Below are 55189 nucleotides of genomic sequence, written 5' to 3' on the forward strand. Positions count from 1 at the left end.
GCTTCATTCTGGCTCAGCGTACGGATCTCTGTACTGGTTATCGCCGCGAGCCTCGTAGACCTGCGAAGGGCCCCTCCTCGCTGTGCGGCTGTCTAACCTCGGTTCAACTGCAAAATCACACGTCAATAGACGTCAACAATGCTTGGCCTTCGAACGCTCCAGAATAACAGGCCAAAGAGTCATCCATAGTGTCTTGGCCTGATTGCCATCTCAAGAGCTCGTTCCGAGGAAACGGTTTGTTTCACCAAGTCAGCCACCCGAAGCCAACCAATCCGAATGTGGGCTATCAGTCTACCTCTTTGTGGAAGCTGGACCCAATGATCAGGGCGACATAACGGCTTATTGCAACCTCAGCGACAACGTAACGCCAGCGGTGGTTTCGCTCTCGATTTACAGCCACAGCTTCTAGGCTGCTCGGCGGCTCCTCTCAAGTGTGTGGATCGCCAAACTGCAACCTTTTCTCGGTTTAGATTTCGTTTTAGATTTAAGCATCCTTTTCTCTCTTCGGTGGGTGGCCGAACCGCTGCAAGATGGCCGGACCCGTATCGGGCCTAACTAAGAGGCCATGCAGTCTGCAATCCTTCGAGAAGCGCTGGCCAGACCGCGCGGCACTATGTGATGGCTGCGGGATGCCAGGCGCCTTACCGAGACACACTGCTTTTCACCACAACCTGTCGCGTCTTTCGCAAGCAAACCTCTACCTGGGACAACTCGTCAACGGCTAAAGACGACGTCGCCAACTGTTGAGAGGCAGGCGGCTATGCCCAGATGCAATTACAAGCCCAGTTGTTTGGTCTACAGTGCAGTCCATCCAGATGCTTCTCCCGGCAGCGATGCTTCGGGTCATATTTCCCATCATTGACAAAAACGTCGACACATACGACTCTAGGTTGCTCTGGCGCCCAATCCATCATCTATTCGCAACCGACTTTACAGAAGAGTAACTGATTCTGCCAGCATGACGTCGGCCTTTTGCCCTATCGAATGCTCACCAGGCCAGAAAGAGCCGAGTCAGCCGGGGGGCTTTGCCTAAATAGGCACGCTCACCTGAATCTGAGAACACGAGCCATGCCAAAAGTCGCCGGCAATACAACCGTCTTTCCTCCGTTTTAGGTCCTCAAGATATCCTCCAATTTCCACTCGCGTATGGCTGAAACAACACTCTTTCTTGCTTTAGAGCTGTCAAATTTTCCAGCCATATCCGTATTCACAATCCGGATGACTGTTTATTTCTGACGGGTAGGCCCAAGACAAAATAGTGAGGCTCGAGCAGCCTGTCTTGAGCCGATACCGCCCGAGGACCGTGAGCCTGGGCCTGACGGTCTGACCTAACCTGACCGGGGGGGGGATTGGATGACATAACTGACCGCAGTGGTCCCCTAAACTCCGACCGCCCTCACAGACAACGGCGCTATGGGCATCAAGGACCCATCCTTTCCGTGGAAAGTGACTCCCGACAGGCGTTCCTGGATATTGCGACCAACTGTCTATCGTTGGAACGAGCGCTGGCTTTGCTTGGAGATCGGCCAGCACTGCCGTCATGAATCGTCCGAGACCTCCAAAACTCAATACCAAATCTCTAGTATTGAGTTTTCATCTTCCTCCCCAGGCCGGTATCCGAGAAGAGGATGAACACCGTGCCGTTCATCTCGTTGCCAACGCTGTCGTCGCTATCGAGATGAAATATTGAAAGTCCAATCAATTATCGACAACTGTATCCGTGGACCGGAGCTTTCGCGGCCTTCCCCAGAACACACACCATCTGCCCCGTCTTCGCCGTCGATCATTGATCCCGCAGATTGGTTCAATACCTGCCTGGACGAAAGAGGAAATCAGACCATCCAAAACGGGGGTTTGTGAGAGAGAACGCAATCACGGCTCGGTCCCGATCATGAGATCGCCTGGTTCCGTTGGCGTGACCTGGAGTCTTGTCTCTAGCCATATGGTTCACTGGGTTTCTTACCTCTTCTCATTTCCCAAGGCCCGCCTGAGCTTCTATTCTCAGCGACCTCTCTTGTCAAGGTTGCATTTTGTTTCCTCGGCACTTTGAGGATCTTCCAAACAAGACAATTGAACGCAAGGGCCAGCCGTCTTCGCTTTCGAGTATCGTTGCTCTTCCGATGCACCTCCGTTGCCGGGCTTGCCTTTGTTCGCACAAGGACCGGCGCCCCTTTCGCGGCGGACAGTCCACCCCAAAAATCCAGCAACAACCGCGACTCCGCGATGGATGGCCGGCTGTTCGCTTCCCTTGTTGCCCTGGCACCTACCGGAAGACAGGCCAGGTCCGTAACAGGGACCACCCCTTCCGGTTTGCTATGCTCCAGCGGGTGTCTTCCACGGTGCAACCCTGACGGTGATGGCCGGGGTCGTCGCTGAAATCCCAAAGAGGTACTCGATGGCCCGACCCCTGCAGCAGGGTTGTCAAATCCCCGAGAACCTCCTGTTCGTGCCAGCGCGGCTCACACTCAGTCACTGGTTCTCAGTTAGCAGCAGCAAGTTTTGGGCCTTTGTTCGTGCGAACCCCAAGTTTTGAAAGAATCGAGTGTTAAAATACCGATTGGATTCCTCCCATTAGACACTTGATCGGTTCTTCGGTGCCAAGCCATTCGATATTTCAACATCACCCTACGATGTAAACGGGAGGCAAGGTCAGCGTAACTCCCGCGAAGTATATCGTCTTGATCTTTCGCGAGTCAAGATCCTGCTCAATAGCCGCGTTTAACACCGTCCTCTTTGCCAGTGGCAGTCGTGGCAGTCGGGGGTATCCCATTCATCCCATTCAGCTGATGTTAAGCTCTTGACCACTTCATCCGAACTCTTGCAAAGGGGCAAAGAAAAAAATCTCCTAGGCCTCCGATCCCTAATTGTTTCGATGTCATACCCCGCCAAACATGCATAATGTACAATCCGAACTCAGCATCGCGTTCTTTATGCGAGCCTTGCCGTGACGTATAGGGTGGCTGTGAAGCTGGTTCGTCGAGAGAGAGAGAAATTCCCCGGCAGTTCCGCACAAACGCGATGCGGACGGTGAAATGTTGGTTGAATGACGGGTCTTTTCGTTGACTCCCCCTCTATCTGCCTGGTTGTCCCCTCCCTCCCGTTGTGGGGAGATATACGGATATCGAGATGGATATCATGGGTTTGGCAGAGAGACTGAGCGAATTGTGGTAGCGATGGAAGAGCCGGCCAGTGGGGGCGGGGATGGTTCGGTTTCATGACACGAGGCTCGATGGCGTTGGTCGCGGTATCCCTCCTCCTGCTGGCCAGCTCTCTCTCTCTGGCTCGCTCGCGGCTTCGCTTCGGCAGACAGGGGCATCAATCTAGTTTTTTTTCCTTCCTTTCTAGCCTCTAGGTTCTGTCTATAGTACTCTACGAATATGGACACACTACCCTCGCGGGGCTCGAGGAGGTGGCTGTGAAACGGAACGCTGTTTATTTTGCTCTTGCTAGTTTGGCCAAGTGTGATCGCCAACTCGACTATGGCGATCTGCCGTGATGAAGGCGGGTACGGATACCCCGTGCTGCCGGCTTTTCGAGATGCCCATCGCTGTCCCGTGTAGCAGACTCGACTCCTGGAGAAGGGGGAAAGGGCTGTGTTTGTGGTGGGTTGGATGGGAGTTGATGGCAAGATGGCATTCGGTATCATTCATGCTTGTAGGGCGAGTCTGTGATACGTCGGCGAGTTATCGGTCGAGGGGAGCTTGTTTCTCGGCTTTACTTTGACGTGCGGGAACCGTTGCATGAGCCTGAATGTCAGAATGTCAAGCTACGGAGGCCGCGGGGGAGAAGGACGGTTGTAGATTCGGTGAGTCGGGTCTCGCTGCGTTGCCGTTGCATTCATCACATGCCTCTACAACGTTCCCATCCAAATTTGAAGTCACCTTTTGTCTCATTTAGGATCTAATGCAGGTACCCGACCGTTTTCAGGGTACCTTTTGGGAACACCTTTTGGGGGGAGGCTGAAGTACGATTTCACGGCAAGATCGGGATCGTTGATGTGGGTGGACAGTGAAGCAGTGGTGGCCCTTGGTAGAAAATGTTTCAGAGGAATAAGCAACGAGAGGTTTTACGACCTCGTACGTTGAGAGAAAAAAAAAAAGTAAAACTTCTGCGGTCGGTTGTAGCCTGTGGGTATGCCTGTCTTTGATGCATTGACGTTGACATTTTGTGGAGAGGCGTTGTGGTTCGGTGTGTAAGACAATGGTCGTATAAGCGGTCGAGAGACTCGAAGAGGTGGGTTTGGAGAGGATACGAGGTGAGAGTTGCGTGGTGTTTTTTTCAGGTGTTTTTTTTTTTCGTCCCGGGTGATCAGTCTCTCGCGATGAAGTCTGCTTGTGGGATAAGATGTGTTTCGGGTGGTGAGAGACATTGCTTGAAGGGTTTGCCCTACCTAGTTGACGGAGAATAGGACGAATTGGTATGCACCTTTGGACGATTTGGGATCGTGTCGGCCGAGAATTAGGTGTTGGGTGTCGTGAAACCCCGTTTGAGAGAGAGGATTGGATCTGTTTGGTACGGACATGGCGTGTTGGGGAATACGGGCGAGTTATCGTATAGTTCCGGATGGTGGCTTTGCCAATCGAAAACTTGTCTCGCGTTGTTTGGCGTCAAGTGAAACATGGGTTTTCACGGTAGAGGCTTCAAGATACGAGGTAGTATGGCATGGATACTCACAGAATACTCGTGGACGAAAACGATGCAGGCTACTCTTAAGAGTGTTTCTTGATTGCATCTGACTCTTCGTGTGGGATATTGAGGTTCAAGGCCTATGGTGTGCCGTCGCCGTCATTCATGCCCGTAGATTGGAGTAAGAGCAAGGCCCTTCTGTGGAAACATTTACAGCTTAGAAGAAAATGCACACTTGTTTCCCTAAACGGCGAACCTGTCTAGGTTTGTTTCTGGATGTCGATGATGGCGGCGGTGGAAACGCCTCGGCTCGGTCGAGATCTTGATATCACTTGCCTCACATTGATTGATTGATGATTGTTTACCCTTAGGATATTTATAAATTCGTTTGGCTCTGGCTACGATTCTCAATGGCCGACGATGGCCGTGTTGCTTGGCTTACGGTCATGCTTGATACAATATGTTGACGGATGTTTCCGGGGCTAGTGGTGGTGATGTTGGTCGTCAAGAGTTGGGTTCCAAGCCGTGTTGTATCTGACTGACACGACAACATATCTTCTCAAAAAGAAATCGTGATTTATAGTAAGTTAAACAGTTGTAAGCTTGCGTATGATCACAAACGATAGATGTGTTCCATTTGGCAACGTAGTATGTTTAAAGATATTGAAGCTTACATTAATAATAAAAAACCCAAGGTTATAAAGAGAATGTAAATTCCATCTAGTCTTGCAGAGCTCCTGTCATAAACCAACGATGTTTGATCGTGCACCTCCAGAAGGTCTCATTCTCGGGCCCCGCCACGTATAGACAAAGACGCTGGATTGAAACCTGCCTGACGATCATTGACTTGCCCAACAGAGGACCAGGACACTCCTTTAAAGGACTGTAAAACCAAAGTCGCAGCAGACAGAGTGACCAAGCTCGAGATGAGAGAACTCCTAGACACCGTGAGCCCATCATCGGTTCAGGTGTCCCTAGATATCAATGTCTTGGCTGGCCATATTTTCATCTTCCAATATCATCATTCTGCTTCATGATCAACGAGACATGACGTGGAAACCTCTACACCGAAAGACTGAATAACACCCAGCTATATGCCGCCGCTTTCGAATCTCGGGCTGCCGTGAGACATACTAGCAAGATCATGATGTTCATTTCTCGGGGCAAAGTCAGGGTTTCTCTCTTCACAGGTACCGGCGCAAAATATGGAGATACACCATGAGAATGGACGTTGAAAGAATTACACCAACTCGAAGAGTTTGGTTCTCTCGAAACAAGATTACTGGTTTCCACAAATCGCCAGTCTTGATGTCAGTCTACTATCGAGAACACTGCAACCGAGAAACGTGTGGAATCACTACACTCCAATGGCCAGACGGAAACTTTCAATCGTATTTGTTCTACAACCATCATGTAATGTCAGAGAGAAACAATTGGATCAGATATGTCATTATTTTGTCAATTCAGGAGCCATCCCGACATGTACAAATCGCTCAGACTCTTCTATATGAGCTACAGATCGTTGAGAGCGCACTCAACGACCATCACGACTATGAATTATTCTGCATGCGCTTGAGGCGCTCTTCGGCTGCCCTAGCTCTCCGCTCTCGGTCGAGTTTCATTCGCATCTCCGGCGTGAGGCCCCTAGCTTCCTCCACCCTCTTCTCTTGTGCCGTCTTAGTAGCAGCTATAGCCGCCAGACCGCCAGACTTTGGCTTCCTGCCATCAACTTTGGGTCCTTCGACCCGTAACCTCTCTTCCTCGGCACGCCGTCTTGCCGTCTCCTGTTCATCCTTCTCCTTTCTATCTCTCTCGTCACGCTTCTCGGCATCCGTCTTGCTAAGAGGTGCTGGTATGCGTGCGGTCTCCCAATCCCACTTGTCCTCGCCAAGCTCTGATCTCGCGACCCGGAAAGCGTCTCTTGTTGACCTGTCTCCTGCGAGTTCAAACGCAGTCTTGCCGTCTTTGTTGGTGACCAGAGGAGATGCACCGCCGCGCGTAATGAGGCCGAGAACTAGAGGCGCAGCATTCTGATGAGCAGCCAAGTGGAGGGGTGTTGGTGAGTGGTGGTTCTGATCTGCCGGCTGAAATTGGAAGTCGGGAGACACATCATTTGTCTTGAGGTAGGATAGTAGAGCTGGAAGTTTCGAGCGCCGGATGAACGCCTGAATCTGCGATGTGTGTAATAATGCAGTCTCCTCTTCTTCTGTAAGCTTCGGCTTCGTGAGCTTCGGGGCGGCAGTCTTTGCAGGAGTAGGGGCGTCTGATTTCGGTTTAATCTCGTCCTCCGGGTTGATTTCCCTGACCTTGAGTCTTGTGAGCTCAATAAAAGATCTCATCAACTCGTTCTGTGTCGCCCTTCGTGTACTGAACGGGAACCCTCGTATCCTCGCATCGTTATGTTTCAAAATTTGTCCATCGTACGGTCCGAATAGTGTTCTTCGATTCGTTGCCCCCGTTGCTCGAATAAAGAGAAGCTCAGATGTATCAAGCAGTCCCTTCCACTCCTGGAGAAGATTGCGTACATCATCCACCAAAGCTTGTTCGTTGTACCGACGGATACTGGCACCGGCCGAGTGGGCATTTCCCTTGGAGTTGTCGTTGGCTGATTGCGAACCACCCTGCTTTCGTCTAGTCGTGTATCGATGGAATGTTTTGTGGGAAAGTACAGTAGCTTCGCGATTCATTGCGCCTGCGGAAGACTTGTTCTGTCGTGGCGGCAATGCTACGACCATGGCGGCGAAATGGCCACCGCCAATCATGCACAAGAAGAAGTGAGGACCTTTGTATGCCGCTGGTGGTGGTGCTGCACCATCTTTCGAGACTTTGGGTGCGGCTATTGGGTCCAACTGCTTCTTTCTAACGATTTCCACCAGCTTTGTCTCGTCGCGCAGCTCTTCAGGGCTGAGGATAGCCCTGTAGAGGCCAAAGTATGTGTTCGATGGGAGAACTGGTGAGCTGAACCAAATCAGAGGCGGATTGCCCTTGCCTCTGCGTCGTATGGTGTCTTCTTCTCCGTCATTATAATCTGCGGTTGGCGATGCGTACTTGTCGGTGAGCGTCGCCTGCTTCTTTAACAATGCCGTGAGTGTGGATTCCTTGCGACCCAGGTCGACCTCCTCATCCTCGGACTCTTCCGAGTCTGATCCCGATAGACTCTCGTCAAGGTCCCCGATCAACTTTTCAAACTCATTCTCGGATACCGGCTTTGCGCTGCGCAGCTTCTGCTTCAAGTTGTAGTGGTGCCAATCGGATTTCTGATGGCTCCGTTGATCGATGACGGTGGGGAAAGTGACTCCGCATAGTGAGCAAGCCTGTGACCCGACAAGATCGGAGGAGGCTGTGTCTTTCGAGGGAGGCGACGGAGGGGCTTGTTCGGGTATGGAGGCTTCGGGCTTTAGGGAGAGTGTTGTCAGGACTTCTTGGGGAAGATCATAGACTACGACTGGGTTAGTTGACGATGGCGGGGTAGCAGTCGCAGGGAATACGAACCGTAGAGAGGTCGCTTGAGAAGATCTGGTGCATTTCTTGCAGCCATTTTGAACTCAGAGAGAAGCCCTCGTGGCGATTTCAGATGTGAATTGTCGAATGACGGATTGATGGGATACTGTTGGTCCTCGTTTTGCGCCGTCGCAATGACTTAAAGCTCGGGATGGTGGGGCATCAATCAGCATTCAATTGATGACGAAGAGCTCGCTTTCGGAGATGACTCAGCCGGTGAACATGGTCAGACACAAGCCACAGAGGTTCAAGACGGGTGGCCGCCACAAAACCCCGCGATATGTGGCTTGACAGGTCCGGTGGGGTTTGAATAGAGGTTGGCAGCCACGTGATACAGCAGAGAAAGTAACGAATACCGCAGTAAGGTACATCTGGACAAGCTTGGCGGGGTTGAACAGGGGGGCATGGACGAAGCCAGCTGAAGTGACAGTATCCGTACCTAGGTTGGCGACCATCACGTCACCAAGCGTGGATTAGCTCCATGAGCCACCAGTGTGCCAACACTCCTTGGCTGAAGTGCTTGTTTGGATTTCTTGGCAAACCGCAGAAGCGCCATGGTGCTGCATTGTTAAGGACTGTCTTACCTGGGCTTACAGGCTTATCTTGTTTCTCCTCTGTGACCTTGTTGCACAATGAGGTCGAGTGTCGCTACTTGTACCCTCGTCATCGTCTGTCTGAGGCCTCTCTATATGGCGCAACGTGCAAGACGTGCTGGCAGAAACTTGGCCCGCGTCAGTGCACCCCTGGCCAGCTGATGATGTAACTCCACCGACCTGTGGGAAACTGCGAGCTGTATCGCGACTCCCAATCTTATGCCTCCTTGCCGCACCTCGACTAGCCTTTGCCAAGACCAGGTAGGACAGGCAAAATGATGGTGCCCGCCTGCTGGATGCAGCTAAGATAGGTGGTAAGGTACCACTCTGTTACCTTTGGTCTAAGCCACTATCGTCTCCCGATGGTCTCCCCTCTCCTCTCCTCCCCGCCCTGGTGACGGTTCCCTGCCTCTCTTCCTCGTGCGACCTTAGTTGAACTACAAGTAGCCAAGCTATCCCATTCACAATCCCAACCTGACCTGTCTTTATTTCTCCAACTTGAACCAAGCCTCCAAGATCGATCATCCTGATACACACTTCTGACCACTACTACATCTATCCCAACAAGTCAACACAACACATCTTTCATCATGGATTTCGTCAAGAACCTTGCTGGAGGCAACAACAATAACAACAACGCAGCCTCTTCCGCTGACCAACCCGAGAAGAAGGAGTCTGGCGGCTTCATGGACAAGCTCAACGGAATGGCTGGCGGTGGCCGGGAGAGCGAGAAGCAGGAAGACGGCCTTGACAAGGGTGCGTAACTATCCTCTGTAACACATGATCGCAAGACTAACACCACCCATAGCTGTCGACTTCGTCCAAGAAAAATTCCTCGGCCAAGGTCCTCAAGACAACGAGAGCGCCGCTGAGCAGGCCAAAGACGAGCAGATCAGCGATTTCATCCGCGGCCAGTACAAGAACACCACTGGCAAGGATATCCCCATCGAGGACAAGGACAAGAAGTACGGTCTGTAAATTATTGTATCCGTCAGTCAGGCATCTCATGGAAGATGAGAGCTGCGCTGCGCTTGAGTTCACGAATAAGGCGACCTGAAAACGGCGGTTAGACAGCCTGGACTTGAGGAGTGGCGGCACTCAGCACAACACACTTGGAAGAAGACCCTGGAATGGGACTTTGAGAGTTGTACCTACCTAGTAATACTACGAAATCACGACGTTAACGATTACAACATATGGGCTCTGTATTTCTACACAATTCCGTTTCTTTCGACCTTGATGCTTGAGATGCTACTTGAAGACAAAGCGAGACTTTCGACCAGCTTGCTGTCGGCCGGCCTCAAGTGACGTTGGAATGTATCAGTATACGAGGCGCAAGAGGTGCCTGCCTGCTGTGAAGCTTGTAAATTCGGAAAAGGATAATCACGGATACCTCGCCTACTCGGAACAAAGCTATCAAACAAGCACTTGAAGACATTGTCTAACTAAGGCGGGGGCTACAATGCTAGGTACCTATGGTCTTCGATATTACCCTTTGTAGTGGCTCTGCTGTTTCTCGTAGAACAATGGCACTGTCTAAGTGTCACAAAGCCGGCCTTCCACCATCAATGCTCTGAGATGGGGCACCGACGCTGCCTGACTACGAACATATGATGATTCTCATCTTGCAAGAGATGCCTTGGCAGCATTGCCGATACTGTATTTCTACGCGGCCTCTGACCCGCCACGTCCGATCTGACAGTGCCTTCAACGAAAACTAAGACGACGAAGTTCGCTACAAACCAACTTCAAGGCAGGTCCCTTCCGAAATTATCAGCATTTCAACAACATGTGCTTCACACAGAAGACTATCCATACAGTATGTGCCCATTCCGCAGTAGAGCTGATCGAGTGCAGAAAGTTTATCGGGAACAAGGACAAGACTTACCGCAATGCTTGCACCGTACCTCTCTGCCAGCACACCCAGGCCCTGGCCACCGTCATCGGCTCCTGCCAAAACTGTGAGGCGTTCTATAGAGACAGTGACGTTTCCTCCGTCAACGCTTCAGAACTCCTCGAAAACTACTGGAAGTTCAAGGCCGTAAAGAAATGGCATTGCCCCGTCGATCCCCTCATGATCCCTGCCTCGGCGCTTACAGAAACGAGCATGGAGCTACCATCATCATGGTACACCTTTGCGCGAAATGAAAGGGAACTCGGCAAAGACATGGTGATGGCTGCTTCCGTGCAGTCACTCGTCCATGCTCTTGGCGAGCCCATCACACACCCCTCTTGCGATCTGTGTCGAAGAAAACATCGTACAGATACCTGTCGGATGGCGGTCGGTGGACAGAGGGCGACTGTTAGTTGGGCCTCACGTCTCGCTAATTCCGGAGACATCTTCAAGACGTATGAATTCTCTCATCAGTTGAGCCATACCAGCAATGCGGAAGACGTGAACCGAGGTGATTATGGAAACGAGTCGGCCTTGTCTTCCGGAACGGCTCAGACACCACGGCCAGTCGCTTTTATCTCACCAGCGCTCCCTGCTCAGAGCTCCCCATCGCGTCGCCTGAACATCCACGAGCGCCGCGAGATTGAATTCCAGGAACGGCAAAAACTGTTTGCTGAGCTCGCAGCGAACCACGAGAAGGATATCCAAAGGCTCAGGGAACAAGCAGAGCTTGAGATAAGAGCAGAAGAGGAGTTCAGAAAAGAAATCGCAGCCTCTAGTGATACTACTGGTGTCACCGCTTCTTCTAGCTCGGTTATCTCGGATCATCTACCTCGTTCACCGTCTTCTTCGGCAGACATCGCGAGTGCCTTTCCCAGCTTTAGTGGTGTTCATTGCCCGTTGATTGACACTGATGAACACGGCGAGGATGACGCTTCGCTACACCCTCTTGACTATGACGAATCTGCTTATGAAGCTCTGACAGGCGGTACCAATGAAATTCGAGATGTACTGGAATTACGCCAGGCCACGATAGTGAAGCCGGAGTATGGCACCAACCTGCACTCATACCACGGCGAGATAGACGACATTGAAGAAGAGGACTCGAACGATCCGGCAAACTGTTTTTCAGCCAGCGACGTGAGATTGCCAGACATTCCCCCACTTTCTCCCTTTACAATTGCCGGCCTCAATGCACCAATCGAGGTAATAAAACGTTCTAAACCTCGCCCCAGCCCTATCATGCTGATGAAAGTAACTAAACTCTCACAGGAAAATCGGTCCTCTGAGAATGAGGCCCCGGGAACGGAGAATGGCAAGGGTAAGAACATCGCCGGCCCCAGTCATCCGGAATCGTTGAACTCAGCCCCACTCTCGGGGCCGGAGATCCGCCAGAGAGCGCCGCCGCGCCGGCCACGTGGACCCATGTATTGCGCAGAGCATGCTGGTGAAAGGGACCCCGAGTGTCACGGATGCCAGGCCGGTTGTTGGGTTGAGATTGGCTTGCCGCCGGGTGAGCATGTCGAGGAGACAGAGCCAGGGCTTATTTAGGGCAAAGGATGCCCGACTGGCTACTAGTAGGTAAGTACGCAGGTGAGTTGTCTAATGTAAGTGCCTACGCATGTAGCCGAGAATCTTTGAATGAAGCACTTGAGATGTTTCAATCCTCCTGTGAAATGACTTGATGTAAGACGAATCCTGCCATGTGCTTTTGATTGTGCTTCGGCTCATGCGGTATGAGGGACTGCGTGTGATGCTGGCGGATCGTATATGTATCCAAGCACACCAGAGGGGCAGCCCGATCTCGCTCAGCGACTCAAAATGCTTGTTGGGTAGGAAGCAACTCCATTCGTCTCGTAAATTGCAGAGCCAATGGCGTCGCCAACGTTTTATCACCAGTTGCTGCTGAGTCACAAGTTAGGGTTTACGACGTCAGAGCAGGAGCGGGGACTAAATCTAAAGCCCGAGGGAACTTACAAACTCATTTTCTTCCATCCAGACAACTTTACGAATCCCAGGGTCTTGCGAAAATATTGGGATCGTTAAGCTACATGCCACCGGGATAGATTACACCCGAAGGTTTGATGAAAATGGACGAACCTGGACAGGATCACCGAGATGAACTTCGGGATCGTTCATACAAGGGGACGTGTGCAACTCAACGGAGGAACAGGAATGCACCAGTTCCAGAAAGCACTAGCCAGCATCGCACTGCTTGTTTTACTTGCCGCGCAGCTAGACAGAAGTGCGATCGACAGACTCCTTGGTGAGCCCTCTCTACATGCCCAAACCCAAGCCCCTGAGCGAAGTAATCCATCACTAACGTCGCCTGCAGCTCACGATGCACTATTCAGGGGCACACTTGTCGCTACCCGCTGAAATCCAACCGAGGCAGGAAGGAAGGAAGCACAAAGTAAAAAAGACCTTTAGGTATCCATCCAAAGGTCTCTTGAAGAGGCTGACGGAAAGTCAGCAAGCCAGACACCGTTCAAAAGCTGTTGGACCGCATTAACGAAAGTCCTGTCCGGGACCAAGTCATCGCAGCCATCATTAACTCATCTCAAGCTCAGTCACGTCCTAACTTTTCAGCTCTAGAATCTTTCTCAAATTTAAGAGACAGTGTGCCAGCTCATTCGGATGCGTCAGAGGCAGAGGACACTGCTGTTGCTGCTCTTTTCGAGCAAAGTGAAGAGTCAGAATATGATGGGCCGCCGGACTCGACTCATTCCCCGTGTCCGTGTTCAAAGCTGAAAAAGGAGAGCTCCGTTGTGTCTCCCCTGCACATAATGGCAGCTGCTTTTACGACAAAAGATACGAATTTCGCAAACCAGAATGCCGAGACGGCCTTGCCACATCTGTCAATCGATGCAGTCGGGCGACGCGGCAACGCGAGCTCGATGAACAAACGACTGATAGAGTACTTCAGTAAGCCGACACCAGCTCGAACGTTTTGTTCTTATGATATGTTAGATATTGACTCATTGTGATCTAGCACCTCGTCTAATGAATGATACGGACTGGCAAGTCCTGGCGTCTCAGTCGATCAACAGCACACTGAAGTTGGAGACCACCGCTTGTGACCCTGTGACTGCTCGCCTGGCGGATCAAGATGATGTGTCATTGTACTTTCAGCTGTTCGTATTTAAGGACCCGTATTGATGATCTACTTACCGAAAAACCTTGCATCTAGGTTCTTCCAGACGCGCAACCCGCATCTAGGGCTCCTGGACCCAGATCTACATACCCCCAAATACGTCCGTCATGCATCCTTCACCCTGTTTTCCGTCGTTTGCGCTCTGGGATGCGCCATTTCGACACGTCCGCGGGATCGGATCTTGTACCCAACTCTACTCTCCCTGGCTGAAGCGAATCTGGCTTGGTCTATCGCGGTGCCAGTGAGGTCACTAGAGACGATCCAAGCAATCCTCGCAATGAAGTACTGGGCACCAATGTACCAGAGACAGGGAGACGATCCCCATTGGCTTCACATTAGTCATGTAAGATTACAAGAGAAAGAATTCAAGGAGATTATTATGCGCTAACTCTATAATTCTTTTTCCACAGGCTGTACAACTTGCAAAAGAACTCGGAATCAACAAGTCGACCACAATCGCTGAGCTTGTCAAAGCTTTGGCTCCCGACAATACTATCGAGATGAAAGAGCGGATCTCACGCAATCTTGAAAGGACCTGGCTATATGTGTTCATAGCCGACAAGAGCTTCGGTATCGTCATGGGCCGCTCCCCGATTGTGGCTTGGAAAGAGCTCCCGCCTTGTCCATGTCAGTGGTGGAGGAATTCGATGACAACACCTCTTGATCGTATGGTTAGCGGTATAATTGAGATTAGGGTTCAGCTGGTGAGTGAAGACCTCTTTTTATTGCCATCTCTCCTGTTTCTCTCGCTTTAAACCAGTGTCTGTGTCAACACATCAGATTACAACGCTGATAATTGAGATGAACAGCTCGAGTCCATAAAGCAGTTGGAGCGGGTGAAGAAGACTGCTGTGTCCATTTCGACTTGGCACGCTGCAAGCTACGATGTTCTCGATCGAACGTACAAGATCAGGTGCTATGAAAATGACGGGTCGTCTACACCGACGTTGCCTATCCTCGCTTTCTACATAAAACACAGTCTCATGATTCTCAACGCACAGGCTGCAAGGGAGTTAAAGAGACTCGGGAGAGCAACAGCCTCAATTATTGCCGCAGTTGATAGCAAGGCGTTTGAAACCGCACGTCAACTTCTAGATCTGGTTTTGCATGATCAGACGGTCATTGACATTGGGTTGGGATGGCACAACAACCAGTTTGTAATGGTTGCCCACGCCATGACGGAAATTGTCCAAGTAAGTGGCCTTCTAACATTAGACACATTTTTCGAGCACTGACTTGTACTTTTAGGCTTTGAGGCGAGGAAACTTATCTTCTGTTGATCACGGAGCGGCGGCGTCCCAGATGCGGGCCATCTCGATATGGCTTGAAGAGAAAGCGCAGGCGCTCCCAGCTACATCTATCGCCAGCCTCTACTCTGTTTTCTCTCGAATGCTGATCTCCGGACTAGATGGACAGACAGGCAACGATACACAAAGAAAGCAAGATCACACTTCTTACGAGATTCCAGACAGTTTCATGACCGACTGGTCACGGGCCGTTGACGGCGCCTCTCTGAACCCAGAGATTGGCTCGATATGGGGTTTCTAGTCAACGAAGACTCGTTTGTTGACCTCGAGAATGTAGACATCACCGACCACAACGATAATGCTGCTTTCCAGTTCCCATGAGTCTCTCATCTGGAAGAAGTTTGGAGAAGGTCAGCTCCGCCATCAACACCGAAGGCCTGGGCCGGTTGTGGATCCTGGCACCCACAAATTTCAGATCTCTAGAAACCGTAACAAATTCTCGACAATCTCGACGAGGGTGGCAGGGAGGATCAGCCATAATCACCAATATTATTGATGGCATTCAGGCAGTTGGTGGAATATTTTCAAATTCACATCTACTAACTGTCACATACGACCATACCCATTGGAAAACTCGGGATCCCGTCCGCTCTCCCATAGATAAGCCAATGAGGGCCGGATTAGTAGTTGGGTCGGTGACGACCAGCGAATACCTGGTGTTGTATGTTTTTGCGCTTTTTGTTTTGGTGAAGCTATCGCGGCTTTGTTATTATAATAGTCGCACCATGGTATAGGATTTAGGGATTTAATAACCTTTATTTATATTTCAAACTTAAGTTGTTAAATAAACTAAAATAAATCTTCTAAGCCGTAAGTTTTATAATTCAATATGACTATAACTATTTTTAAAGAGTATAAAAAGGTCTCAGAAGGTTTTATTAATAGGAGGTTAACTATTATTATTATTATTCCTGCTACTACTATTATTACTTTCTTTATTATTACCACTAAGGTACTTCCGCTTCTATCCTTATCGTACTTAGTTCGATATCCTTATTGTATTCATGGCCGAATAATCCAGGCACAGACACAAACACTGGTTGAAAATGATTGGTAATATAATCACCTATTATATCCAGCCATCTTGTCGGCGACATCACGGTCAACCTCGAGCTTTTCGCCGACGCTATGGATGGTAGGGAGAAGAGTATCCGCAAGGTGCGCGAACTCAAGAACATCATGACGAGAGACCCTGATGAAAAGGTTTGGTCATGAATGAATCTGGGATCTAACATGAACGCGAGCCAGGCTGATACAGCGGCAGCCTCAGACACGGGCTACCCTGAGTGTGACGAAGAAGATCAACATTAATGGTCTCGACATGAGAAAACTCAAACAGGATTGACAGCTCAATGGCTCACCTTACATGGCCACTCGCACGCAGCGTGTCCAGATCGGAAGTCTCTTATTCAACCCACACAAGCACTATCAAAAAAATCTGGCCTTGTTCCTGATATTCCACATGTCTGGTCATGACTGGATCACCTTCCATTTCCGAATAATCGTATGCGCCCACACCTCAAGATTCATCTTCCTACCTCCATCTCTTCATCGCCAAAATAACCAAAATCTCGGTCCATCACACCATGTCTTCAGCACTTCTCGACGACGAAAAGCAATGGGATTCAAAATGGGATAACCTGCCCAGAGAAATAAGACTTCTTATCTTACAAGAAGAGATGGAAGATGGTTGCCCACTAGCCCCCTTGGCCACGGTGTCTCGAGAATGGCAAACAGATATGGAGCGACACCACTTTGCTCGAATCAGACTCACTCCGTCACACCTCACCACCCATTTTCGTACCATAAGTCAAAGAAACCGAATTCTCGTCGGCTACATCTGGTTTCTGCTTGGGACTAGACGAGTACGACTGCACCACGTGCGCGCTCCTTCGCCCGGAAGAATGGTTTCAGATGAGTTTGAAGAGGCATCTACGATCAGCGGCAGAGACAAGTGTCCCATCACCGCGTCATTCCAGGACCTTTTCTCGATTCTCCGCAACTGGGAACCTCACGGCGATTTGAAACACGACATTAGTCTCTACTCGCCCAGCGACTCGAAACATTGGTTTCTATATCTGACCTTTTTGCCCGATACTCCTTCGGACATACCAGATAATCATATTGTCGACAAGGCAATGGCACATCGAGACTATCACGACCCTGAACATGGCTGATTACACGGCTCTCGACATCTCACCTCCATGGGGCCTCAGGAAACTGTTCCATCTGATTATGGAGCAGGGGCCGTTGACAGTGATCAAGAAGAGCTCGAATGGCGGGACAAACTCCCACCAGTCCCAGCCGTGACCAGTCTACTTCTCCGACAACAGAGCCGCCGGAGATGGGAACCAGAGTCGCTGACACACATGTTTGCCCAGCTTCCCACACTTCAGGAAGTCCAATACGAACCGTGGAGGGAATGGGATAATCCGACGCAGAAGTCAACAGGCAGAGGTAAGCTATTACTGCGCGACTCCCCCTGGTGGACCTTCAAAGCTGTTCCTCGCTTTGATATGCGAACTTCAGTGAGAATGTGTTGATAAAGAAGAAATGAGAGAAGGTACAGGCTTGATTCCTTCTATGGGTGAGTGGGCAGAAGTGCCCTACCAAATAGGTCTCTAAGAACAAAGGTAAGGATACTGAACAAGGCAGATACATCTGGCCTAAGGCAGATGTGTCCAGCCCCTTCCAGGCTGATCCCAACAAAGCAACAGAAGGTCTGGGAATCCAACTGATAATTATTGATTTCCCCGTCCTTTAGGTTACCAAATTCTTTTGGACTCTATCCGACGTTCCAACAATAGCCTCAAACGACTTGTCGTCTTGGAGAACTTCAACCAACAATACCCAGCTAATATGCAAAGACGCGAAGTCCCCTCGGGGGAGCAGATGTCGGTACACACGCCCTTCGCAAGCCTATGCGAGATATTGGCCAGATGATTGCGCTCACCAGCCTCAGCCTCGAACAACTCTCAGAGTCCTACATCACAGACGCCAGCCACTTCTTCGAGATCCGTCTCGACTGGGCGTGGTCCAACCTTAGATCGCTTGCTCTCCCTGCAAAAATACTCACGCCTCATGAAGACTCAACCGAGATTGGAGCCATACTTCTGGCAGCAGCGGCAGCAGCTAAGAAGATGCCCCAACTAGAAACCATGGAGGTTTGAAACCGACGAAAGGGCCTGGCAGCGCTGTTCAGGTACCAAGCTCACCGTACCAAGCGGGAAGCTGACCTTTCTTGGAGAGGCACGTGGAAGTTGGCCATGGACTCATCCTTACTGCAGGCCTGGGAAGCTGTGATGCATCAGTATGATATTTTGAGACTTGAGGTTACCGAGGATCGGCTGGATGAAGCTGGTATCGAGTCTCATGGGGATGCGATCCAGCACTTGAAATTTTCAAGCTGGGTCATTCGGCCAGTCTCGATGCAGCAGACTCAGATAGAACAGAAAGCCTTGGAAAGCCTAGCCATAGTTGAGCAGGCAAAAGAAACTCTGAACCGTTGAATAACAGTGAATAATGGGAGGCAGCGAAAGTTAATATTGAACCTAGCCTTCATCTCCCCAATTTGAATAAAATGGCTTACGCCGTGCAACATGTAGACTGCGTCCTTTAGCTTTTGGAAGAGAATGAAGAATGATACTATGGCATTGATGTCCTTCCAGCCCATACTGCCCTATACATCCCCCCCGTTAATACTGCCAATGCCAGGGACAACCGCCATCCTCGCCGTCATCCTGTCCTCACCAAGTCATCTTACCAAAGTCATCAGATGTAGTCTCTCCATCGAGCGCGCCTATGGCAAGTGGCCATCCAACCACAGGAGATCGGATTGGTAATGATAGATCGCTTGGAAGAAGTACGTGTTCGACTTATCCCATCTCCTCAGATGACATTGAGAGCAGCGACCCCTGCGTAAACACTCATCTGCATTACTTTCCATTCGTCCATAGATCGTTCTATGGGACCAGGAGCTTCTCTGGGCATGTCCAATACTTCGATACTAGCGAGATTGCCCGAGAACTGATTGAGCCGCATTGCTCGCAAGGATCACAGGAACTTCCCAACTTGTCTCTGCTCAACCTCATCCAATCATCAAGCCGACTAACTACTCACGTTTGTCACAACTCGACTCTGTCTCTGCGAACTAGAAGATATGAGAGAAGACATGATATTTCATTCCAAATTGCTATCTAAATTGACGACAATATCCGGCTTCATGCTTCACAGACTCACTCCAACGAATTTGCACAACCTCGATAGATACTCGACTTTCGCAGCCGCCAAGGCTGGGGATCTACCCCAGATCAGCGATAATCATGTGATACAGGTATCCGTACCACAATGCTCAATTTCGATCTACAGTTGTGCTGTAAAGATTCGGATTAGGGTTTGGGTAACCACACATGTGATGCGACTTCAGCTTTTGGCGAAAACGCATCATGATCTACATGAGATCCCGATTCACGTTCACGGCCCATGGACTCCGACTTGTCACCGCCTCGAAACCTTGCGGGATCGACTTCTGAACAATTCGATCAAAGCTGGAGGGGGAGTCTCCGCCTCCAGAAGTGGACCGCCCCCAGACTGTTGAACTTCTTGACGTCATGCCCCGTTGCTGATTCTTGACATATCGTGGATTCTTGGGATGTTTCGCAAGTAATGCTAGGCAAGGTTTACGTGGCAACATTCACCAGAACCGAAACTCATCAATTGATGAAAGGGTCACATTCTGAAAATCAACATGCGAGCCGCGCGGTGTGAGAGCTGCCAAAAGGGCTCGAGCCAAGCCCGACAAGTCAGATCTGTGGGCGGGAACGAGCCTTGTAGGCGAGTAGATCGTCGTTGCCATGCTCCTGTTCCACTTGTGCGAGGAGACACTAAACCCGACCACCGACTAGAACTAGGCAGATACCCTCTGGGTAAAAGAGGTGCAGAATCACTTGTTGATCTGTTTTGATGCTTGCTTTTTGCCACCGGGCAATCCGCATCTACAGTTTTCGTGGTCTGCGATTGATCGAGTGAGGGAATGCCCGAGCCTGGAAAGAGATCAGCAAAGCACGGGCGATCGTTACCCCTGAGGCTCCATAACATTGATTCGTTGTCGTTCTGTTCCTCTTTTGAGGAGAAGAGAGGGGGGATCATCTTGGAGTCTCCGGACTGCCCAAAACACATGACTCCCTCTGGCCCACAACACGAGCAGCATTAACTTGGGCCCCTTTCCAGGCTGCAGTATCTGTAAATCGTGACCCCATTCAGAGGATGTGAATTTCAGCGAGTGAAAGAGAACAAGATAACAACACCGTATACGACAGATTCTTGACGCCGCGCGTATGTCCGCTTAGATGGGCTTAGAGCCTAGATCACGTCGTGTCGATGAAAGGTCGAATGTTACGCGGCAAATCGGCACATTGCAACCCTTCAAGGCTGTAAATAGAGTTGTTGAGGGTACTGAACGGCCGATAGTCTTTCGGAGGAAAGCGCGATTCCTCGCATACGATCTCAGCTGGTCCCTTGGCCTTGGCGGAATTGTTCCTCGGGAGCTGAATGACAGTTTCCTAGTGTTTCATCGACCTGCTTTGGGAAGAAGGCGTCTTTCTCGGAAATGAAGCTCTCATGCCCGTGTGTCTGTCAACCAGCAAGGTTGCGTCAATGCGGCCCAAGAAACAAGACGGGCGGCCTCTGCCCTGGCGGGAACCTCAACGCGATGGCAGAGGCCGTCGAAACCTAGAGACGTCGCGGAAGCTGTGCGGAACCCGTAGCGCGGCGCTGTAGGCATGAGCGTTCGAGATGCGCCCTTGAGAAGAGTCTGCGGGGAATGGCCCTTGCCGCAGATCTCGGAGACCAAGGCGATCAAGTGGGCTGTGTGTCGCGATGGAGTCGTCGAGATTGACCTCGCCACGTTGTCAGGTCGCGATGGCGTCGACTGGTCCCGACGCGTTGATGAAACCTCTGCAGACAACGGGCCCTAAACCTGCGCGTTCCTGAAATAGGGCATCTGTTCGCGTCTTAGCTTGAGGGAAACTCGGTTTCTGGGACCATGATGGGATGGCAGAGGCCATAGACCGTGGACCGTGAGTCTAGAGCATAGACAGTCCGTCTGAGCTCCATTGCGCTCGGTGACCGGGACTCAATGAATAGCTCAGCCTCGGAAAAGGAAACCCGCACCATCTAGACGAAAAACAGAAATTCCTCCGCTGCGAGCCGAAGACGAGAACTTGGATGTACGGATTGATAGGAGCGCGTAGCAGGAGGCGTCTTCCGTCAAGCCATTGCCCAAGCCATTATCTTTTCTTTGCCACAGTCGAAATGGGGTAAACCATTGCTTAGACAGTTATCAAATGACCGGCGGCCGATATGGCGTCCTTCAACGAGCAAAAGGCGTTGTGTCTGTCACGCCTGTGTGCTGTGGGTGCGGGTGGTCGTCGTTGTCGTTGGATACAAGTATAATTAGCGTGTGCCCAACAGATGTTCTCGAGGAGCCCATCAGAGGCGTCAAGTGATCTTTCAAGCCTAAAGGACAGGCAAAGGCCACAGTTGGTCAATGTGCGGGAAGAGGTCAGGTTTGAAAGGCGCTGGCGGGTTGTGTGACTCGTAGAGTTCATGAGGCGTTGCGAGGTGTCCGAATCGAGCGAAGCCGAGCCGGGTTCGGGCGTGTTGCTTGCATGCCGGTGTGCCCATCCCCGTTCGGAGTTGGCGGCCACGCCCTCGGGATTAGCTGCAGGGCCAATTTCCTCAAACGGGCATACACGGGCCGCACAGTGAGCAGAGTGGCGTCGGTCTTGCTCGTAGCCTCGTGTTTGAGCAGCCCGTCCCGTTGTTGAAACATACGCACTAACATTGACTCTAGACTAAGCCATTTCAAGGCCTGCGTTTTCCCAAAGAAGTTGCCAAAGGAGCCAAGCCTGTGGGTTGGAGAATTGACTTTAATGGAGTTGCCGCTGCGGGAGCTGGTACTGCGTATGCTAGATGCAAACCAAAGACGAAACGTGCTGGTTGGTGCTAATGTGGCATTCCACCGATCTTTTTCTCTGGGAATGAGAAGATATTCGGCCGACTTGATGACAGAAGACGAGTGTGTTAGTTTGAGAGAAACAGACGTTTTGTGGTGGGGAGAGAACCGCGTCGTGGTAGTACGCAGGTAGTTCAATCGTATGTGGGTGAGTGCGTCCGAGACCGCTAGGAAGTGACGGGAGTCATCGACAGTGACGGAGCAGAAAAACGCACGAGGATAGCACGGAGGATGGGGCAACTTGAGAGACGCTCGATCAGCTTCTCGTCGGGCTCGGAACGGCATAGTAAATGAAAACGAATGGATACTGTCACGGCGATGTGTTGTATGTTGCTGGGCGCTATAACAGTCAATTAGATGCACTGGAAAGAGGAACGAACCACGGAAGCCGGGGTCATACAGAGGTATTTCGGGCATCTGGCGCCATTACGTAGTAAGCAAGCAAGCAAGCAGACTGCTAGATGCGTCGGTTGTGGGTTCCATCAGATCCATCGACTGGCGCAGACAATCAAGGTCAGGCGTTGCAGAAGCCGGCTCCGACGCAGCAGTCAAGGTCTCGGCAAGGGACGATCGTCAAAAGATCATTTGATGTGCTGACGGCGGTTGGACGGCTCTCAGAGGGACGAGCTTGTCGAGGCACCAAGAGCTGCGGCTAAACCGTTTGTGAGCGCCGCCAGCCCACAGGCTCATCAAACATGGGATCTCTGATTGAGTGCTCTCGGACCCTCAATGTCTGCGCGTCGGCCCCCTCCCCTTTTTTTTATCAATTTGTGCACCGCCGAGCCCGCCGTGGTCAGAACTTGGCCCCTCGCTATTCGGATCCCCTAGGCTCGTCTTGGATTGTTGGTGGCCTCGAGCCTTGGGCCGTGCCCTCGTTTGTTAGGTATTTGCATGCGTATTTTCTCGGTTTAACTTTCAAGGGGGAAGGGGGGTGTTTGTCTTTGGCGCCAATCGGCATGGTGAGATGTAGCGATTTGGAGACTTTTGTGCGCAGACAAAAGCTGTCCCCAAGGTGGTTGGGTTCCTCGAGGCAGCGTGCTATACAAGACGCGCCGGGCCTTGCGGGAACTGAGCCAGTCTCGCCGAAGGGCCATTGCTGGCGGCTCCAGTATGTCGAAGGAGGCGGCCCGTCGGATAGAGCCCGAATAGGGGTTGGTGGAGTGTCCCTACTCCCACGTTCACAGCGAGTAATCAGTCAACGACCCGGTGATAGGGTTCACATCCAGCAAGGCGCGAGAAAAAGGGTGGACGACGATGGCGTCTGTGGGGGATTTTCATAGCGACCCGCAATATCAGCAGTATGAAGCGACCACGGACGATGATGGCAAGCTGTCTTCGTACTCGAAAGGTAGTGCACAGAGTGTCCGTACTTTGCAGGGTATCCATCCATCCGTACTGTGTAAAGTTGTAAACAAGCTTGTGTGGCTTATTCGGACCCCTAACTTGCTGAGAGCCCGAGACGCCTTGCTTTCGTAATGGGCCGATTTGGAGAGTTTGATATTTCTTCCTCGAGCGCTGGAACTGGCGCGTTTGTCCCGTCGGAGAAGAGCAGACATTTCAATATTGCCCACTCGGCAGCGGGACCCTGATGCTCGACCCCGTTCGTAAGGACCCCCCCCCCATGCTCTTTCGCAAGGGAGTGCTGGGATGACAATGAATCGGCCTGGTTGGTTCGTCAGGCGAATGGCTTCATAGAGGTATCCGTACCGTGGACGGAGCTTTGCCGGCCATTGGAAGTTGGCACCGTTTTGCGTTGTGCACCTCTGCGGGTTTGACACGAGGTAGTATGATGTATCCGTATGCTAGGGCAAAATTCGGATGAAATCAGCCCAGTCATCTGGTTTTCATGCATCGTCCGATGAATAGCATGTCCATGGCGAGTTTGGCAAGAAGAAAACGAACAAACGTCCCAAAGGGGAAATGCATTTGAAACATGCCGGGATCAATGGTGAGGAGTGAAGACGAGAAGCTGAAAGGACGAGGGGGTTCGAGATGTGCTGCAGGAGGTTGAGCGGTTCGTCTGAAGAGGCGAGGTCAACCGGGGTCTTGTACGCAGTAGTGCTCCCATGTGGATGGAAATATTATCAGGGGAAGCAGCGGAGAGACGTGGAGGCGAATCGCACCTGCATCCAGACGCGTAAGGTACGAAGTGAGGTACATATTCCACAGGTTTCATACGGAGTCCAGATAGGTACGGTACCTCGCGAAGTATCCCTACTCCGTACCTGCCCTGGACGTCTGTGGCTGGACATGGATTGGATGGCAACGGCACAGGCGCAGCAGTGAAGGGCAGAGGCAGGCATAACGGGGCGGCGCTTCGGATCCGACTAGCTGGGCGAGCGCCCGCCCACAACTTACAAGACCCGGTACGGATACAGTAAAGTAAGAACAAGCAAGGGACCTTCCATTCACCTTCCGCCGACAGCCCACACCTTGCCGTCTTTGCTCTTGCTTCTCCCATCCATGACCTACCACGCCTACCTCACCTGAAGGTAGGCAAGGTGAGAATAAGGTCCATCGACATATACCCGTTGCCGAGCCTCGCGATGTCGACAGCTAACCGCAGTCTGCCCGGACCACATCTTACCTGAACATACTTTGTACTATGTGTTCATAGTCATCCTCGCCTTGCGAGTCACTAAGGTACATATCCTACCTGACCTTACTCAATGGGTACGAACACCTTGGGCGAGTAATGAGGAGCCCCTCGGCCTGCCCGTGGTACTGCTGGTTCACGATATGTACTATCCGAATTCCCTTGCCAATCTTAAACGCTGTCAGCAGCGAACCAAAAAGCGACATCAGATAGCGCAAACGTTGTTGGTCGAGCCTCGTCCTTGGTCAAGCCCCCAATATGACCCATCAGGGCCATACGGGGCCGCGGGCGTGAAATGTCCCAATGTTTGCACCATGGTGTTGCCACTGGCTGTCTGTGCATCGCGTCACTCGATATCTTCCCAAGGCCCAAGGGGGTACGGAGTTGCGAACTATGGAGCGCGGACTGCGGACCCTGATCATTCATGTGAGACTCGAGTCATCTGCCACTATGGCGACAGGACTCAATACGTGCGTACGCAGGACACACGATGTGCCTGCATATCCTATCCACTTTGCATGGCATCGTCCCAACATAGCACTCTGGAAGAATACAATTTGGCAACTGCAGTACGTGAAAAGGGGAGAGCCCAATACAGTTGAGACATAACAGCGACGGTGGAGAGAAAGACTATCAGAGGCAGCCTCGACCCTCAGAGTAGCAAGCAGGCTGCAGCACTCATAGTCTGGTGTCCAGAAAATAGTGGAAGAGAGGAACCGACAAAAAGGGCACAGAGATCCATGGATCCATACAGAGGGGTCCGCAACGGGGCCTCCTGCCCTTAGGCGGCTTTCCGAGGACCAACTGCAAGGTACAAGCGCGGGCGGATCGCGCAACGAACACAGCGAACACCCACAGCAGACTTGAGCGATTCCATTGCAAGTTTGGTTGCCGTGAGATGGCAGGACATGACACAAGAGGGCGGCGCTGTGTGGGGCACCAGCGCTTGCGATAGAGAACCAGAGTCTGAAAGTCTGAAAGTCTCAATGTGTCCATCTGTGTGGACGTGCACGACCTAAAGAGGAAAAGGCTTTCTCGGAGCCCGGCTGATAGCATTGATAGCTCGATGTCAAAGTCGACGCTCGTTGCCGTCATCACGAGCTTGCTGTACGTATAAAGTGATTGTATGCGTAGCCCGAGACGTGTGGTTGGTGTCAGATATGTTGATGCTAATTCGAGAGCTGTTGGCTTCGTGGGCGTGTTGGGGGGAGATTGCGCGCGCCATCCAACTAAGAGTTGAGCAGGGCTTGCTTGGTCGACTGGGTGGCTGTTTCCTCGCATTCGGCCCTCGTCTTCTTCGTGTCTTCTATTCTCGATTGTGTATTCCACATCACGTAGGCCGTGCCCAGCCCAGGTTTCCGGATCTAGTTGGATGCTCCAAGTAGAGTAGTGCGTTGAGGGTATACGTAAGGTATGGCTGACGGGAGTTGAAGGTCCAAAAAAAAGACGAGACGAGCCGATGAGAAGAGCCGGTTCCTGGCAACGAATCGAATGGTACCGTCCCGTCCGCGTCCACTTCCCATCCAACGTCGACAATCACATTCACATTTCACACCCAGTGCCCACTACTCCGTGCCTTAGTCTCTTTTAGACCAAGACCAAGGTCCTCCCCGCGCCCGCGTCTCTGCCAACTTTCAAGCGCGACGTGATAATGTGAGACGCGCCGCTAGCTCCGATCGGGAGCTGATGTGCCGCTGGGAGATTCAAGTAAGAAGCAAGATGAGGCAGACTTTGGCGAAGCTGCTGTGAGCTAGCAACGGCGACGCAGGTACCTCATCAGAAAGGGACGTTGAGATGGTAATGTAGCAGAAGAGGGTTGGCGCAACTTGCAAGGCGTGGTGCGACGAGAGACATTACCCTCTGTTGAGGCAAAAGATAGTCGGCCAATGCGTATCGTATTGGTTCTTGTGTCCCGTATCAGCAAGAGTCGGTGGCCACTGGCCAAAAGAAAAGAAAAAAAAAAACATGTATCCTTCGCGAGGTACGGATACATTGGCGACTCTGTGCTCTGTACTCCGTATGCGCAATCCGTACCTTAGCTTGAACAGGTCTCAAATGGACGATGGGCTGACGTATTCGTGGTTGCACACAGTAGTGTTGAAACGTCCCTGAGGGAAGCTGTCGCCGTGGATGGCCCCACAGCAGAGGTTTTTGCAACTCGCATGTGAGGGCGTGAATTTCTGATGTACGGAGTACTATGTATTCGCATGTATTCGAAGTTTTGTGTCATGTCTTGCTCTTTGGAGTTTGGAGGCTTTTGGCTCTTTGGGTCGATAGTCATGGTGAACAGCACTCCGTCCAATCAAACTTGCCATCCAATCAGACCCAAGTTTGTGGCTAATTGTTTCCCCTCATCCTTCCCATCCTTATCCCGTCATGTTATTAAAGCTGGCTCAAATCGGCAATGGGTCCCTGCCACTGATCCCTGTCGCTTCCTGTGACTCCCCTTGCACATCATCTCATGGTCTCCGAAGCTCACTGGGTGATCCCTGCCATGCATTTGGGCGGGACTGCGGGTGCCTGAGCAATGGGCGATGGCAGAGAGAAGGGTCACAGGCGTCTTCTGCTGCACTGCACACAGTAAGTGCCAGGCCGTGGTGAGGCGACGCTGAGCGAAAAGAAGCTCTTTCGAGCATGGCTGCTTGGCTGCTTGGCCCCAAGACCCCGAACAAATACACCCCTTCTTCGATGGGGGAGGAAGTACAGAGTAGAGGCCCCTATTCATCGAGAACGGACGTAGGAATCTGGGACCAGGAACAACCTCTAGGCACGCAGCCCGCCATCCTATACATTCCCATGCCTTCGAGCACACTGACTACATAGGCAGGCAGGCAGACACCTGGCACTTCAGTACAGGTATTGATACAGCACTATGAAGTGTGCTGCAGTAGCTGCTGCTGCCAGCACCTCCGCGGCCCATGAGGTTACCTGCTTCTCTCTCTGCTCTTGTTTCGAAACGCTGGGCCGCCCCGTGGCGTATCGGTGAGCAGTCCTGAATTTGTTTCAGGTGATAATTTGGCCAATCATAGCGAGGCAACCGTCAACGTCCGAGTAGGCTCTCATGAAGTCTCTTGATTTGGCCAGTTTATTCGCGGCTGTCTGTGAGGCATCCCATCCACCAGACCAGACACTCGCAGTCTCGCATATTCGTACACACACACAGTCGTTCCTCTGGCCCCCGCGCTGCTGGGCCTGATGCTGCGCCATTATCGTTCAGCTGTGCAGCATCGGCACTGGTGCAGCGGTGCTGAGTAGTGTCGATGAAGAAGCCAGGGTCGACACGGCGGGTGGAGGAGAAGTATTGGAAGAAAGTGGACTAAAAGAGAAGGGTCAGAAAAGGTACCTCAGACAACAGACAACATCCGTATCCGTCGGCCAGAAAGAAGAAAGAAAAAGGAGTAGGGGAGGGGCTGGTAATTTGCCGTTGGGAAGAAGCCCGTTACCCAACGATGCAGCGTGCATTGCGCCACCATGGACAACCTAAATTCACTGCGGATGAGATGGAAGAAAGTCATCGGCCGACGTAAACGTGGGAAAGCAAAGGAAAATGGCAGTAGAATTGTGACCCTAGACTCTATTGGCCTCTGGCGCGGAGTGCACGATGCCTCTATCATGTCCCTTTGGCATTAGCCTCGATGGAAAAGCGGGGAGAAGGGGGGTGTCGAGACATCGAGACGTGTATCCGTATGGAGTATGAGGTAAGTAGGTAAGGTAGGTAGTGTAGAATGTAGAGTACCTATCTCGCCTAAGCTACGCAGTCTGGCTTCTTTCTTGCCTTATGTAAGTCAACTTCCTGAACTAACCAAGTCGATGAGGGAAGTGCATTCGATACTGCTGAGGTACCGACACCGCAAATTCAAAACGCGGTTCCGAGGGAGTTGCAACTTTTGCTGCTTGCCATTATTCCCCCTTGCTCTTCCAACCCTTGCCTTCCATACGGTTGCTCGTTGCTTCTTCTTCCATTGCATCTCTCGCTTGTCTCTCGCTTGCTTCCTAGCGCGTGCCTCTAGCTAGGTCGGAGGCTGGAGCAGTTTGACGGGATATTTGCGCGTACGGAGTAAGGCAACGTGAAAGGTACGGACGTCGGAAGGCCATACGTGCCTTGCCCGTTTATTGCTAGCGGGCAGCGGAATTAGACCTGGATCCGTTGCTTGCCTTCATTGATTGCTTCCCTTTGAGGTCCAGCAACAAGAGTGCCCCTGGGCAGTCACAATCTGTTGCAAGTTCTTGTCAAATCGAGAAGCTGAAAAGCGTTAACCCCACGCAGTCACGACTCACGTTTGTGACTTGAATTGTCATCATGTGATGAGTTCAAACTTGAAAGCGATTGACGGGAATCTTGGGACCGAACCTTCCTCAAGTTGATTGACATGCTAAACTAAGGTAAGGTACCTACCTACTGTACTTTTACTCAGGTACGGAGTACGTAGGTAAGGTAGTGTAAGGTACGTCAAGAGACCTTACCTAAGCACGTGCTAAGGTGACTTGGACCCAAGGTTCCAAGGTGAGATTGGCTCGAGCTTTGACGTGCCGACTTGATTAATTTTTTATGATCATCTTATTCCCCCATTTCTCCATACCCCCGTTCCTTTCTCTCACCTTGTCAGTCATGATCCCAGTCGCGTCTCTTGGGCCCAGGTAGATCCCTCGGCTCACTCTCCCATTGTCCATTGTTTCTCTTTTTCGTCGCCTTTTCTTTCGCTCCCGTTCCCGTCCCTATTCCTTGCATCTCATTCCATCTGGCGGCCACGGCCCAACTCTTCGTAGGTCCCGTCCCATTGCATCGCATCATCACTTGCATCCCCTGCTCAGCTCCCTCCGCCCGTTCACATCTTTTCTCCTTCTTTTTTTTTCTCTCTTGGTTTTAGTGCTGTTTTCCTGCACTCTTCGCCCCCATAAACATACTTGTAGCATCCAATTGCCCAACTGCCTCCTACGATACGGATGCTGTTGCACGGATGTGCTTGAATTCTGTCCTTTGTACTGCGAAGAGGATGAGATGAATTTAGTCCCCTGAACCCAGCGAGGCTGAACTGTCTCTCCAACCCTCCGGGCAATTCTTGGTTTCTGGTTTTCGTCCCTACTATTCCCGTCTGGTCTCTTGATTGATCCTCTTTGGACAAACAGACGTTCGTCCAGTGATAAGCCAACAACCTACCGCTTTTTTTCATCCACACCCCTGTCACTCCCCTCCACCCCAAGGCAAGATAAAAAGTTTTTAAGTAGCCTGAGAATGGGCTAAACCGAGCGTTTCCAGATGTAGTGAGAGAATTTGTCGTCCCAATGGCCGCATCAAACGCGCTATACTCGCTGTCTATTTCATGATGGTGGTGTAGAGTATGAGCCGAGCGCGCCGTTGGTGGACAAGATGTCGGTCTGCAGTCGGCAAACGATGACGCGCTGAGAGGTTCGTTTCATGGCGGGATCGACCCTGCTCCATGCTCAAGCCCTCTTACAGTTCAGTTGCGAACTTGCGATATGTATCCGTAGTTCGTACCCCCCCTAGTTCTTCCCCTTGTTTCTACGCCCCCTCTACTTTCAAGACCTGCACAGACGGAGCATCACAGCACTTTACCTGCTTCAACGCCTTACGGGCCTTGCGTTCCAAAGCCAGCCCGTCGTCCAGAAGGAGTGAAACATGCCCGTTGGAGCTGCCAGCGGGCACAGCCAGCGGGTATTGTGCTCTACGAACGGACTGGTCAGGCCGGAACATACTTCTCATACGGGGGCGGCGTCTCTGTACCATTTTTCATTACGGAGTATCTCGGAGTACCCTCTGCATAGCAAGGGCCCCCGAATGAAGATGCGAACGAGGGACGCGCACCGGGGCCAGGAAGCCAACAGGGGATAGGAAAATCTCTGTTCTTTTCTCTGCGTCTTCTACGTACAAAGTATTGCTTGCTGTCATCATCTCTGTGCCGCATGGGCTTTCTGGGGCTCAAACATCGGACGGGATTGACAAGTGCCATTGGGGGCACCCAATTCCAAGCAGCACTGCAACAGTGACTTCAAAGTTCAGACTGCCTTTCCATCATGTAGTGTGTCTGTCTGCCTGCATATGCAGAGAGCGGCTTCGCACTTCACAGACATTGGAAGCGCACACGCAAAACGCACGCACACAACCCGGCTCGAAAACATGGCACGTAGCCCACTCCACCTTACTTAGCGAATCTTTCTCTCTCTTCGCATTTGTCTTCCTCTTGCTATCTCCTGTCTTACCGATACCCTCATCTTTGGTGTTTTGCAGCCGTATACGGCCAATGGGACTACCCAATCCCCAACCCGGCTAGCTACCATCGAACAAGATAAGGTAGATGGATGAGCCAGATCCCGTTCCAATCGCCAACTCGGACGGGTCCTGGAACATTACATAAGGTACACTCAGCTTGGGGGATGTATTCGTAAGGTGAGGCGAGGTATCCTCAGCAGGAAGCAGGGGAGGGTGTAGTGAGTAGTGAGTGACTGTACAGATCGAACAGGGCAGCAAGAGAAGAACAAGAAGCGCACAAGAATCAATACGCAACGTACGAGCAAGGATTATGGGATCCGACTGCTGTACGTATGTACGTACTCCGTACCTTAGGTACCTTACTCTGTAAACAAAGTACGGGCAGTGCCTTCCTCACCTACACTCCTACCTTACTCAAACTCCCACGACCCTAGCTTGCACCTGGCGTTTAAATTCTTCCAATTCGTTTCCCTCCCTCTGTTTCCATCTCATCGCTCCTCCCTCCCCCTTCCCGCTTTTCCTCGCGCCTCGTTCCTAGCAGCAACCTCGTTGCTCACTCTCCGCACGCCTCACACTTCTCCAAACCCACGCCTCCTCCTTCTTCTTCTTGTCCGTTTTCTTCTCCTCCAAGGTACCCGACCCCTTAGCTCTTCCCTCTCGCTCCATCTCTCCGCGCTAGGTCCCTGACTAACTCGCCCAAGCTTCCGTGCTGGGCTTTGGCTCTGATACTTGCTCTTGCTCCTGCTCTTGCTCCTCTCTGGCGCTGGCTCTGTGTGCCAGTGTGGACTCTCTGGGATCCTAAAGCACACGCCTCCCCTCCTTCCTGGCTCCTCCGCCTCCTCTCGCTTCCCACCAAAGCGTCCGAACTCCAACACCAACTTCTTTTCCCGTCCGGAATCTGATCTTAACCTCGCACCTCCCGCACCTACCTCTCATCTCACCTCAATTCACCTTTCCGACCTCATTACACGCCAACCACAACACACTTTAATCCACACCCACACTCGTTTCCTATTGTTATATCTCCGAGAGACACCTCACCAACTTTGGACCAACCTTTTTCTCTCGACCTTGATTTTTTTTATTATCATTTTGCTTCTCACATCATTAACCCAGGCTCGCCCTGCACCTCATCTGATTAGCTTCCGCCTCTGGCTCTTACCTCTACGCCATTCAACAATTTACTACGCAGCAACTTCTCTACCGCAACCTACCATAGCAGCTGCAACTACCGACGTCGATACAAACCCCTTCGTATACGTTCGTCCTTGCCTTCGCGACGAATCCTTTCAAAAAAAGGCTTGCTCCGTCGAACTTCAGCACTCAACGCCCGACCCGAGAACGCCGGCGAAGCTCCCAGTCCGACCAAATCGAGCGAGGGTGGAGAGCGGATAGCCGTCGAGATGGATCACCCCATGCAGGATGCCGCAGCCGATGTGCTGGCGGATGCTAGGCGAACTCTAGAAGCTCTGAAGAGCTCTGGTGTTTCCCGTGAAGCATTGTTGCAGATGTGGGAGGCTGGCGACAAGGCGGCACAGCAACAGCAGCAGCAGCTTCAGCTTCAGCTTCAGCACCAACAACAACAGCAGCACCAACAACAACAACAACAACAACAACAACAACATGCACCACAGGATGTCGCAATGGAGGATGCTTCTACACGAGGTTTGTTTCACTGCCCCCAAACAATCTGGTCCCTATGGGAAACAGGACACCCCTGCTAACTTCCCTCTTGTTCGTTCAGCGATATGCCATGGCCAAATAGGTCATAGACCACGCATCTCCGTATCATCAACAAGCTCGGGCTCTTCTGGCCATGCGAGTATTTGGTCCATGGGCTCCGCTGCCTCCAACGCCACTGTCGCGACACATTACTCTCAAGCTTCGCAGACCCCTTCCACTCAGCAATGCGCGCCTCAAGCAGCTCCTGGAGGCGTCCCCCAGGTTGCAAGCGCTCAGACAGGATGGGGTCCAGGGCGCTTCAACTTTTACTGGTGTACCTCATGCGAAACGAGATTTAAGCGCAAGTACGACTGGAAGCGTCACGAGGAGGAGTTCCATGAGCGTTGGAAGAAGTACCCTTGCCCCGAGCCTGGCTGCAACAGGAGCTTCTGGGGAGCCAACACCTTCAACCAGCACCACAAGGCTTCGCACGGCTGCAAGTCTTGCCCGCACTCTGAAAAGGTTGTCAAGTACTTGAAGAGGAGAAAGTACTGGGCCTGTGGCTTCTGCTCAGCCCTGCACCCTTCGAGGGAACGTCACGTCGAGCACGTCGCCAGACACTTCGAATCAGGAAAGACAAAGTCGGATTGGATGCACTCAAGAGTTATCTACGGTCTCCTGCATCAGCCTCTGATCCACGAGGCTTGGAAAGATGTACTCATGTCCAAGGCCAATGAGTTCCAGGGGCGTCAGCCGAACTTCAGCTGGAATCCTACACAGACTGGTCGAGCGCAGGGTTTCATGGAGAATGAGAGCCCAGGCCAGCTTCAAGATCTGCTCGAATTCTTCTCTGGGTCCAGCTCCGAGGCCGAGTCTATCGTCTTGATTGCCTACAAGCTGGCGGATCTCGTTTACCTTCCCGTTCCGGCTTCGCCGCCAATGCAGTATTCTCAATGCTACGCACCTCCTGCTGCTCTTCCTCAACAGTACCCCCCTCAGCCTCTCCTCCCTCCTCCATCGATACCCTCCCAGACTCTACCAACTCAGTCCCCTCAACCTCCAGTATTAGCATCACAGGATTCATCACCCTCACCGTACATGGAACAGATGAGGGCTCAGTCAATGATGCCGCAGCCTTTATTCCACGCCCAACAGCCGCGCGCGCACACAGAACCTCTTCGCCGTGCATCGTTGGACAGGGAGCTTCCGCCGCCACCACAAGAAAACCAACCGATGAACTTCCAATTTATGCCTGAAAACATGGTCACGTTTGAAGACTGGGAGAGTTTCTCCAGCACAGTCGTAGACGAAAATGCACCACAACCCACGCCAATGACAACAGATTGGCCGCTGGTGCCTGTACAATATTACAATGCCCCTGTAGGGCCATGAACACTTTCAATTTTCTTCCGAAACAGTTAAAAGTCATTTTCCTTTGTAACATGTCACATGTATTGCAGCTAGCGATGCCCGCTGGCGAAACAATATAGTATATAATGGTAATCACCTTGTGGGGGACCAAACTCGAACAACTTCGAATCAACATTTCCTTAGGCCACGGATTCGGGCGAAAACGGAACGGACCAGGTATTGGATGGGAACACGAATTGGCAAAGGGATGGCCAAAAAGAGGAGGAAGGCGTCGCTCACGAAAGAGGTGTTCCATTACGGCTGATGGCGAATGTCAAAATGCGATGGATAGAATCAAATCAAGCTCATTGCATCGCAACCCTGGCTGGCATCCACCTCCCTCCATTCTTGTGCCATCCACCTCAGTGACTGATTAGAAGTAGCGCGCTGCGCTAAGAGACAAATAGCGCCGGGCATATTCGTACTGGCAACAAATATGAGTTAGGTCTTCGACCTGCGACTAGCCATTCACTAATGCTGGTTGAGGCGAACTGCAAAGTGATCACCTCGCAGCAACAGTATCCGGGGCGGGTTCTCGCTCGTTGCGTATTATACCTCGACATCAGATCATGCAGAACCTTTGCTCCGCACTTGGCATGGATGATGGCTAGTTGACTTCGGTAAGGAGCAAACACTCTTTTCGCCATCGCTTTTCGCTGTCATATGGGAGTCGGTCCTATCAACTCTAGCCCGGTGGGAAGCTGCAGCGCACGTCAAACTATTTGGAACCCGTACGACCTGACAGAAGTCGTTTGTCGTTGACACAGAATGCCGGGTCAACTTGTCCGGTTACAAAAACCAAGCGACCCATGGCGCCTCTCCGGGAAGCGGCATGAGGTTGGAAATTAGTGTGTGAGCGCCTATGTCCACGGATGGATTACTTCGTGGTTGCTACTTAAAGGGCCCAGTTTGGACGAGTGTCATTCCTGGACGGCAGTCTTGACATTGACAGATTCTTTACTCGACTTTGGCGGTTTACCAGCCCTCCAAGACTATCGCTCATTCTAATGGGCTATTCCCAAGCTTTCTCCAGGCAAGCAATGCTTGCCAATCCGTAGCAACCTTGACAACAACATTTGCGATCCGTGAGCGCACTCCGGAAAACACCTTGAGGTAAGTCATCCAGAGGACCGGGCTCCGTCATTTGTTCGCTTCTTTTCATAGAGATAATGAGAACGTAAGGGAGGGGGAGTAAAGGGTGTGCGATGGGGTTTAGAGAGGCTCTCGTTTTAGGGGGAAACCTGCTGAACGGGGTCGCAGCTTTTGTAAAGCTCAAGAGTGCTTTGGCATCATGGCCAAGGTCCCCAAACTCTCGGCGACAAGGCCAACGGCAGCGACTGTAGTCAACAAACGGGCCGAAGCACGCTCAGCCGCAGCCGCAGACGCATCCGCGGTCTCGGGCACGGGCCCGGCCCGCAATGGGTACTCCCTTCGGCGCTGGCTGGGCCAGGGCGACGCCGACGATCCTTGGACGCCGCGTGGGGTCTTTGAGACGGTTGGTGGTGGAGGTGGAAGTGGTGATGGCGGTGGCGAAGTCGTTGGCGTTGCCGTGGCCGTTGCCACCGCCGCCCCTGAGAACCATCCGGGAACGTGTGATAGAGGTGAGTCGTTCTCAACGGTTGTGTTCTCCATTGGTTAGTTTATTTCGGCAATCTGAGACCTTGGGGGAAGCCACTGCACATTAAGGTGGTCTGGATCGCGCTAATACGTACGGGTGTGCAGTAGGTAAGGTATAGTATATAATGATGGTGCAAGACCTGTCAATTGAGGATTAGCTTGGCCAGTGAGATCGAGCCTTACCATAGGTATTTGACGAATCAATCAGAATTTGTGCGAATCGCGAGTTGCCTGATAGTGGCTCTTATATTTCACTTGAGGATGTTTGGTGCATTTTATATTCGTGGCTCATTTTTCTAGCATACGTCTTGTCCAAGGCTAACAACATACCACTAATGTAATGTAAGTCGTCAGTATCCTCTTCAACCTTGCATATCATGCGGTCTTCTAATAAGGCTATGTGTTTGAACTCGGTAATGAGGGGGTACAACAATATCTTGGTGCTTCATTATTGTAGGCGTGCCTTTTCTACCACATTCCTACGTCACCCCCAAACCTCCGTCAAGGGACGGAGTCAGAACGGAACGCCTTCTAACCCCGAAGAAGAAGCCCCAATACCCGCGCCTAGAACCAAGAAGGAAAAAAAACAAAAAACACAGACATCTCTCCATCAATCATATCCAATCGCCTTGGGCCGCCTCACAAAGTCCATTTTGGCCGAAGCAGCAATGATGGGAGCCGGCGTCCCCGACACGTGAGGATCCCACCCCATAACATCGTATGGCCACCCAGGCTCCCACTTCTCCACGCTCTCGAGGTACGCAATCTGCGCCTCTGAGAGCTGGATCGTGAGCGCGTCGATATTGTCCAGCATCTGCTCGACCTTGCGGCCCCCGACGACGGGGAACACGTACGGTACTTTTGCCATGACGTAAGCCAGCGCCACGGCCGTGATGGACGTTACGCCCACCTCCTCCGCCACCTCGGCCAGCACCTTGCTCACCCGCATCTCCGTCTCCGTCTGGTCCGCCAGGTGCCGGAACGCCGCCTGCCCATCGCCGCTCCGCCGCCGCGCCTCGATCATGTCCCGCGTCTTGAACTTGCCCATGCCCGCCGCGCCGTAGGGCGCGATGGCCATGCCGAACTGCCGCGCCATAGGAATGATGTCCCGCTCCATGTCGCGCATGATGACGCTGTAGTAGCCCTGATAGATGGAAAAAGGCGTCTTGCCATGCGCGCGCGCGTACGTGTTGGCCGCGCTGACGACCCAGGCCGGGCAGTTTGCTATGCCGAGGTAGTGAACTTTGCCCTGCTGGACGAGGTTGTGCAGCGCGTCCATGACCTCCTCGACGGAAGCCGTGTAGTCCCACCACTGGACGTAAAAGACGTCGATCCAATCGGTGCGTAGCTTGGCCAGCGAGTCGCGGAGGGACATGTGCATCGAGGCGCGCGAGTTCCCGCCCGCGTTCGGGCAGCGGCCTTTGCCGAGCGCGTGCATGCGGTAGTCGGCCGAGAACTTTGTCGCGACGACGCAGCGGTCCCGGACGCCGCGGACCTCCATCCACTCGCCGAGCCAGGACTCGGACTGCTCGTGCTGGTAGCCGTTGGAGCAGTCAAAGACGTTGCCGCCGGCGTCGAGGTAGGCGTCTAGCAGGCTGAAGGCGGCATTCTTCTCGACGGGGCCCATGGCGTCTGACCAGGCCGTCCCCAGGGACATGGTGCCCATCTGAAGGGGGGAGACGCGGATCGCGGCGTTGGGGGAGAGGATGCGGTAGCGGGCGAGTGGTGTTGGCGGGTCCGGTGCCGGGAAGAAGAGCGTACGGGCGCTTTCGGTAGCCATGTTGGCGAGGTTCCGGGACGCGTGTGCTTCTTGTTGAGGTAGGATGTGGCGCCGACGCCTGTGGTATTTGTGAATGGGATCAGATGGTGAGAGTGAAGAGTGTTGAGATGCCTGAACACAATGTACTATCAGTGAACCAATTCACACCTTCCTACACCGAGGTACATACAAATTTAGCATCCCAGTGTTTGCGGTCATTGAGGTTTTATACACCTTCTCACCTTCAGGGCAGATATGTAGGATATCTGACGGGATTGTTGGCGTCGCCGTTTCCTGACGGGCGTCGTCCGGGGGGCAACTGCCTTTAGTCAAGAACAGCATAGTAAGACTTTTGGGCACTACCCTCTGATTCTAATTTGCGGAAGCTTTTGGAAAGGCTACGGAGGTCTCTAAATTAGTCACGGAGAACTCATGGCATATCGTCATCTAAACACTACCAAGACACGTGTAGTCGCAGGTGGAATATATAACGTCAGCGACCGGAGGATCCTAACTCTCAAGTGCCCGAAGAGTGTCAAGAGAGTTTGATAAAGACGAGTTAAATATACCACATAATTCCAGCTGCTCAGACAATTGGCCGACTGTCATGCATGCCAGCCAGTCTGGCGGCTTCTTCAACTCTGTGCAGAACAAGGTCAGGACCAACGAGAAGGGCTTAAGCTGAAGCCGATTGGATTTGTAACATACGTTCAAAAATATCCAAGTTCCAAATGGTATCGTTATAGTGCCAGCTGCGGCGAACGCGCCCCACAGTAAAGCCGTATTAGGAGTACTGCGCGCCTTAGTGATCGGTAGAAGTCATACCGTCAACCACATAACCCTTAAAATCACGCGCAGGAACTCGTCTGTCGAACAGAATATCCAACTCTTCGTACGTGCGGCCCATTGTCTCGGGAACGCGGAACCAGGCCCAGATGAAGCACAGCCCAGCCAGCCCTCCGAAGAAGAAGCCAAGCTTCCCCTGCATGTTGGCCTCGTCTGGGTTAATCATGTATGGGATCGCCACGGTCATAATGATCCCCAAGACACCCTGGGCAGCTGTGGCGAGCGCGATGGTCTTGGATCGCACTCTGGTGGCCGAGGCTTCTGATATGAGGACGAAGCATACGGGACCAACGGACAGGTCGTAGGCGAAGTTCCAAATGAGCATGAGTGATGACTCTGCCCAGGCCACGCCAGAAGGACGCCCGGGAACGCAGTCAAGGATGCCGATGAGGAGCTGAAGGAACACCAGGGCGGCGAGGCCGGTAATGTAAATGGTTCGTCTGCCGTAGTGAATCAAGAAGTACCAGGAGATAACAGTGCCCAGGAATCCAACGGCTAAGGAAGTTAGTCAAGGCTCATGATCTTGAGGTGGATATAAAGGGTAAGCTGTTTACCAAGGAAGCCAATGGCCATATCGAATGCCTTGTCAGTAGGCAGGCCAGCCTGCTGGAAGAAGTACGTCCCGTAGTTGATGAGATAGATACCGCTGAGGACTTGAGTGCAATAAACACCAACAGATATTTCCGTCCTCCTTAAGTTGGCACCCTTCAAGCAATCTGAATACGTGCTTCCGGCTTCCAGCTCTTGCTCAAGTTTGTCGGTTTCCACGATGAAGGCCAACGAAGCGTCTATATTGACCTGTTTGGAAGCCAGACGACCTAAACTCTTCCTTGCATCGTCCATTTTACCCCTCCTTACCAGCCACCAAGGACTTTCTGGGACGAAGAGCAGACCGGGGAGAATGAAAAGGATCCAAAACCATTGGAGCGCAAAGGGCAAAGAATAGGCCCAATGAGTATCAAGCTTTGAAGTTCCCGCTGTGACGCCGTTGGCAAGGAGCTGACCCATGACGAAGCAGAGATTCACGTAGGACGTCAAGTGGCCACGGATAGCAGTGGGGCAAACTTCGGAGGCGTATGCCGGAGCGATGACAACATACATGCCCAAGACGAGACCACCGAGAAGCTCGCCTACTAGGAGGACGGGCAATGAGCGTGCGAAGAATTGGATGAAGACGATGCCCGCAGTGAGGACCACGCACACGGCAAAGGTCAATTTTCGGCCGTACCAGTCCATGGGGTATGCAGCAAAGAGGGCGCCAACAACTTGACCGACGGGATTGCCCATGGAAAGTCCGGTCTGCCAAGCAGCAGCTGAACACATGTTAATAAGTTAGGTGCACCAGCACAGGAAGTCAAGTGCAAGACATACTAATGATATACTGTAGCACGTCAGCATAGGGTTCGCGTCTAAGAGGAGGCAACAACTTACGGAACCTTCATATTCATAGCCAAAATCTCTCTGAAACTCAGGTGTAGCGTAGAGGTTCCCGAGTAATTGCGGATCGAACGCCAACATAATGACCCCGACCGACACGAAAGCAGACCACCCAATAGCAGCAGGGTAAAGCTTGACGGCCTGAGAGAATGTCAAGTTGTGCTCGAGGCGAATGGCCTCGGCCAGGGCAGCGTCGTCGGCGCCGGGCTTCGCGTCTGGCGCCACGGCAATGGTCTCGACATCTTTGGACGTCATCGCGGAACTATTGCTATAGGATGAAGTATCGACTCCCCGTAAAAGAGGTTGGATCTCGTCTTGTGGTGCAGCAGCCGTTGCGGACGAAGGTGAGTGTGGGGGAGACATGGTGATCTTATTTCCCCCCTCAATGGTAGCAGCCGTAATGCAGATGACCCGGCCGGGCTTCGCGTCTCATTGAGCGGGCACCACGGTATCGGGACCCCTCATCCCCGGCAAAGACCGGTGTGAGCCCCGAATGGCCAGTCTCTATCGACTAATGGATTCGAATCCAGGGCAGGGAGTGGTCAGCAGGTCTATAGAGATATGAGAATCTCCGGCTCAACAGGGGAAGGGGGGAGGGAGAGGTGGTTGGGTGGTATTCAGACTAGGTATGGTGTGTTGAAGATTGACAGAAGCTACAAGGCCCAAAACGAGAGCCAACCTGGGGTAAAGCGCCTGGGCGCACATGCCGCCTTCCGGGCTTATCAGGGAGGTGGGGAGGTGGTCAGCATACGCTAGGCCGCTGTGGGATGTTGGAGATAGCGGTCCAACCGTTATTGCAGTAAACCCCCTGCGTAAGCTTTGAGGTTGGCGGGGAAGTCCTTGAGACGTGATGCCGAGACCTCATCCCGAGCTTGATTTGACCACTGGCCTATCTCCTGTTCACCATCTCACTGGTGGGGACTTGGTCCAACTATGATGAGATAGGTCGGAGGTTATGAAGTAGACTTGAGGATAAAGAGTCCTTCTAGCATGATATCGCGGACGTCGAAGTGATTCTGTTTCTCTTTCCAACGCCGGGTATCTAAACTACTCTGCCGTTGATGAAAGGCCCATGCCAAATTTCAACTTGGCCTTCGATATGCAAGCGGTCTGCTATGACCGTACCTTGCTCTTCTATGAGCCCCTCGAGGCCCGGGCCTTGTCTTATCACAAGAACCACTCCACTTCTCTTCCCTCAAACAGCTTGCCTTTTGCATCTAAATTCCGTATGTCTGAGATGAAATCCAGTCCGTCTGAGCTTCCTGATCTGAAATCAGTGACAAGATCGTGACCCTTCGATCGATATCGGCCTTAGCGATCAGACATTATTGAAAATGAGGCCGCGGGCTCATGGTGGCGAGCTTACAGCTACATTATGGCGGCGGTAAGCTATCGGACCTAGAATTGCAGGAGTTGAGAGGGATCACATGGTACATTATTGAGCTCCGTGGGGCATTCGTAGATGGGTATTGATATTAGGCCTTGAAAGTCTCAAGGTCTTTGAAAACGCTACGACTCTAAGACGGGTCACCGCCAGACTCCAAATTGCACGTCGATATGATTTCCAAACTCCGTTGCTGCATCTCCCTCTTTCTCTCTCTCTCTGACTCACATCTTCAGGACGTGATTTGCCCTATAGTAATAGTCTCAACTGCCAACCAAGAATTAAAGTGTATGGTCCTACTTTTCTTCGGTGACACCGATCTCGTATCCAATCAGAACCTCCGTGCTTGTACCTTCCCATCCGCGCGTTCCAGCAGTTGAGATCATGAAGCGGCATGTTCGATCGATGTAGAGTGACGAAATGACACCAGCTCTAGGCGGACCAGGAATAATCAGGAAGGGGACGGTGGAATGCTTGAAAGCCCGGGTGTCCTTGAGATCGTACAGACGGAGAATATCATGAGAAGCACTGTGCTTATGTTAGCTTCACAATCCTATTTGCGTGCCGGCGTTTGTTAGCTTACCAGACGAGATGGCGGCCATTCGGCATCGCTCGAACCGCACTTACGGCTCCACTTCCGGCCGGGAACTTGAGGGTCCTCTCCGGCGCCCAGCCGCTTCTGGCCTTGTGGATATTGTACTCCTCTACTGTTCCGTTTCGCCTGCCGGCATAGATCCAGTTGCCGTCCGGACTCCAGCAGGCACCCATACACCAAGGTGGCACGCCTCGCTGACTGCCTATCCTGGCGACGGGGTCTTGAACACGTCGATCCCAGAGTCTAATGTTGCCATCAATGGCTGCTGAGAAGAAGACCGTGTCCGCTGATTGAGTTGGGTCCATGGCCGGTGGAGGAGGATCCGAGGCGAAAATCATGGAGGGTGACCCGTGGTTTGTATCATCTGCCTGCATATCAGGTAGAGGAGGGATTTCTGGAAAGTCGGGAACAGGCAGCTCCGCCGTAGCATCGCCTGCGCCGTCTAGCGCCGGGGGAACATCTGTCGCAGTCGCTTCTAGAGCCGGTGCTGGAGGTTGGTTTCTTGAGGCTTCAGGACTGCTGCTTCCTGGTGCCTGGACCGCCGGCGCCGGGGTGGCATCGGCGTTAAAGGCATTTGTCATATCGATATCAGCAGAGTGATCCATACCGCCGTCCTGCCCAGAGCCATCATGAAGAGTGGGCATTCCCATATCTCCCATCGCCCTTGAGAATTCATCATCGTCATCGCCACCATAGTTGCCTGCCACGTTGTCGCCAAAGAGCGAGCCTGTATCGCTACCACCAAAGAGCGACTCATGTGCGGGTGATGCTTGTCCCTCAGCGCCCTCGCCAGCCAACGCAGGAGGCGGAGCTTCAATGCCGTTGGTATCGTCTAGGGTGCCGTTTTGAGCGGGTTTACTGTTATTCGAGGTAAAGGTCGGATCAGGTTTGATTTCTTCCTCCATTGCCTCGGCTGGAATCGGTGCACCATTTACCGGGCGAAGCTCGATAGCAGAAGTTTGACCTCCGCTGCCGTCATAAGAGCGTTTGACAGCGCCAGTGTTGAGATCCCAGTCGAAGATGTTCTTGTCCCAGCTGCCGCTTAGGACGCTCTTCTCGTCTTGTGCCAGTGTCAACACGCTCACGGCATTAGTGTGCTGTTGCAGGCATGTTATGCGCTTTCCTTCGTCATGCCTCACACTTTGGAGATTGATGCCGCCAGATTCGAGACCCGAAAGAAGCCATAGCGCCTGCGAGTGAACAGCCAACGAATAGACGGGCGATAGGATGTGTTCCTCGTTCCCCCTTGGGTTCGGCGGTCCTGGCTCCTCATTCTCCCAGTATGACATCAAAATGCCCGCCTTGACGACACTATCGACAAAGGGGTGCCTTTGCGCCACTGTGAGGAGTTGTTTGCCGTTTATGGTACCAGGCCCGTCGTACTTTCGGATATAGCCGTCGGAGCCTCCTGTCATCCAGAACCTAAGATCGGGCGTGATGGCGACTGCGTTTACACTCGTGGCCTGCGGCGCAGCCATCGTAGGAACAATATCGTACAGCCGGGCATTGACGGCTTCGGGTCGGACGCTTGGGAATAGACTTGAGGACAGCAGTGGAGATCCGCTCTTTATCCCTGGCGAAGCCCCCGCGCCGGCCGAACCGGCTCTAGAAGGCACTCTTGCATCTCTTGCAGCTGCGTCGTCGCCCTTCTCTTGCGCATCATCACCCGTTTCTTCGCGGTCGTTATCTTCCTGGTCGTCTTCGTTATCTTCCTCCTCATTCTCCATATCCCCTTCTGCATCGTCTACGTCCTCCATGACCTCGTCCTGGTCGTTCTGATCGTTTTGGTCATTGTCGGAGCTCGCGTTTGAGTCTGGTTTGCCGGGCAGGTCAGCGGGTTTCTAGAAACTACAGGGCTCCGAGACATACCTCTATCATCGTCATCCATTTTGAAGCTTCGGTGTATAGGAATGCGAACAATGCACAGTTATTAGGTCGCAAGCAGAACGCAGGAGGGTCGCGCGATCGGAAAGTCCGCGGCGTCGGCAGGGCAGCGCGAGGGTCGGAGAAGCGGTTGGGTTCGTTTGCGATTGAATATGTATATTGAGATTTCGTAGTGTGAAAATTACCGTTCTATGCCAAGTATTAAAAGAGGTTATTTTAACCAAGTTGGCGGCAATGGGTTGTAGAAGATGAGTGATTGGTGGACGTTACTGATGTTCGTTACGCATGGAATTGTCGCGAAAGCTGCGGTCGCGACGACGTGCTGGGTTGGAGCACCTCAGAAGCTCAGCTTGGTGGGGCCGCCCTGGTGCTGTATGCCCAGTTCACCCTGCGGCGGGGAGACGACAAGGTTACCAAGCCCAGTCGCGCTAGCATCCCCTGGACCAGTACCGGCGTATCCCTTACGAAAGAGCTCCGGAGCGGAAGCAGCAGCCGGTTGATTCGGCCGGGCAGACCGTGACGGCAGAACTTCGGGGCCGCCCGGCTGAGGATCCGCCGGATTATGTTATCGGTCTCCCACCAATCTCCCAACGACACTCCTTCTTGAACCTCCCTTTCAATGTTTCTCTGAGATGAGTCGCAAACTCTGCCAGAAGATTCCAGCCTCGATAAGTGCCCGAGCATGATGAGGTCGTTTCCAGTCCACTGTGTTCATTAACACGACCAAGCTGCATCAAAGCAACGGACAATGATTTTTTTGTTTCTTTCCATAACCATTCATTTCCCTCCTCGCTCCAGCAAAAATGTCGCGACCAGTTTCCAAAAATGGAGCCCGGCCCATACCTCCTCCAGCTGTTGCTTTCAACATGGACTTGTGCCTCGCTACGTTTTCAGCAAACTCGTTGCAGCCTCCATGTTGGGGCCCTTCCTAACATGTTATGGGTATATATCTTGTTCAGCAAGAGTATTATATGTTTGCTACTCTGGATTTCGCATCGTTTGTGCCTTCGCTTGGTGGTTTTGCAAAATAATGATGTAGGAAGCCGTCGATGCATCAGCCTCTTGCCAAGCCTGCGTTGTCCTGCAAACGCTTGAGATAATGTAGTTTACCGCCCTCAACAAGCTAGCTAGTCAAAAGTCTTTTCCTTGCAATCTTTACGTTACCTTTTCCCTGAAATAGTCGCACGTAATAACTAACTCAACTTCGTGGCGGATTGTTATGCTAATGTTTGGTGAGTCACCCTCTTCATGTTAACATGGATACATGGGGTTCAAGTTAGATATCAGGTCTGGCTCCCGAATATGGTACGTGTTTAAGAGTCTTCATTGAAACTTGTATGTATTCCTCATGTAACAGCAAGTGTTGCACCTTGTCTGGAGCTCAGGAGAACTTTCTTTCCTCAATCTCGCAACCAAGCGACTCCTTTTCTCACCCTATAGTCTCAGCATTCTGACCTGCCCTCCGACCCTGTACTTAATCATGTCCGGGAAACATCCTCCTGACCGCGAGACCGCGAACACGTCATCTCATACCCACCTACATGCCGAGATGAGTTGGCGTGACACACCCGAACTGCCCCGGGCTAAGGAGATTATGAAAGAATCCTGCACCCTCCCAAAGAACTCCGGCCTCAACGCTGTCTACCCAACGAAAAGCGCGTATCTCCGGGCCCAGTACGACCTCTTACGCTTCGAGGGCACTGAACCCCTCCGTAGAGCCGTTCAAGAATACAAGTCTGCTCCCGAGATGACAGAGAGTACCGAGACGTGCATATATACCGATGTAAGTAATCTAGAAGCGTTCGCAACCAGTACGGGATAGGATCTAAGAGAAGATGACGAAAGGTCTTTGTCCGCGGAGTCAACATCATACGCCTCGGGGTCATGGTCCGCATCACCTTCTCTGCGGTCCGCGCACGGCAACTCATCAACTGGCCCGCATCTCAGCGTGTGGTTCCAGGCACAATAGTTGCCCTGTCTCCCGCTTCGGACCACTTCGGAACACAGTGTATCGTGGCAGTGGTGACGGGTCGTTACGATGAATTCGCCGGCAATTCGACGGCGCCTCCTCCTTTGGATCTTGAATTTACCGATCCCAGTATCACTGCCGGCTTCATGGAGCCGGATCAAGAGTACGTCATGGTCGAAGCTCGCTCAAACTACTTTGAAGCCGTTCGACATGTTTTGGAGGGTCTCAAGCAGACGGCAGAAGACGAGTAAGACATGTTCCTCAAAAAACCATAGAAGTAGCATTGAGCTGATGTGTTTCGCAGTTCGCCATTTGACAAGTACTTCATCGGCCAGCTGAATACGGTCGGCATGCCTAGTTCTCTGCCACCATCGTCCACCACATTGGACATCTCAGCACTCCACGACGGTCTTCAACGCCCAGTGCCCATACACATCCCCGTCCAGGGCGACATACCCAATCACATCCAGTCGAAGACAAGACTAGATCAATCCCAGCTACAAGCCCTCCAACGCATGATAACGAAGGAGCTCGCCATAGTTCAAGGCCCCCCCGGAACAGGCAAGACGCACACGTCCATGGCCGCGCTCAAGGTCCTGCTCAGCACACAACGTCCCAACGTGCCCATCATTGTCACCGCCCAAAAAAACGACACGGTCGACGAGCTCCTCGTCAGATGCCACCAGCTCGGCGTGGACTTTGTACGCCTCGGCGGCCAGGCTAAGGACCAGGTCATTGTCAGCCGGACGCTCTTCAACCTCCGCATGCGATCCCGCGGCAAGGCTTGGAGCAAGAGCGCGCTCGAGAAACGCCTCGTCTCCCTCAGGTCGCAGGCGAAGCTTCTCCTCCAGCGCTGTTTCCCTCCCGCTCATCAGCATCTGATTCTACCAGAGCACTTCCACGAGGTAGGTTTGATCAGCGCGGAGCAGCATGCCTCCGTCGTGAAGTGCTGGGACGGCGACGTCAGATCCATCGCCGGAGAGGAATTCCAACACCCGCTCCGATCGTGGCTCGGTGACCAGTTGCTCGCCAAGATACCTCATAGGAGCGTTCACGTTCCTCTCAGCGACGGCATCGACGATGATGAAGCAGCGTCAGGGCCCGGGATCAGCGAGAAGGGTTCAGCCGACAACAAGAAAGAGCAGTTGTCGGGCAAGCCCATTTTTATTGCGCGCCGGAATAGCATCAAATGCTCGAAAGGCGTTGCTCTCAACCACAAGCTGGCGCAAGAGCTGCTCGCGAAAAATGGAAACATCTGGTCGATTGCGCCCAAGTATCGCGGCATGGTATACCACTACCTCGAACGTCGATACATCACATCAACCAAGCTAGCCCTCTCCTCAATCTTCAAACAGCTCGACAACGTCGTCAAGAAGCTCAAGGTGGCCCGCTGGCAAGAAGACATCACCGCAGTCCGCGAGTCAAAGGCCTGCATCATAGGCTGCACGACAACAGGCCTCACAAAGTACCGCAGGCTCATCGCCGCACTCCGGCCGCGCGTCATGATGGTCGAAGAAGCCGCCGAGACCCGCGAAGCAAACATCGCCGCCGCGCTATTCCCCTCCCTGGAGCAAATCATCCTCGTCGGTGACCCCATGCAGCTGGCGCCCCATGCCGACTGCCTGGAGCTCAGCAAACCCCCATTTCACCTCAATTTATCTCTGTTCCAGAGGCTCGTGGAGCGCGGCCTGGATCATTCCACTCCCAGGTGCAGAGACGTATGGCGCCCGACATTCGCAAGCTGCTGAGCGCCTGGTATCCTCTCCTGGTAGACCACCCTTCGACATTGGACCGGGAAGCGGTCCCGGGCATGGGCTTGAAGAGCGTGCTATGGTTCAACCATCAACGGCCCGAGTCATCTGACTGGTACTGCAGCAAAGTCAATACTTTCGAGGCCGACATGATTGTCGGGCTATACAACCACCTGGCGTCCAACGGCACAAGCCCGTCAGAAATCACCATCCTGACCTTCTACAGCGGACAAAAGGCCTGCATCGAAAGCAGCTTCCGCCAAACTACCGGCGCCGGCCGCCTCGTGCCTGAGGTCCAGACAGTGGACGGGTACCAGGGCAGGGAGAACCGCGTCATCCTCATCTCCATCACCCGAAGCCCGGAAGACCGTACAAAGCCGGACTCGGGCTTCCTCAACGACCTGAGACGCGCCATCGTCGCCCTCAGCCGTCCTCGACACTTGCTGGTCATCCTCGGCGACATGCAGAATCTGCTGGCATCGTCAGCTCGGCCCATCTGGAGCGAGGTCCTGGACAGGATGGAGGCTCCGCCCGCGGACTACATACCCGTCTTTTGCAAAGCGCACGAGAGTGAGATTCGCGTGCGGCAGCCTGGTGACTGGGCAAGACTTGTGGGCAAAGGAGGCTGCAGTATGCGCTGCGGGCGACCAACAGGTGCACGAGGAGCAACATGCGGCCAAAAGTGCCACGGGTACGTTGGTCCCAAGCCTTTTGACGAAGAATGCTAACCGGATCTGGTACCTAGAGGCTCTTGCGAGCTCGCGGTCAGTGCCACGCTCACCGATGGCAACGCGCGGACTATTTCTGAGCTTTCCATCGCAACGAGCATCTCGAGTCCATTGGCGCAGGAAGATCTCATAGACCTGAGTGACATTTAAGGTGGTGGGCTGAGAGGACGCCTCGGGGCAAGAAATGGAAATCCAGGAGAACACCCACAGGATTCAAATTGCACATGGCGTACGATGCTGGCTGAAAACCGATCCTTGCAAGAGCAAGGCAAAGTCACGAGGGCAGATCATAGATCCAGGCAGTAGCTAGCTTAGCCTGGAGTATGGAGAGAGCATAACATAACAGATTCCAATACCTTAACCTAAGCTGAGGCTTCTCGACGTATACGGAACTGCGTCAAAGTTAGAGACGAGTCAAGTGTGGCCGAGTAAATTATCCAGAATTAGACGTCACCAGCGAGGTCAACGCGGAGCCATCTCCATGGACATGGCACACAACCAATCCGTCTTCAACCCCGAGACCGTGCTCGCCATCGAAACAATGGGTGGGCGTCAAAAATCGCCAGGAGGCAACCGACATCATGGCGCAGCGTTTTGCGGCCCGAGTTACCGTTCATTAACAAAAGACTGTGTAAAGAGAGAGGCCAGACCCTCGAACGTTTAAGGTGTTGTTTCCAGCAACCTAATGTTTCCCATCCGTCTTATCGATAGCTTATCGTGGATTGCGAGAGGAATGGAAGCGACCTTCAATCCTCTTGCCTCAGGCCATGAGGCCCCCTTCCTTCGACACCAGTACCACGGTAATAAGTTGAAAGAGACGGACGCACTTACATCTACCTAACTGCACACCCCCCTCCTCATTTGAACAGACCTGTCCAACAAGCACGAGGCAACTGGGATGGTAGGGGCCACACCCGCTGCGGGCTACGGCAGCAATCCTAGGCCGCCCCCCGGAAGGCGGAAGCGAAAATTTTCTTGCATTGGCACGAAGCGGGAATGGAGGCAGTGACGGCCAGGGGATTATCACTCTCTTTTTCTTTAGACGGCTTTGCCAATTTGCCAAACGCTTCGAGTCAAAATTGGGTCGACTCGACTCGAGGTGAGGTCAGGGAATGGGATCTGCACGTTTCTCACTGCACAACATGTATATCTAGCTTTTCCTCGTGGCATCGTGGTCTCGAGCTTTCGTGAGAACAAGATTCGGCACATACCTCGTTTCTCACCGTTTCTGTCAGGAATTTGGTCCCAGATGGAGTTTAAGCCAGGTGCCATAGTCATTGATCTTCCTCAACCCGAGCGTAATCAATTGCGCCGTTTGAGTGGTCAATGCCATTACTCATCCCATCATTCTCGTCCCGTAACAGCGACAAGAGGAGACGAGTGAGTATGCTCGTGGAACATCTACAATCTTGCAGACCAATCAATATCCCAGGCGGATTTGAATGCTCATCACCGGGAGATTTGGGTGGTGTTCATCTTTCGATAGAAGATGCGAGTGAGTCGGGACGAACCTGGGCCGGCCACGTCGTCTACTAGACAAGAAGACTGCAGTCAACCGCCATAAAGCATTCTCAACAACAATATTGGCGAGGCGACAAAGCTCGATAGGCCGAATTGCCTTCAACAGACATTCGACCGGGGGAGGAAATGCGAAGATGAGTGAATGGTCCCTAGTGCTGCCAAATGAACAAGATGAGCGATGCTGCGGGGATGTGATGTGCCTCAGGCAATTGAGGCAGAGATATACGAACCTGTCGACCGCCCTCGGCACTCCTGGGGGCCGGCCAAGCTTCCCTTCCGCCCAACCGCCGTGTCGCCCTAGCATGACGGTGCAGCAACTGACACCTGCGCTGGCTCGATCCGAACGTTCAATCCCCCCACCCCCGCGTCGATCAACAGAACCCCGTACCTAGTCTTGACACGCCCCTCCAAAGAGGGAAGGGAAAACGGGGAAGAAAACAACTTTGGTACATGTCCATCTCATAGGGCTGAGCTAGGATCCTCAATAATCTGTTACCAGCACCATCACAACTTCACAGGCTGCGATAGTCGCAGGATTGGTATTATTGAATTTTTTTCTTGGTCACAAAATATCTTGTATAAGTTTGCTATACTCAGTTCGCTAGAGATTACCCGACAACCCTGGTGAGTGGTCATTGACGGTTATCACACAGTGAGATACTTGACAAAATATCATGTCCTGATTGAACCTGAGACCGTGCATTCCTCCTACTAGAGAAATAGCTGCCATACCGCCACCATGTTCCACCCGACAATAACGCAGCCATAGCCAATCTTCAGGCTATCTCAGCGACTTAGCCATGTGCTGATACAACAGCCGCAAACGTAATCTGCCCTGACCCGAAACCAATTGACCTTGAACCAAAACTGATGGAAAGGGGGTATGATGACCAAATGACCCAAATGCAAAACCAGAGAAAGGAAAGTGTGATGGAGTGGGGTGACAAGACTGGGGTGATCAGATTTCTGTCGCACTCCGGGTATCATGGTAGTTATCCCTAATGCTCTGATGTAGTAAATGGCTGTGTCCGTGATGTGATGCCGCGTGTGTGATGAAACAGACCCGAAATATCAAGACCTAATGAAACCTGGATTCCGCTCTCGCTGGACAAAAGAAAAGCGAAGGACCATGTCCCACGATACTGGAAGTAGGAAATCCGGATTCAGAAACCAATCCTAACCTAAATCGCTGTATGCAAAGAAATGCTCCCAAAAGGAAAAAGAACGAGGGGATAACTTGAGCTCTTCGTATGTGTCGTATGTCGTAAGTCTATTCAAGTCATCGCAAGAGTGGCGTCGTGGAAATAGTTCCGAAACGTGACGTTGGTAAGTATAGGTATACCAGGGTCAAACACCATGCATCATGCCAGATGACGCATGGTTCTGAAGAGCAAGGTGCTTGGAGCAATGTTCAGAGAAACTTGGCCGTCCACTTGAGGTCGAGCCAACCGACTTTGTCGAAAGCTGTCCAAAGCTTGGAAGCTTTGTTGACATCAATCTTACAGGCCTGCTGAGCGTCCGTCTTTCGGAACTCCTTGCTAACCTTTGCACACTCGACCCGACGGACGAAAATGCGTCGCTTGGATGTGAGATAGGTGGCGCAGTCAAGTCGAAGGTTTGCAGCAAGGCTGACCTCGTCGGGGTGAAGTAAGTGAACGTTGGCGTCGTCGCTGAGGTCGATGGGGGCGCCTTTCCAGTCTACCTTCAAACAGTTGGGTTTGTCTGGCAGCGAAGAAGTCGGAGGACAGTAGTCGGGAAGAGAAGCAAAGTCGCGGTCCTCTCTGTTCGGTGCCACGATACGACGAGCAGGGTCCGGAGTCGAACTGACGCGGCGAGCATGGCGAGTCGGGGGGCTGTTGCGGATGGGCCGAGGAGCCTGAGCCTTGACAACACGTTCAGGCTTGGAGTTTGAGGATAACGAAATCCTAGGCTTGCTGACTGCTGGTTTGGCGGCCTTGACGGGTGCGGACTTGGCTGGGGCGATAGTCTGATATCGCACAACGCTGTTCCAACGGGCGTGGTTCAGCTTCCGGTCGGCTCTAACCTGATCCCTCTCCTTCTCGTACCAAGACTTCCTCTTGTTCGCAAATAGTCTCATGACCTGCGACTTGAGTTGCAGAGCTAATTCATAGTCTTCTCTGAGAGGAGGCGAACCCTCGCGGAATAGGCCAGGAGGTCGCGTAACGATGTGCTCGTCGACAATGCGTCTGTGTTCGATGGATTCGGTGCTGGGAAATAGAGGTGGCTGTGTCGGACTTGAAGCTGCATCTTCGCGAGGGTATAAGATCGGATCTTTTGCAGGTGTTCCAGGAATGTTTATGTTGCTGGACTCTGTGATGTAAGGCGAGACTGGAGGCGACATGGGCATGTGGGGCTTGGATGATTCATTGGCTTGAGAAGCACCCGATGCAGTCTGTACCGTATTTTGCTGACCTTGGCTGAAGCTGTCATATGGAACCGGCTCTGGAGGAGACATCAGATTGCTAATGTCGAAAGTCCTCTTCGGCTCTCGAGCCATCGTTGTCGCTTGATGCGGCGTCATGTGGTAGTTGGGCTCCATTGCTTGTGAGATTGAGGTCGATGAAGATGATTGCATCCTAGAGAACTTGAAAGGGGTTTGGGGAGTGTGATTTGATTCAAAGGTTCTTGTAGGTTGCGGAGCGGCGGTATGGTTGGGTTTGTCAGCCATCTTATATGTTGTTGTTGGTGGCGAGGCGGAGTATGGAGATATCGGAGTTGGGGTATTTCGGGTGTAAGGGAAGCCGATGGACAGCGGAGGAACAATTGCGTGTTCAGGGCTGAAGACGGGACTGAAAAAGCAATTTTTTTTTTGCTTTAAGCGTCTGACTGCTTTTGAAAGAGATTTAATTGACCAGCACTTGGTTGATTGTGTTGGGAGGAGCGAGAGCCGTCAGTGGGGGATTTGTGACCCAATTGATGATGACGTTCGCTGCGGGAAGCTTGTTTGAGTGTCGCTTTACTGCGGTCGGGTGCTGACGCAGCCGTGCTGAGGATGGTGGACAGTGGGCGTAATGCAATCGACCAGTTACTTGTGCGCTCGATGACAAGCACAAGCCTCCATTGACTTGAATTGAATCAAGAGTAGACAGAAGTGGGTGTCAATGTCAAACGAGAAGCGAGAGGGCACCGAATGGATAAATACTGTTATTCGGGGCAGGGCGGGGCGAGGCGACGAATTGATATCTGTGGAGGGGCGGGTTGGTGACGGTCGTATGTACCAGCTGAGAGATTTCGAGTACGGTAGTGGCAATGAGTACGGAACAGAGGAACCGCACAGTTTTGAGACCTTGATATGTCGATGTTTGACAGGGTAAACGGAGAGAACTGGAGGAAAAGAAGAAGAGAGAAAGGAGCGCAAAGCGTGGCTCGGAGGGCGGCACGAAGAATAATAAGGACTGGACTAAGGCGAAGCCTGGCGCAAAGTGGATGATGGATGACTGAAGGAGGAGAGAGCGAGCAGGTCAGGTTGGGCAGGAGGATGAGGACAGGATGGATGAGGAGGAGTAGAAGGAGGAGTAGGGTGAGGGGAGTAGACTGGGTTAGGTAGGGTGAAGAAGATGGAGACGGAGGGCGTGCAGGGTGTCACAGTCCACAGTGGGTGTGAGTACCGACGAATACGGTACCAGGCAGGACCTTCGGGAAGATAGAAGACGGGATACGGTCGGGGGAACTTTCAAGGCACGAACGCTGGCTGGAGTCCTGGGCCGGACATGGAACATTCAGGTAAGAGGACGGGTCACAACTGAACAGCACAGGACGGGATTGTTGGAACAGACAAGGCCGAAACAGAAGAACAGAGGGAGGTCCTGATGACCCTGCCATGTATACCTACCATAAGGTACCGTACCTACAATGCTTAGTTGCCCGTACCTTAGATATCGTAAGGTTCGTTAGGTACTATAGGTAGGTAGACCAGAGAGCTGGAGTGACAAGAGACGGGATAGAGAGAAAGCAAGAGCTAAGCCCGGGGGGTAAGGTAGGAAGGACGAGAATGCGAAAGTGGAAAGTGGAAAGTGGTTCCCTTTCCCTTCCCTCTTCCTGCTTTACACTATGTACAGTCCACAGTCCACAGTACCTTAGGTGGGTGTTTGGGGCCTTTAGATTGTTCTGGCTGAGGTGGGAAAGAGGAAGAGTCACCCATCGAGGTGATAATCGCACACCCCTTGTGTCTGGCCCACCTAACTCACTTCCTCTTTCCCTGCACCCGCTCCTTGTCTGAATCATCTGTGTAACCCCACACCCCCAATCCAGCTCAATTGCACGCCCTCTATTTGCGTGACGGATGTGTTGCCTTGCGGGCTTACCCAGTAAGACCGAGCCACACCTCACCACTCAATTGCCTGGCAATGCCCCCTGATGTGATTTGCTCAAGGCAGAAGTCGATGAAGCCCCTAGAAGTGAGCATGAGATGTTGATGTTGTCGGAATTGTTGTTTTGGTTGTTGTTGTTGTTGTCGTGGTGGTGGTGGTGGTGGTGGTTGACGTCGCTGTCGCTGTACCTGGTCTCTCTCTTGTCGCAGAGGACCTTGCTTCTGCTCCTAGCTTCTTCATGCGCTACCAAGCCTAAGGGAATTTATACAGGCGGAGGGCGTGTACTTAATTGCCCCGATGACATTCCACGCTTTACCTGCAGAGTCTACACAGTACGGTTACCTGGGCTTAGAAAGCACAAAGAAATCTGAAGAGAGAAGGAAGGGGGTTTGTGTCACAGTGGCTTTGGGCATTAAACACTTGAGCATCCCAGCACCCCATGTACCTCTGGGGATGAGGTACATGCTTCCACAGTCGATACCTCCCCGCTCTCTTCTGCTCACCTCATCCTCTGCCTTTATTTCTCTAAGCGCCTGGTTTCCAAGTACGCACTTGGGCTGCTGGGTATCTTCCCTCGATCCAATAGATTCTCAGGTTCCGCAATCACAAAGGCTGCGTAAAGCCAGGTCGCCCAAGGCATTCGACTCAAGATACCTTAGGTAATCTTCAGCCATTGAAGGTGAGGTACCTAAAGTAGTTAACGTAGTGGGTAGGCAGCCAGCCTCTGCCCTACCGTCGTGCCCCTCCCCCGCTGCCCCTCCATGCAAATGTTTGGTAGGAGCTGTCCATGGAAAACCAGCGACAAAACCAACCGAACGATGAAGCGCTTGCTTTCATTCTTCGACAGACTTCAACCAACACGACGCAATTCGCTGCAATCGCAAGAGGGGGAATGGATTGAAATAGACCTACTTGGTTTGACAACGCCAATGCCGGCGGGACGAACGGGCGGTAGAACCATTGACTTTGACAATGCCTCTCAATTGAGTCTCGCAGGGATCAACTAGGTAGGTGGTCTTTGCTCCCTCTCTTTCTTTCTTTCTTTCTCTCTCACTCTCTCTCGCTCTAGGTACTCTGTGCCTCACCGTGGGGTAGATTAGGTACGGAAGTACTTGGTGATGACGGTGTGCCTCGGGGCGACGAGCGACGGAACCGCCTCCGTTCCCTCTCTCTCTCTCTCTCTCTCTCTCTCTCTCTCTCTCTCTCTCTCTCTCCTCACCTGATGCCACCACAAACACCGCTTCTCGCATTATGTCAATGGCCCCGTCATGGCGTTTGGTATGTTAGAAACCAACCCTCTTTTACTTCCGTGCCGTGCGTGCCCTCTTCTCCGCCCAGGAAACAACGAACGAACGGTCAAGTCTCTAGGGGACGGGCACG

The 55189-nt window shown here is 52.4% G+C and overlaps 10 protein-coding genes across 10 annotated transcripts; 5 read left to right on the forward strand and 5 right to left on the reverse strand.

The window, feature by feature from the left end:
- Positions 1 to 6176: 6176 nt before the first annotated feature.
- Positions 6177 to 8164, reverse strand: N0V96_010527 (uncharacterized protein; the record flags this gene model as incomplete). The annotated part of the gene is made up of 2 exons (XM_053197965.1): positions 6177 to 8065; positions 8119 to 8164. The coding sequence occupies 2 exons, from the start codon at positions 8162 to 8164 to the stop codon at positions 6177 to 6179; spliced, it is 1935 nt and encodes a 644-aa protein (XP_053044610.1).
- Positions 8165 to 9310: 1146 nt separating this feature from the next.
- N0V96_010528 (uncharacterized protein) lies at positions 9311 to 9698 on the forward strand (the record flags this gene model as incomplete). The annotated part of the gene is made up of 2 exons (XM_053197966.1): positions 9311 to 9476; positions 9529 to 9698. 2 exons carry the CDS (start codon positions 9311 to 9313, stop codon positions 9696 to 9698), a joined length of 336 nt encoding a protein of 111 aa, XP_053044611.1.
- A 23033-nt stretch (positions 9699 to 32731) lies between these two features.
- On the forward strand, positions 32732 to 33969 carry N0V96_010529 (uncharacterized protein; the record flags this gene model as incomplete). The annotated part of the gene is made up of 2 exons (XM_065758979.1): positions 32732 to 32737; positions 32806 to 33969. The coding sequence occupies 2 exons, from the start codon at positions 32732 to 32734 to the stop codon at positions 33967 to 33969; spliced, it is 1170 nt and encodes a 389-aa protein (XP_065612502.1).
- A 2245-nt stretch (positions 33970 to 36214) lies between these two features.
- N0V96_010530 (uncharacterized protein) lies at positions 36215 to 37384 on the reverse strand (the record flags this gene model as incomplete). The annotated part of the gene is made up of 1 exon (XM_053197971.2): positions 36215 to 37384. The coding sequence occupies one exon, from the start codon at positions 37382 to 37384 to the stop codon at positions 36215 to 36217; it is 1170 nt and encodes a 389-aa protein (XP_053044616.2).
- Positions 37385 to 38165: 781 nt separating this feature from the next.
- N0V96_010531 (uncharacterized protein) lies at positions 38166 to 39901 on the reverse strand (the record flags this gene model as incomplete). The annotated part of the gene is made up of 4 exons (XM_053197972.1): positions 38166 to 38704; positions 38764 to 39522; positions 39581 to 39590; positions 39641 to 39901. The coding sequence occupies 4 exons, from the start codon at positions 39899 to 39901 to the stop codon at positions 38166 to 38168; spliced, it is 1569 nt and encodes a 522-aa protein (XP_053044617.1).
- Positions 39902 to 41326: 1425 nt separating this feature from the next.
- Positions 41327 to 43513, reverse strand: SPT8 (Transcription factor spt8; the record flags this gene model as incomplete). The annotated part of the gene is made up of 3 exons (XM_053197973.1): positions 41327 to 41558; positions 41614 to 43438; positions 43495 to 43513. The coding sequence occupies 3 exons, from the start codon at positions 43511 to 43513 to the stop codon at positions 41327 to 41329; spliced, it is 2076 nt and encodes a 691-aa protein (XP_053044618.1).
- A 1545-nt stretch (positions 43514 to 45058) lies between these two features.
- On the forward strand, positions 45059 to 45729 carry N0V96_010533 (uncharacterized protein; the record flags this gene model as incomplete). Its single annotated transcript, XM_053197974.2, has 2 exons — positions 45059 to 45292; positions 45355 to 45729. The coding sequence occupies 2 exons, from the start codon at positions 45059 to 45061 to the stop codon at positions 45727 to 45729; spliced, it is 609 nt and encodes a 202-aa protein (XP_053044619.2).
- Positions 45730 to 45828: 99 nt separating this feature from the next.
- Positions 45829 to 47226, forward strand: N0V96_010534 (uncharacterized protein; the record flags this gene model as incomplete). Its single annotated transcript, XM_065758980.1, has 2 exons — positions 45829 to 45835; positions 45875 to 47226. The coding sequence occupies 2 exons, from the start codon at positions 45829 to 45831 to the stop codon at positions 47224 to 47226; spliced, it is 1359 nt and encodes a 452-aa protein (XP_065612503.1).
- Positions 47227 to 47378: 152 nt separating this feature from the next.
- N0V96_010535 (uncharacterized protein) lies at positions 47379 to 47957 on the forward strand (the record flags this gene model as incomplete). The annotated part of the gene is made up of 2 exons (XM_065758981.1): positions 47379 to 47384; positions 47466 to 47957. 2 exons carry the CDS (start codon positions 47379 to 47381, stop codon positions 47955 to 47957), a joined length of 498 nt encoding a protein of 165 aa, XP_065612504.1.
- Positions 47958 to 50889: 2932 nt separating this feature from the next.
- Positions 50890 to 51846, reverse strand: N0V96_010536 (uncharacterized protein; the record flags this gene model as incomplete). Its single annotated transcript, XM_065758982.1, has 2 exons — positions 50890 to 51706; positions 51839 to 51846. The coding sequence occupies 2 exons, from the start codon at positions 51844 to 51846 to the stop codon at positions 50890 to 50892; spliced, it is 825 nt and encodes a 274-aa protein (XP_065612505.1).
- Positions 51847 to 55189: the final 3343 nt, after the last annotated feature.

The sequence above is a fragment of the Colletotrichum fioriniae genome (assembly GCF_027942845.1).
Source record: "Colletotrichum fioriniae strain IMI 355084 chromosome Unknown scaffold_14, whole genome shotgun sequence".
NCBI classification, from domain to species: domain Eukaryota; kingdom Fungi; phylum Ascomycota; class Sordariomycetes; order Glomerellales; family Glomerellaceae; genus Colletotrichum; species Colletotrichum fioriniae.